Source organism: Crassostrea angulata, chromosome 4, assembly GCF_025612915.1.
Source record: "Crassostrea angulata isolate pt1a10 chromosome 4, ASM2561291v2, whole genome shotgun sequence".
Classification (NCBI taxonomy): Eukaryota; Metazoa; Mollusca; class Bivalvia; order Ostreida; family Ostreidae; genus Magallana; species Magallana angulata.
In genome coordinates, this window is record NC_069114.1 from 37,306,559 (window position 1) to 37,378,647 (window position 72,089).

The 72,089-nt window shown below is 33.0% G+C and overlaps 5 protein-coding genes across 6 annotated transcripts; 4 read left to right on the top strand and 1 right to left on the bottom strand.

Moving 5' to 3' along the window:
• The first annotated feature begins 4,409 nt into the window (after positions 1-4,409).
• LOC128181341 (aquaporin-like) lies at positions 4,410-7,810 on the top strand. The gene is made up of 3 exons (XM_052849707.1): positions 4,410-5,111; positions 6,186-6,266; positions 6,401-7,810. The coding sequence occupies exons 1-3, from the start codon at positions 4,518-4,520 to the stop codon at positions 6,581-6,583; spliced, it is 858 nt and encodes a 285-aa protein (XP_052705667.1). The 5' UTR covers positions 4,410-4,517; the 3' UTR covers positions 6,584-7,810.
• A 655-nt stretch (positions 7,811-8,465) lies between these two features.
• LOC128182609 (aquaporin-like) lies at positions 8,466-13,940 on the top strand. Of its 2 annotated transcripts, none has more exons than XM_052851333.1 (4): positions 8,466-8,692; positions 8,924-9,971; positions 12,683-12,763; positions 13,214-13,940. In XM_052851333.1, exons 2-4 carry the CDS (start codon positions 9,378-9,380, stop codon positions 13,403-13,405), a joined length of 867 nt encoding a protein of 288 aa, XP_052707293.1. In that variant the 5' UTR covers positions 8,466-8,692; positions 8,924-9,377; the 3' UTR covers positions 13,406-13,940. The 2 variants fall into 2 exon arrangements, with proteins under 2 accessions (XP_052707293.1, XP_052707294.1); XM_052851334.1 differs by having other exon boundaries at positions 8,466-8,663.
• Positions 13,941-17,490: 3,550 nt separating this feature from the next.
• Positions 17,491-18,801, top strand: LOC128181572 (putative uncharacterized protein DDB_G0271606). Its single transcript, XM_052850027.1, has 2 exons — positions 17,491-17,532; positions 17,654-18,801. The coding sequence occupies exons 1-2, from the start codon at positions 17,491-17,493 to the stop codon at positions 18,545-18,547; spliced, it is 936 nt and encodes a 311-aa protein (XP_052705987.1). The 3' UTR covers positions 18,548-18,801.
• Positions 18,802-22,791: 3,990 nt separating this feature from the next.
• LOC128181800 (uncharacterized) lies at positions 22,792-25,032 on the top strand. The gene has a single exon (XM_052850334.1). The coding sequence runs from the start codon at positions 22,792-22,794 to the stop codon at positions 24,763-24,765; it is 1,974 nt and encodes a 657-aa protein (XP_052706294.1). The 3' UTR covers positions 24,766-25,032.
• Positions 25,033-36,283: 11,251 nt separating this feature from the next.
• Positions 36,284-51,244, bottom strand: LOC128182360 (potassium channel subfamily K member 9-like). The gene is made up of 2 exons (XM_052850960.1): positions 50,211-51,244; positions 36,284-39,373 (listed from the first exon to the last, which is right to left on the bottom strand). Exons 1-2 carry the CDS (start codon positions 50,752-50,754, stop codon positions 38,109-38,111), a joined length of 1,809 nt encoding a protein of 602 aa, XP_052706920.1. The 5' UTR covers positions 50,755-51,244; the 3' UTR covers positions 36,284-38,108.
• Positions 51,245-72,089: the final 20,845 nt, after the last annotated feature.

Below are 72,089 nucleotides of genomic sequence, written 5' to 3' on the forward strand. Positions count from 1 at the left end.
TTGTTTGAACAAAATTTTGATACTGTAATTACGAAAAAATCGGACCAAGCAGCTTTAAATCAATTTTATTCCAGACCGGTATTTTTTTTAAGCATGGCGTAATCTCACGGTTTGGTGATGTAATGAGATGAAAAATGCAGATATATGTTAATAAATCAGCATGCTCATTGATTGATAGCATTAATTAAACAAATTTTTGGAATTTTGCGCAGAAACCCGTCGAAACATATCTGTATATATTGTATTTTGGTGAAACTGCATTGCTACATATAGTTCATAAATATTTTGTTTCTCTCTATGTAGGATTTCTAGCAAAGCTGATAAAGTAAGGTGTCTTTTGGAATTGTTACATCTGTTACCATGGTTACATTTACTTCATTTAATACCATTTCGCCGTTTAACGCAGATCAATTGATCGGCGCATTTCGTCGTACGCCGATATGGGACAAATGAAGTCCGCCCCGTTTAATTTGTTCCCCAAAACATGAAATTTGTTACCACAAATTGGGTGAAAATATGTTATAACCGAGTTTAAAAAACCGAAATTACGAATTAAAACTTTGAAATAACAAAGTCAAGAATTCGTTATTTCAAATTTAATTTGTTATAACGAATTCAAGAATTCGTTATTTCAAGTTTAATTTGTTAAAACAGATTTTGAAATTTGAAATAACGAATTCAGTGAATTTGTTATAACAGATTAAATTCGTTATCATGAATTCCTAAAATTTGTTATAACAAATCAAATTCGTTATCACGGATTCAACAATTCGTTATAACGATTTAAATTCGTTTTAACAAATTCAAGAATTCGTTATATCAAATTCAAAATTATTTTTTGATAGGTCCTAAATGGGCTTCCGTATGACCTCACTAGGCTTTCGTAAGGATACTCTTGATTGGCGATTAAAAAAAAAATTAAAGAGCTGAAAAATCATTTTTTATGAAATATGAAGGAATTAAGAAGCAAATCTCGGAGTTGAGTTAATATTTTATTAATTATGAAATATATTTTGTATCTAGAATGCCTTCAGTCTCTCAAATAAAGACATTAAATCAGCTCTTGACTCCTCTTTAAAATGAGGTCAAATTGATACCCTGGAATCATTTACTTTATTAGATCTTGACCTTAAGGTCAATTTAATGAAAGTTGCCTACAAGATTATAAAACTTCAAATTCTAAATTCTTTCAATGATGCTTAATTATAACAATAACCGCAAAGTTTATATTATGTAGTGTATCAGGGCTAAAATTCTTGGTAAACACAATGAAACATTATGTTTAATTAGACTGTCATTTTCTATGAAATATGAAGGAAATACATGTGGATTATAAATCTCAGAGTTTTGATAAATTTTGACGAATGAAATGTAGAATGCCTACAGTCTCTCCAAAAACAACATTAAACAAGCTTTTGACCCCCTCATTAAAATGATGTTATATTAAATTAGGTTTACCTTTCCCATGATCTAATATAAAATATCAAGAAAGTGTTTCATTTTTTACATACTTCCTTTATAGACGTAGAAAACGGGAAAAAGATTCATCAAATCCGTTTTGACGTCCTAATGGTTCCAGCGCCAAAAAGGAACTCTTAAATCATTTACTTGATCTTGACCTTAACATGCTTAAAAGGCAGCGAAGCCCCAACCTTACACTACGGTACGTATGGCTTTTAGACAAGATAATAAAACTTCATCTACAGGATTCAGAAAGTGCCGGGCGACTGGAAATGTTCTGAGTCTTGCCTCAGCCCTTGTTGGTTTTATATGAAGTGATGATAGATCTAATGGTGGAGAAAAACATGTCGGAATGAAATCATCGGCATTATCAAATAGATATTTTATACATATAAAAAAAAATGAGTATACTTGCATCATTTTTTTTTCATTCATGTACATAGATGCCGTATGGTATCAAATTAACAAAACTCATATAATAGAGATTAATGATGTAGACAATGCATCCAAAATACGTTATTTGAGGGCGTGATACTAAAATGAAATAGAAATGTGGACTTTAAAACCAATCTTTTTCTCAAGTGCACGGTTTACTAAAATATAAATGCCTATTTTGCAGGTCTGGCAAGCAAATTGATTTGTTTGTACAAAAACAACTGAAATCTTTTGAAGAAAAAGGACAAGCAAAGCAAACGGACCTAACGTCTACACTGCACGTCCTTGCAAAACCAATCATAGTGCAAAGTTCTAATCTATTCTGTTGAAGTGTTATAGATTGTACTAAAGAAGAAAGATTGAAGAATGCAGAGCAACCGATAAGGTTACAAGGCTAGGTCACACCCTAACCTTAGGTAACATATTAAATTGAGACGCGATAAGAATCCAACATTTTGACTTTCCATGTAGTAAACACGATAGTACTGCTTACGCAAGCATTTAAAGGGGAGTGTAACGAACAAAGTGACCTACAAAAATTTAAACTCAGACTTTGAATGGTCCCCCTAATATGGCATGCAAACAACAAGTTTTAGAAGTAACAACATGTTGTACATCGAGATGTACTCTTTGGCATCTTACTTTATGATTATCAAATTGTGAAAGAATAGGGTTTCTCCTGAAAATGACGCGCTGGACAAACTGTGTGACATGGGGGTTCATAAGAATGAACTTTTTGGAAATTCGCTCTAATGAAAAACCTTGGAAATATCAGGCATAATCTGATATTACCAAAAAAAAAAGCAACCTGAGAAATACAATATGGAAGTCTTTAAAAAAGGCTAAATAAATTAATAGCAAATGGTATTATAACATTTTTAATGAATGTGCAGTTTATTGCAAATGTAGTTATTGCATTGTCTTTACAATGTAAATATTGTGACTAAAAATCGTTTCTTATTTCAAAGCGAATGTCATCTTCGCTAGCAAAGGGTTTTCGGTCCACTTTGCTCCCCATAAACAAACAAGGGTTTATGGGGAGCAAAGTGGACCGAAAACCCTTGGCCAGCGAAGATGAGCGAATGTACAATAATGCGCAATTACGTGACACAGTTTCTTCTTTTCGTTGACAAAAAAACTACAGGTAGGGGAATGACCTACAAACTAATAAACGGATGTAACATAACGAAGGCTCCTCGTTAAAATAGATTACACTTAATACCCAGTAGTAGGTCCTTAATCCTACTCGGAAGAAAGGCGGAGATGGTACCCAAGGGCTGAAAAATTTAGATTTATTTTATAATGAAAGCATCGTTTACATATATATGAAATTATGGCATATCTATTTACACCCGATTGTGTACTTAATTTACAATTCGCATTTTGAGAAAGTCGTGTTGATTTATCTGAAACAGTTAGACCCGTCCACTCCAGGTACCAAGAATCTAGCTCTTATTTAATACTTTTGTGCTCTCACATGGAAACAAAACTCTTCCGCAGAATTAAAACATTTGCCAACATGTCAGAAATGATAACTAATAAGAGAGCACTGTAGAAAAAAGGAATTAAAGCATCGAAAAAAAAATCTGCATATTAAGATAGGTGATTAAAAGCGCTGCTTATTTTAAATGTTAATAAATTCATTTCAAAATATTTAAATTCTAGCCTTATAGTCGTATAAATTATTTTATGTCAAATATAAATAAAGTATAAATATCGTTAAGGTTGATATTTTGCATTTTAATGAACACCTCATCAAAATATAAAATTTTAAAACTTACATTGATATAAATTAAAACTGTAAAGATATATATGTATGAGAGACAATCTAAATAGAATGCATGATGATTTGGCGGTATCCATTCCATCAGAATGATGAGACTTGTATAATGGACCTCCATTGCTTTCATTTCGAAAAAAGGAAAAGACTTGGGGAAAAGATACGTAAAATATGCAATCTAAACTATTATGAAAATAAACGTTTAAACATTCAGCAATTTTGCGATAGTTTTCTTTAGCCTGTGTGACGCATATCGATGTCGAATTGTCGTTAACGATTCGCAAAGGAAATGAACTCAAAGTTTAATCCCCAAAAAACTTTCTCTCTATAAATAAAATATACAATGTTACTACAGCACTGTTCCGTTATATGGTCAAAGCCGAACAGAAATAAACTCCGTCTTAACCAATGCGACATGGACACATGAATAAAGTGTGGTAAAAACCACTTTGAACGCAATGGTTATCATTTCTAGACACATAATGACATGTCTCGTCACATATTGCATTTGTTCTGTCACTTGGCCAATGATTTAATGTCATTTGTATAGTAACAGTCAAGAACGGGACAGATACTCACCTCACATCAAGGGATGTTAATGGACCGTTTGTCAATTCTAGACATGTCCACGTACGACAGCCCTAAGCTCGGTTTTTCTTTGGCAGTCTCTTAGCCGTCTGATTTACTTAATATTAGTTTCTAGCCCTTCCTTATGTTGGTACGTTGGCGGTGTATATATATTTTGGTGGTAGAAAGTTGAATGGAAATACAAGACTTTTGCATTTTGCTTTATATATAACTTACCGTAATAGAGAAGGATTTTACTATTCAGAAAAATACAATGTCTAAAGAAAAGACGGAAGCGATTCTACAGGAAAATAAAAGTTTCTTACAAAGAGAACTGGACGATTTGAGGTCATTAGATCTTTTGCGAGCATCGCTTGCGGAGTTTCTCGGAGTCATGTTTCTTGTTATGTATGGAGTAGGCGCAGGGTTGTATCATGAAACTCTTGGAACGAAACCTAGCAGCGCACATATTGCCATAGAAACAGGATTCTTTATAGCCGTCATAATAACAACACTGAGTACCGTGAGTGGAGGTCACGTGAATCCCGCCATTAGCATCGGTTTCCTAGTAACAGGGGCCATAACCTTTTCCAGATTTTTGTTCTACTCGTGTTTTCAAGTCCTTGGTGCTATTGCTGGTATGGCTTTCATAAGCATGGTTTCACCTGTTGAAATGCAGCATGGAAGTTTTGGCGTGATTTCGCCCGGACCAAACGTCACTGACGTCCAAGCGTTCGCTTGTGAGGCCTACATCACGTTTTTACTTGACTTTGCCACTTTCTCCTTCCTTGATCACGGGAGATCGGATATGGCTGGTTCCGTTCCGTTTATCATCGGAATTCTGGTTGTTGCCAATGTGTTCTCAACAGTAAGTGATTTCAAATATATATAATAGTACTCAGCTCTTTATTTTCCGAGACGTATATCCACGTTACAACACCCCCCCCCCCCCCCCCCAAGGTAAAAGTACAAAACCCTGAAAATAAAAACAAATAAAATACAAATTTATACAAAACACGAGAAACAAATCAATATAGACTAAAAAGGCCAAAACCATCCATTCCCCTTAAAGTAAATAGAATTTTACATGTATGCAGTCGTGTATATAGTTGGGACAACATGGAGTGTGGTGTTTATTATCTATTAATACTTTAATATTCATTAACCGTGACTAGAATTGAGCGACAACATTAAGCTTTTCTGGCAATTTCAATACTTATAAAAAGTACATATGCATATCATCACTTGCACTGCAAAATTCTTCAATTATTAAACAAATGTATGGCCTGTTTTCAAGTACCATCATTTACACAGGTGAAGATTTTTGTTAAATGTCTATGTATGAGAGAGAGAGAGAGAGAGAGAGAGAGAGAGAGAGAGAGAGAGAGAGAGAGAGAGAGAGAGATGTGACTTTTGGGGTAATAACATGTGATTTGACATATTCCACAATAAACATAAAGAATTAAGGTTTAATTAAGAATTAATGAGTTGTTAAGGCAATAAAGTTAAAAGGTAATTTTGTGCTCTGATATAACTTTGCTTAGAGTCATAATTAGTATTCTGATAAAACTTTCCTTGTATACAGCACATTTTTTAACCAAGGGCCATATAAATTTAACATTAACTTTATCCAGTTTTTATAACAGGGCAAAACACATATTTCGAAAGAGTATACTATATACACACAAAATTCTTAATTTTGCAATCACGATAGTACATTGTTTAGCATATTCATTTAACCCGATGAAGTTTTGCGTAGACATTGTTACCTTTTTCAAATAGTTAATTGATATCCAATTAAGTACAAAGCACAACTTTACAAAAATGGTTTATTGTACCACTTTTTAGAAATGATCCATGGTTGTTGTAAATCACCTATATCTTTTTACTTTCTTTTTAAGTATGACCAAATTTTGAATATCAGTCTTTATTTCATTTCCAGTGGAATTTATCGGGTGGTTGTATGAATCCTGCTAGAAATTTCGGTCCCATGGTCATTAACGGCACTTATGACAAGGTTTGGGTAAGTTAACCGTTTCATATTTATATATAGTGAAAAAAGATTTCAATCTTCGAATGAATGATTAAATTCGTTTGAGTGCTGTAGAGGCATGCAGTTAAAAGTGTTTATAGTTCCCGTTCTGTTTCTGATTTTAGGTTTACTGGGCTGGGCCAATGATAGGTGGAGCCCTGGGGGCTCTCATATATGACCGCGTGTTTTCAACTCGAGCATGTAGAAATACACTGTATGGCTGTAAAAGCAAAGACCCACAAAAGACGGAAATGACCAAAGAAGTGTACGTTAACGAAACGTTTACGGTTGATCACTCAAACTTATGACCTGAACAATCTAACCTTTTTTAGGTGAAGTATATATGTAGATGCAAGTTGCATTAAGTCCCTACAAAATTGTTGATATCGGTTTTCGAAATCCAAAAAGAGCTGGATGAAAGTTAATAAAAGTAGTTAATATGAATATGAAATAACTAAATATCTCTAAAGTATGTTGCAGAAAATTTGAAATTGTGGCATATTGCATTGAGGAATTCAATAGCGAATTCAACGGTATGAAAATAGTTTGAACAGACAATGTACAATACGATTTTCCTGTGATGACATGTAATAACTCTGCTGGAATATCAACGAATGATCGATGGATAAATGCATTACAGCAACCAACTGCAGATCAACTGAAGATCTTCAAAACCAAAAGTGATCATGTTTGTACATCATCTTTAATACAATATGAATAATATTATTAAGAACAATGACAGACGAATGACCTTACAAATGCAACCGAATGCACGATACACAAGGGTAGTATGATGGTTCAATAAATGTTCATGTACATGTATGCTGAACGAGCAATTTGTTCGATCAGAATATGAAAGAGATTTCTCAATCACAATGTTTTCGTATTGAAATTTTATAAATATTCAGTAATTTGCTTCTACGATAAAACAATAGAATGAAAAATATGTAAATAGCAACAAAACATGGCTTTTAACTCTTTTTAACATAGTTACTAGCATTTACAATCAACTGCAATTTATGTTATCAAAATTTCAAATAAAAATCTGTAATGAAAAACACGAAATGAACAAAAAGCATACAAAACAACATGACAACAATCAAAGCATCACAAGTCTGTATAAATTTAAAAAATGTTACAGTTGGAATTGATATGTATACATGTCAAACGTACATGTATAGTTTATTGAATTTGTTGTTATACATGTAGGGAGAGGGCAAATTAAGTTTTTATAACTTGTGCCCAATCCATTTGTACCAATTTATTACAATAAAATATGTTCAAATAAAGTATGCGTGACACCTTCATGACAGGTGACTGGTCAGTATCCGGATATGTAAGAAATCCATCAGACACCGCCAGATTGACCTCTCCTAAATCAGCCATGGTCAGAAAATATACGATCAGAATGCTCCCTTAAATAGATACGATAATCATTCTACAACATTTATTCTACATATTGAATGACCAGCAGTTCACGTTTTTATCGAAAATTTTTAAATATCAATGCTTTGATTCTTGTCCATTTTTGAAGGTTACAATTTCTTGAAATCATTGAATTTTTTTGGTTTTTTTTTTCATTTTGTCAAATTTGAAAGTTATGGCTAAAAAATAAAATTGATCGCTGATTTGCAACCAATAGTAAAAAAATAAGAGGTTTATGAATGAAAGTGTTCCGAGAAGTCGTATATCCTCATAGTTGTTAAATTTTTCTTTTATAATCTCAAAAAATTCATGTCAATGTTCACTGGTTACATGTATTCCCTGGCGTTTTTTAAGAAGAAAAACATATCTGACGCTGGCATTTTAGATCACATAGGATGCCAAAACTTACTTAAAAGTATCTACAAAGTGGTCTCGAAAAGCAAACAGAAATTTTTATAGATAATAAGAAAAAAACCCACACGCAAACAAACAAACGAATCCCAAAATGTACTAATGAAAAGTAGGTATTAACTTTAATTTGGACATATGTCATATACTAGTACATTGTAGTAAATTTATGTTTTATGATATGATAAATTAATGATCCATTATGATTTTTCCTTGGGGTCTTAACTATTGCATTGGCAGCGCCTTTTAAATCCAAGTTATACTGGAAGGAAGAAACGAACAATAGCCTGGCCTAGGTAATTTAAACTCTTGACATAAATGGGTCGTTTCGTAAACATCCAAATAGCGTCTTGTTTTGTTTTGCTTTTTAAAATTGTTGTGAATAAAAAGGAATTTATTCGAAAAACGAAACTTGACGAATTAATCTGGGGGTGAAGAATGAACTTCCAGGCAAGAATTAGTCCGCTGGGAAAACATCCATGCCATTAATTGGAACCAAAAGACATTCAACCGACTAGACTGTCGATGATCGTATGGATCAAGTTCAAAACAACAGTATGAACACGTCTTTTAAAATTTCCAGAGTAGGAACATTTTCTTGCAATAGAGAATAATACTTTATTAATTTGATTTCAATTAGTATGATTTTGATTGTAAATTTTGTTTAATTCAATATTGCATGTTTGTTGAAGATGGGACGTTATTTAATCGTTTTTTACTTCTTTGCGTTCTCAGTCTCGTTCAAAGTGAATGATCATGCATTTAAATGTAATGTTAATACTTTTCTTCATGAACTATTTTTTATTTTTTATCAGGAGGCCAGAAAAACGGCAAGGCATATGACCGATAAAACTGATAAACGAATGTAATATAAAGAAGGGTCCTCTTGAAAAGAGCTTAAACTAAATACCCAGTAGTAGGTCCTTGATCCTACTCGGAAGAAAGGTAGATATGTAAGATGAGATGTGGATACATTTTCTAATGACAGAATCTTCTATATACTAATGTAATTACTTGGGATATACATATACACCTGTCTGTGTACTTGACATAATTTACATTCTGCCGCCGTCAAGCAGTGTTATCCGATAAAGGACCTATCATTCTTGGGTAAGATGTGGAGACTTCGTTTTATATGAAACAGTTCCCGAGTGTTTGTTAGCTACCTTAGGTCTGAGGGTATAAGGTTGCAAGAAAGTGGGACTCATTGGTATTTTAAGTTTCTAAAACCATACCTTAACAGATAACTTATCAGTGCTTGGAGAGACGATGGCTGACGATAAAAAGGAAGCTATTTTAAAGGAAAATAAAAGTTTCTTACAAAGGGAACTGGACGACCTGAGGTCATTAGATCTTTTGCGGGCATCTCTTGCGGAGTTTCTTGGAGTCATGTTTCTTGTTATGTACGGAGTAGGAGCCGGACTGTATCATGAATCTCTTGGAACGAAACCTAGCAGCGCACATATTGCCATAGAAACAGGATTCTTTATAGCCGTCATAATAACAACACTGAGTACCGTGAGTGGAGGTCACGTGAATCCCGCCATTAGCATCGGTTTCCTAGTAACAGGGGGCATAACCTGCTCCAGATTTTTGTTCTATGTGTGTTTTCAAGTGCTTGGTGCCATTGCTGGCATGGCTATTATAAGCGTTGTGTCCCCTGTTGAAATGCAGCATGGGAGTTTTGGCGTGATTTTGCCCGGACCAAACGTCACTGACGTCCAAGCGTTCGCTTGTGAGGTTTACATCACGTTTTTACTGGACTTTGCCACTTTTTCGTTCCTTGATTCGGGGAGATCAGACATGGCTGGCTCTGTCCCGTTTATCATCGGAATTCTGGTTGTTATTAATGTGTTCTCAACAGTAAGTTCAGCAAAGATAAACAGCTTTTATCTTTTCATTAAGATTTTTGTAAAAATTCCCTACGTACACTAGAACAGCCAGCACTGGCCTTACACAACTACATTCTAACTTCATTCAAAATGTTTAACCAAGAGTTTTAGGATGTTTTAAAAGATTTAAAGGGGTGTTGAAGACAATTAAATAAGTGATTTAATTTTTAATGATATTGGTATACAGATAAATATGCATTTCGTGATTTACTTTTAAAACTTAAAGTTAATACAAAAAATCCAAGAAAAACATACTTTAAGTTTTGCGGAAACATGATCGGTTCTATTTTAACGCGACAAAGGAAAAAAATATTAGCATTTCTAATAGAATAGAATTAAAGAAGAATTTAACCATGGTACTTGAAATAAGGAGGGCAAAAGACATTAAGTTATCTATAGTCAGTCCGAGGTTACTGCTTCTTTCACCTTTTGACGATTTTTAACGAAAATACACAAATACCTGCCACACAAGTACACTTGAAATCGATAAAAGGAGAGATATCCTATATAGCTAAATTTCTTATTGACACTTCATCTCTTTTTGCCTGGAGAAATTAACATGAACGAAAAAAAAATTCTTCCGGAGATTTTTAATGGAAAATGTTAACATTTTTTTTTCCATTTGGAATTACTCGGAACACCTCGAACAATTTTTCAACTTTATCATCCGTATGTTTTCATGTCTGCTGCAATGCAAAATCCCCGTATACTTCTATTTTTGGTTGTGTATTGAAACCTCAAGCGGTAGAACAGGCTTTTTAAAAAAACATATAACCTTTTTTTATTCAAATGATATAACATATATATTTTCCCCATTTGTATCATGCTTGCAAGATAATATATCTCAAACTGAAGAAAGTTTTTTCCTATACAACAGATCTGAAATTTCTTCACTTATGACTCCATTTTGTGATCTAAAGTCACCGGTTAAAAATAATATCAGCATCTAGAATATATGCATATAAAGAATTTAAAAAATATGATAACCATGCAGTGATGGTAAATGGAAAGGGTTTTTATCATGGAAAGAGTTCGAAATAATATTATCAGAGAGTATTTTGAAAAATTTTCCTACAAGAAGGTGTGGTTCTTTATTTAACAAACCCTATTTACCCAAAGAATGATATGAGTCAAGTTTGATCAAAGCCTGTCCAGTCTGATGAGGAAAGAAAATGAAATTAAACTATTTAAGACACCAACGACAGATTTAGGTTCAGGTAACGTTAAAAGGATGAACTTAAATAGTGCATCAATCAAAAGCTGAAATCAGACAAAAGGATTTTCAGACGCAATGAATACAGAGAGTATCATCTAAGCAGTCAAATTTTTATTTTCTTTGTAATTGATATGTTTTGAAACATAAACCTTACATATTTAAAGAGCCCCTTATTTATTGTAATAGTATCTTTATATTTCAAGACTGACATTGATACAAAATGACATCACATTTCCAAACGAAATACTTAAAGTGTACTATCGAATCGGACAGGTTATATTTCAAGTGATATAAACCTGTTCTGTAACAAGGCACACATGTAGTCTGTATTTTGAAAAGGACTTGGACACGATTTTAGATTGAAATTTTCTTTTTCTTTTTTATATATAAAATGGTTTATTTGCTCATTTTGAATGATTGACCAAAATTTGAATGTTAAAAGTCAAGTCATAAGAGAGATACAGAGGAAAGAAATCATTGTTATGTTAACAAAGCTCGAGTCTTATATTTGTTTACAAATAATGTAAAGTATGGAATTGCCATTTTTTAGCAAATGACTTGTGGCAAACAAGGTAAACTGATTCAATGTGTTCAAAGATAATATGATAAACAGAAAAAAAGCAACATTTGATTGAGACATACAAATAAAACACATATGTAAACCATAACAAAGCTCGGACTTTGTTTACAAAACGAAGATTTTCAAGCTCTGTATCTTGCTTATAACTCAATGTTTGACTTTCAAATTTTTACATAACATTAAAAGTACCCATATTAACCATTCTAAACATAAAATTGGGAAAATTAAATTAAATTTTGAGCTCAAATCGTGTCCAACCCACCAAAAATCGTTTGTAATGTGTGTGTGTGTGTGTGTGTGTGTGAGAGAGAGAGAGAGAGAGAGAGAGAGAGAGAGAGAGAGAGAAAGAGAGAGATTGATTTTGGTTGCCCGTTGATAATCCTGAGGTCAGTGTTTTGACAAGTATAAGCTCCGCATTATGGAATATAGGGTCTGTAGGATTTAAACAGTGTACCTTATTATAGCAATAGAAACACGAACTACATGTATATTCCCTGCTTTTCCCTTAATAGTTGAATTCCAAAGCATATATTATTATCTATATTACAAATTTCCATGGGTCGTATTAACTTGATAATCATACTTGGTACTAATATATCTTTTTTTCAAATAAGGGATGCATATTTTATGATAATATTACGGTTAACATGATTATCTGTTATAACAATTTTTTCCATTTTTATATTGGCTGTACTCTATGTTATTATACGCGGAATAATATTTAAAAAAATAAAAAAAAATAAAAAATATAAAAACTTTTAATTTAAAAAATCTACAAATGCTATTTTAAGTAGATAAATCTCCATCGATATTCTAGAATTGTAATCAAGTGGTAACCACATTCATGACTGTTATTCAACATAAAAATGATCTTTTTTTATCTCAGTGGAATCTATCTGGTGGTTGTATGAATCCTGCCCGAAATTTTGGTCCCATGATCATTAACGCCGCCTACGACAAAGTTTGGGCAAGTTCCTTTACACATCTTTTAATATATATATATATATATATATATATATATATATATATATATATATATATATATATATATATATATATATATATATATATATATATATATATATATTATAATATAATTATTTTGAGACAAATTATAGTGGATTGTCATCTTTTCAATATTTTGTTTGGTGTAGTTCCATGGATTCGCTGGTGAATATAATAACTATTGAAAATAGAAACTTGTTTATAATTTGTGTACATGTTCATATGTGGTTGAGGTATAAACACAAAATGCACAAAAATTGAGTAACCATGAATTATTATGATTCTCGTGAAATTTCTCCTCGGTGGAGGTTTTTATATAACCTTGTGGTTTTAACGTTTCTTCATGTGTTGAAGATATTTATCGGGTTTTACGATCAAAAGGTCAGGTTCTATTTTTCGATTTTGTTTGCAGGTTTACTGGGCTGGGCCAATGATAGGCGGAGCACTGGGGGCCTTTATCTATGACCGGGTGTTTTCAACCCGAGTTTGTAGAAATATACTGCATGGCTGTAATAGCAAGGAAAGTAAGGACTCCATAAATGCCAAAATGCCAAAAGAAATTTATGTTAACGAAGCGTTTACTGTGGAGAATTCAAAGCTATAAAAAAGCTATACAATTTTATTAGCTTCCACGCACCATAATGTCAGTATTTAGTATTAAAGTGGACTAGCAGGTCATGTTGTTTAACATTTATCAAGTATCTATTTAAATAACAGCACCACTGAAAAGGAAACATAATTTCATAAATTTTTTAATTATTATTTATCTTAAAAAATAAAACTGAGTAATAATTAAAAGAATAAATGCTGAGATGCAAAGATACAAGAATAAAAACACAACAACGTGTGTTCATTCATACAATGTATCAAACTGGTTATTTTTTACTTATTAAACACTTACATGTAAAGACATCATAATCAACATGATGCTAGCAAATACATTACATTATAACCTACTTGTATGTAACGAAGTATACAGCATTGATTAACATAACATAACAATTGATTATAAGTATTCTAGCAATTTGTTCTAATATCTACCTCTTATCCGGTAAGTCCGAGTTCTATGTTTGCTTTTAACCTGTACATATCTATTGATACCTCATTTTGTATTCATGAATAAAATAATTGAGCATATGTGTCATGTACTTTTTAGTTATAAAGTATTAAGATTTATTGGTGGGAATAAAAATTAATCTGAAGCTTTAGTATTGCGACATTTGATAACGTTTTTTGACAAAGTTTCAAAAATAGCATACATTTAATAGTTTGATCATTTTTTAATTTGCCATTTTAAAGAAAAAAAAAATCTCAGTACAACAGATTCGAACATGTTTAATCTAAACAAACTAAAGAGAATTTCGTGCACTAGTAGTGAGTGAAACATTTGAAGAATTGTTTTAAAGTCTAGAAATTCAAAATCTCATATTAACATATACATCCTGTTTTTAACAAAAGAAAATGAAATGAATCTTGTAAAACTGAGAACCGTTGACGAAGATCACTTACTTTTGAGACTTTTCAAATTCTACCATTTGTGACTGGTAATATTATCTTTCGACGTTATATTACATGCCGTCATATTGCATGCCATGAAAACGTGTAGTGACGCCGAAAATGATACCTTGTCCAACTAAATCTGGCAAAGATAAGGAGCAAACAAACCCTCTAATGCTATTACAGATGGATGTAATCAACCACTTATTTTGTGATGTACTTGTATGAACTCCTCCAACTCTATTCTATTTGTACAGAATAACTGAGACGAAGAGTGATAAAAATTGTATCAATGACAATACTATACAAATATTGACTGGGGTTGAGGGCAACATTGATTATATTAGCCCCCGAGGGACGAAATATTGCCCGACGCGAAGCGGAGGGCAATATTTTTGTCCCAAGGGGGCTAATGTAATCAATGTTGCCCGAAAACACAGTCAACATTTCTTTTGTTATATGAAGAAACAAACCAAAATTTAAGAAAGTAATTGAAAACAGATCGCCGTTATTTTCTCAGCTTAACAAAGAATTCACGAATTCAATTTTTTGTAAAGTTCATTACCAAATTATCCTCAGCATCAAACGGTCACTGGTGATACATGTATTCCGCCGACCGTAAGAATTAACATACAGATGTTCTACCTGATTTTACTTCACAGTAATTCGCATATCCTTACATCCGTTATGATAGCAAACCGTCGCATTGCGCGTCCGTTGTTTACTTGCCTTGACTGGCTGTCTATTATGACGTCACCTTGTTTTGGAGTCGCGAAGAATTATATACGTCATCGTTAACGAATCAACAAATCAAAGGCGATTATTTGAAATAGAGGGAATGTTCACTAGATATTATTCCTAGCCGGTCAATATCAAAAAAATATTGACCGGTCAATATTTTTCGGACGAGCTAATATTACAAATATTGACTATTCGTCTAAATAGAGATATATAGTGAGAATATACTACTGAATATAACAAACTTAAATATACGAACAATTGAAACGATATTCTTAAATTACATGATAACCACAGCAATCAACACGTTTAAAATCTTTGAAATGTAATTATATTTATCAAAAGTGTCTTTCTCTTATTTTCCTCACTCTTTCTCTGCTTCAACAAATCATGTTATATGTGATATATCAATTAACTAATGAGCTTAAACGTTTATCTTAATTGAGTTTTGGTAGCAAAACAAAGGTTATCGCTCTTTTGTCAATTTTCATTAAATCAAAATACAATAAAAGAAACATCAACAAAAAGTTGATTTAGATAAGTATAAGACATAGACACGTATCTAATAGAACGATCTTTTACATCACATTACCATAAGCAACCTATATATATAGAGAGAGAGAGAGAGAGAGAGAGAGAGAGAGAGAGAGAGAGAGAGAGGTTGCTTATGGTAGTGTGATATAAAAGAGTTTTCCTAATAATTTTCCTAATAGTTGATAGAATATAATCCCTGTTTAATTCTCACAAAAATAACACTTAAACAACTATCAAAATCTGTTTCAAAAGAACATTAAAATTCTAAATAAAAAACCAAAAACAAAACTTTTAAAGATATCTTTTATATCACTTTTTCTATTAAAGCCAGTCAAATTGTATCAAATGTTATGATATGTTTTACCATCTTTTACAGCCAGTCTGGTGAAATCTGCCATTGCCTTAGTGCCACAGATTTCAAGGCAAAGAGAGTTGTTAAGATGAATCACATTTATAATGTTTCTCCCTTTAACTTCTATATGAAAATAATAAAAATTTATTATAAATCTGTTTTGCTGACAAAGATAGATATTCATAGATCATAAACTATGCGTAACTTTAATCTAAATACTACATATTCATAGTATTCCAAGAATAAGGATTGTCGATAAGTATATCAATTCAAAGATTCAAAAATAGGCGCACAGAATTGTATAATGACGCTTAAAGGTTCATTTGTCTGTCTATATTAAGAAACACGTGATACTAATGTACTTGCTACGTATATTTTACACCTGAAGGACAGGTGACGGGCCGGGAGGTGAAAGGGGATCCATCAAACGCCGCTCAATCGATCCAAACCTGAATCAAGCGTTGTCAGAAAATATCCAATAGCTCCTAAAATAAATATTATAATCAAACTCTCTAAAATTTATGTTACATGTACATACAGATAGAAATTAATTGTTCATTTTTTATCTTTCATTTCAGCACATATATCGTTGAACTTTCGACACACTATGTAGGATTTCTTAAACCTCTAATTCCTAAAACGCACAACTTATCAAAGATATAAATTAATATGTTCAATTAAGTCAAACAAAGCTTCATTATGATGAAGCATTTTGTGAAGAAAGTTTGCATCATTTATTTATTTTTTATCTCAGCAGAAACTTTTAAAAAGAAAATTAGGGTGCAAAAGTGCAGCTTTGGTGTTGTATGTAATGTGTTCTTACATATAAATGTTCTGCAAAGACAATAAGGTGTTGTCTAAAAAACATTATAACAATCAAATACACCTTAGGCTTAAGCTGAAATAACAATTGCATTTTTTTCCTGTTTAAATTCTTAATGTCATCGATACTCTTTTTGGCTAGAATGTTACATTTTTATATTGTTGATTAAAAGTGGATTCAATTGAGTCTTACATGTAAAGACATGTCTTAATAGAGGTATAGTGAGACAAAACATGCACTGCAGTTAATTAGACTGATCTATAGTTTAGTGCAAAAATGTGACTCCCAATTAGGATTGTTGCCACATCTTTATAGTGTATTTTATCATAAATATTACCATAAAGTTACACAATATATACTAGTAAATGAATACTCGAATAACGACGTACCCCTACAATCCCTTCTCATGGAAGTTTATTCATTTTGATCTTAATAAAATTTTAATTGTTATACATGTAATACAAAACGATTTTCAAATGAAATTTGAATCAAACAAATCGATCCATTATTCTCATTGCTTAAAAAATTAAGCACGAAGCTATCAATCATGTCTTCAGTTGTTCAAAAGAAAATCTCACACACCCTTTACGTATTTTGTTACAAAACCACTGTATCCCTAATTTAAATAGCTTTTAATATAAATGAACAATGAATACAAAAAGACAATAAAGGTTACTGTTATATGCAAATTAGTCAATCTAATGAACCGGTGACACTAGTTGGTCATTCCCTATAAAAGACATCGATGCATTCTACAATTCACATTAACAGGAAAATCGAACGAACAGTAAGTATTAAAGATTTATTTATAGTCAACAAAATGATTCAACAGCATTTCGATTTTAAACTATTTTCATCTTTTTCCTACTTGACATTTTCTTTGATTCTAGAAGAAAATTTCTTTTCAGATGCCACGTCTAGGAGTTTTCGTAGTTCTGATAGTGTGCGCCTTAGCATGCGCTGTAGACTCCAGACGGCTGATGGTGCAGAGAGGATATTATGATGAGCCATTATTTAGGGCCTCATATCGAGAACCATCTGTCTATTTAAGAAGGTCTACTTTTGGATTGGGCAGATCATCCAACTCTTTAAGGCCACGGAGAATTCAATCAGGAAGGATCTTAGATTTGGGATTTCCTGAAACACGTCAGAGAAATTCACTTTCTTCTCTTTTCAATAACCGTAATGGTCAACTCGCCAGGACGAGCAGCAGAGAAGTGTTGGGAAATTCTCCAAGAACATCCCAACACCACCAGAGTGCTCGACTCCTGCAAGGTTTGCGTCGGGTTCAAGAACCAAGACGAAATATGGCCTCCGTTTTGGACACACTAAGACAACGTCAGGCAATACCATCAAGCAGAGAAGTTCTTGGGAGTTCTGTTTTTGGACATTCTCAAAGGGCACTTCAACCGAATCACAGAGAAAGACAATTGACACGAATGATTCAAGTACAGGAACCAAGGAAAGTCATTGCTAAGGTATCGATATCGAGAAAAGCTGCAAGCGGCAAAAGTAGTAAGGAAGTAATTGGACAAGCGGTACCCGTATTTGCAGAACAACCAGCTCAGTCTGCTGATATGGGAAAAATTATTGACATTATCCAAGAGCAACGAAAACAGCAAAATAAATTACTTGAACAAAAGCAAAAGCAACTTCAAAAACAACAAGAGCTTGTACACAAAAGTCTACAAAAGCAACAAGAAGAACTCCAAAAAATGCTTCAAAAAAATTTAGAACAGCGACAAAAACAACAGCAACAACAGGTGAAATTGACCAGTAAGGAAGTTATGGGACTTTGGTAACAAACAATCTGGAGTTTATAACCTACGGCCAGAAAGTAAAAAGTCCTGTTGCAATGACGTTTCAAAACGTATCAATAAAATGCCCTCTATTGTGTATGGCAATTGTTATTGAGAACAAGTTGAAAGAAGCGAAATGAACGACATATTGCCACGATATCTGATGGTTTTTCACCACAGTTGGGTTTGTTTTGTTATTGAATTCTTCCTTGTTAATGTCTTAAATAAATCTTGATTATCAAGTTTTAAAACCTAAATATGTTTTTCTGTGTCAAATTGTGTCGTGAACAATGGAAAAGAGATAAGTGGAATTGGTTAAAAAAAACAAAATCAGGAAACTGTTTAAGATTAGCAGTTCTAATTCCTCTTTTAAGATACAATAGTTGTATTTCAAGAAAAAAGGCTGCAATTCGTGTCTACGAAAAACTAGAAATAACAAAGGTAGCACAGAATGATATTTCAGATATTAAAATGATTTCATATTTTTGAATTGTTACTTGTGTTACAAGTATTGATAGATTTATTTTTTTGAAATTCAGTTTTTGTACAGTGCCATCAGGGGACAAAAAGGAAAAATTAAACATGAACATCGTCGCATTTTCATAATTAATTTGGATTGTTTCATAAACAAAGCAAGTACGGCTGCGTGGAAGACCAAATGAAAAGAGAAATTAATCTTAATTGTTCAGACGACTTAGATATTTCAATGGACGAATAAGTTGTTGTTAGGACGAATAAGCTATTTGTTTGGACGACCTAGGATTTATTCGGACGAAATAGCTATTTGTTTGGACGAATGCCTTTTGCTTATAAAAACAGTATTTTTTTAGAGTAATTTGGACATAATCTGATCTTGCAGTGATGTAGATGAAGAGGATTGGGAGGTTTGTGATCCACACACCCATTTCCTGGAATGATGTTTTTCCTTTAAATGATACATTGCTTGAGAGTTACACACATAATTTCCGAAAACGTTCATGGGGACCAATATTATTGGCTTTCGTGGGCAACCCTTTCCCACGAATTTACATCGCCACGAACGTGTATATAAGCATTTGTTTAATATTTATTTACAAAATGGAACTTGCTAGCTAAGAAATAACGTCCCAACGATCCAGAAAAAATTAGGGAACCATGAACATTGACGATTAAAAATGATTCTGTAGTAATTGAAGTACACACTTAAATTTATACAATAAAACATTACAATTACTAAACTTTGACCCGTGCGTGCACGAGTTGACATTGCATATGATATCGGACATTTACGAAATAGATATATCGACATACCGTATATTTTTGTCATTTATATAACCAAGCTTTAAGCCTACAATAATGATATTAATTCACTACACTCTGCTTAGACCTAGACAGGCCTTCACCTGTGCCTCCCATATACCCGTTATGTTGCAAAAGTTGCAGAATCGCTCCGAAACGATCTTGGAGGAAATTAATAAAGCTGCATTGAAAATAACAGTCAAATTATTCATAACAAAGCATTTTGAAGCTGTAAATACCTTTCATCCAAAAATTTAATTCATATTTATTAAGAATTGAATACTTTTTCACCAACGTTAAACTTTTATTTACACATTATGTTTGACGTTTGGAACTCTCGGAACTCACTGGGTTAGAGTTATCTCCCGTATTTTCTTTGATGAACAGAATATATAGCAGATTTTCAATGAAAATTTACACGTATTTCTATTATCATTTCTGAGTTTATCCATGCAAATGTGATATTGTGGAAACATAAACTAAAAAGCCTCCCATGATTTAGTGTGAATGTAATGCGCATGCGCACGATTGTAAAATCCAAAAAATCCAGATGATATCTGGATTTTTTAAAGGAATTTTTGTTGATTATTAATTAATGATGCTTGATTGAGAAAAAATAAAAACAAATTGGTAATCTTCGAGTACCAATGATGTTTAAAATATATAAAACAAAAGACATTACTCTTCTGATTTCTCAGTATTAAAGCCCAAAAATTCGAGTCTATAATTTAATATAGTAGTATAGATATAGCAATAAAATAGAGAGATAATCTTACACAAAACCATTTTATAGAGAAATGTACATTCCCCAACACCACAAATTAAATAGAATTTCGGATAGACGAATACATCAATAATGACATATATGACCATATATTGTTTCTCTCTCCTTTGGTTGCTTTAATGAAAATCGCTGTAATTTGTCAAAGACCATCATCGGCTTATTCGATGATCGATTGGTTGCAATGATCTGAATTGCAAATTTAAATGTTTGCTGATTGTGGTTACAAAAAGAAATCTTAAAGGCTTCTTTCTTAGGCTTGTCACAATAACAATCTTGTACAAACGATTATAAATAGCACATGGTTTTCTTCATATTTAAGATATAATCGACATTTGATTGCGTGTTTAACAAAAGAAATTTATATTTGTTCTTTATAATTACGTTGCATATTCTTTTAATCTGTATGAAATACAGGGCCATGGTTTCAATTTTTGTCATATTTTATTTATCTATTTTTATTTTTAACAATTTTTTATTTATGCATTTCTAATGATCATCCGAGTCTTGAGTGTCAGTCGTATAATCTAAAGCTGCATAACTAATAGTTCTTTGACATGTTAACGTGGTACGAGGCATGTTTTTGGTTACACTGGTTCTATAAACTGGGTTAAGTAACTTTTCAAGCTGATTTTTCTACCAATTCGTTTTTTAAACATAATGATTATAAAAGAGTTTTTAGCGTTTATTACATCCATTTTAGCCATTGGCTTGGAATTTTCTCTTCAACATTTGAAATGTAAACAAAAACGACATGAGCTTTATTAACACAAGGAAAAATGTGAGCTCTAAATGTGACTTAAAAGTCGACAACTTATACCCAACTTTTGGTTGACTATAAGAAATGCCTTACTGAATCATTGTCAACATTAGAAACGGAAAAATATATTTTGATCAAAATCGTGACCATGCCCCTTCAATGTTGGCGTCAATGTTTAGAAACTTTGTGTGAAAAATATAAACTTCAATAAAAATATCTTGAAATAAACTTCGAATTGAATGAAAAAAACCCTTGGACGGATTGTTTATTGTATAGAAATATATTATGATTTACGTTAGTTTATGTGCATTGCTATTTCTGTTTCCTGCAAAATAAAATAAAAACTAAATTACTCAAACATGTAATTTAACAGGGTAGTTTCACATTTCTATGATTTTAGGTTTTTAAAAGCATCAAACAAAATTTAGTGCTTTTCATTTGAAGGAGACGAAACAACGTATAACCAAAACTAACTCAAACTTTTTGTACTTTTGCAGTGTAAATCTTTTTTTGCAGTAAGCGATCGCGAATTACATTATTATCCACATTGCTTTAGCAAAGAACATCTTAGAAACCTCTTGACGGATACATCACGTTTATTGTTATTTTTTATTTATAATATTTTCTACTCAACAAGTGTCTCTTGTAATAGTGGGAGGTTCGTTTGGGAATTTAAAACAGGTAAATTGATTTACACCAACAGCTTCTTCTCTGCCTTTTTCTCTTTTAGTAATGAACTTTTCTTATAACATGACAGTTTTTTTTTCAGATGGGATCTTGAACTAACCTAATTTAACCGAGTTCGTAATTTTCTTACTTTGTCGTTGTTCAACATCAAAGGAAAACAAAACTTCATAACAAAAGATTTATTTATAATGATAATAATAATACGAATGGAGTTAGAAACTGTTAGGCTTATTCGTTGATGAAAATAGAATTTAAGAGTGAGCTGGTTCAAGAAGTTAGTTGTTGCTAGAAAACATAAGTATATGCTGCAATTCTTCCCCTTGGTTCCTTATATCGGTTTAAATTGTTCTTCACCCCCCCCCCAAAGAATGACGCAATATAGTTTTTACTGATGATGTAATTGTTGAATAACAAATTTAACTCCACACAATTCCTCATCAATCACATACAATGATATTTTACATTGACGTGAAGTGAAAAATCTAGGTATCCCTATCTTTGTGAAAAAAAAATGAATGATTAGCTTTAATGAGACAATGGTGTTACCGTTATATGCAAATGCATATCAACACAGTCATTGATCCATTTCGTTTTCGTCAAGTCATATAAAAAGGAAAAAAGAAAAGAACAAATTTTGCAGAAAGAGGACAGTAACGGTTAAAAATGGTACGTTTTGTTCTTATTTATTCTCTTGACATTGCTAAATATTTATAAACATCTAATAAAAAGTTATTTTTTCAGATGCTTAATTTCGGCAGTTTTGCCTTCCTTCTATTTTGCGTGTTTGAGAATTTGTTTGTAAATGGTATCGAGTTTGCTCGCCCCAGGAGAATTGTTGATTCCCCTTTCACGCGGCAATTTCAAGGGGCCTTAAGAGCATCTCCCTTGAGAATGCATTTCGGAACCGGAGGATCATCTGTAGATTCTTCGTTCACGCCACGATTTCAAGAGGTCTTAGGGACTTCTTCTTGGAGGGGATCCAATTTTGGTTCAGGTGGATCATCTACTGGTTCCTCTTTCATGCCACGATTTCAAGTCTCAAGGCCTTCATCTTCGAGGAGATCCCTTTTAGGACCAGGCGGATCATCTTCAGAGTTATCGATGCCGTCATTACTGTCTTTTAGGAGAAGAAATGACGGATTTCGTCCAGAAGTATCTAGCAGGACGAGTAACTTTTCGCCTATGCATTTCAACAGAAGGCAATCAACAGTTTTCAATAATGCCGATAGAGCATCAATTCTCGAAAGACTTCGACGTTATCAAAGAGGAAAATCCAGTAGAGAAGTGTTCGACCAGTCAATTCAATCAACACAACCGGACAACAGCGTAAGGCATGCATCGATCATGATCAAAGAAAATAGACCAAGCTCAAATATTGCTTCTATTCTTCAAAGACTTCGAAGTAGAACTAGTGTTAAATCTAGTAAGGAAGTCAATAAGAGCCCAAATCGACAAAGGAATCAACTAGCAAGACATCAGACGGTATCCTTTCTGGAAAATAGACCTCCTAAACAAATTGTCGTTTTAACTTCAGCAAAGACAGCGAAAAATAGTAAAGAGGTAAAAGACAGTTCATTACAATCTGTTAACCAGGAGAGTTTAAAACATCCGATAGTTTCTTTTTTGGATAAAAGGCGTCCTCCGTCTCAGGTTAATTTTGTTTCTGTTAAAACAGAGTTAAAGGAACAAAAAGTTCGAAAAACTAGCAAAGAAATTAAAGATCAGAACAGCAATGACAGGAAGAAATCTGTTAACCTAGAGAGGACTTTAAAGCATCCAAATGTTTCTTTTTTGGATAAAAGGCGTCCTCCGTCTCAGGTTAATTTTGTTTCTTTCGAAACGGAGTTAAAGGAACAAAAAGTTCGAAAAACTAGCAAAGAAATCAAACCACAGAACAATAAAAACAGGGAAATTAAAATGAAAAAAGTCAGACAGTTGTTGCAGTTAATGCCGGAAAATCAGAGATACAAATTCCTAATGAGTTTAAAATCTGCTGGTGGAATGAAGACCTCAGCCAAAAAGAATACAAAACTAGAATACCCTGAAGATCCGATTCAGACTAAACTCTCACCTAACCCCAACGTATTCAAAAAATCTACAGCAATTGAAATAACTAGACCCAAAAAGAACAAGAAAAAGACGTCAGCAGAGAAAAAACTTGCATCCAAACACAATATGCAAGAAAACACCGATGAAAGTCTTCAAAGAATTCTGCTGCTCAAAAAATTAAATAACTTTTTACGACAGCAGCTGAATCATGATTCGCAAAAGCAAAAATCAGAGCAAACTATGGATTCCTCAAAGAGAAATATTAAAACAAGCAAAGAAGTTACACGTAAATCCAATCAAAATCGAAGGACACATCATATACACCGCATTCACAACATCCAGCAACCTCAAAGTAATACTGTTCAAACACAAAACAAAATGCCACAGATATCGTTGGAGTCAACACGTTTAGCTCCTCACCGTCGTCGAGTAGAGCTACTGGCCAGACTTAATTCCCGTGGACTTAGTACCTCTTCGAAGTTTGAAAACTTACTGACAAATGCCCTAAACAGTAATGTGAATCATGCTAACACGGCAAAACAATCAAAGCTTTCGAATATCAACCCATTTTCAAGCGATTCTTTAAAATTATTAGATCAAAATGACGTTTTAGATACAAGCAAAGAAAAGAAGAGTGAAGAAAAATTCACCTGGGAGAATCCTTAGATTTAAGAACTTTTGTCTAATAATAATGTGTTTATTGCAATGATAATTTTTTAATGTGTTGAATGAATGCTGAATGAAATAACTCTCATAAAATAAAAATTGTATGGATATCGTTAGGAACTTAAGTTATCTTTCTCAGCATCCTGATGTCATTTCTTAACATATGCAAGTATTAAACACCTTTATAACCAACAGGATTATTTTATATATATACAAATAAAAAATAAGTTAAAATCAATCCATCTTTATATTATATGATATTATGTACAAAATATATAGATGTTGCATGATAAGCTTAATCGAAATAAAAATTTTGAGATGTTGAACCGAAATCAAAACAAACCTAGTATTGAATTATATTAAGTTCATTTTTAGCCGGGCTCTGCTGAAAGCAGAGTCCTGGCTATAGGCAGGCAAATCGCCAATGTTACTATAAATAGCACAAATAAACAAAAAACCAAACAGCGTCAAGGTAAAGCTTCCGCTATACCAAATAGTTACACTAAGAGCCACGTTTTGTCAATAGTGTTGGCAGTTTGTTTCTTTTTTTGATTTCTAATGAATTGTCTATCTTTTTTAGTTTTCTTATTAATAATGTGTTTTTAAAACATAACTATGCATTTTGGACACATACAATGCGCATGAATTTCCATGAACTACTTTGCTGCGCAATGAAGAAACGGGAATTGAATATATAATGCTTGTTGCAAAATTTAAGGCAGCAACTGTTGAACTTTTTTGCTTCTACTAGACAGACATATTTTTTGTTTATAGCCGTTTACAAAATTTGGTCGCTCTCTGATGCTTTGCCGACATTAAAAGCATGAGAGAGAGATAGAGAGAGAGAGAGAGAGAGAGAGATTTTCAGTCTTTACTACACAATATGCATAAAGACACACCAAAAGAGCCCGGCTTTCAGTACTTCAGTACTTTGATTGTGTCTAGCTGTCTTGTACTATCACTCCTTATATGAATATAATGTAATTGTGAGATACAAGGGCCTATGAATATACTGATTATGCGTATCATGAAATTTGAATGCAAAAATTGAATTCATCGAATTTTTAAAAAGCGTCTTCTTTTATGATAATCCTAGTAAAACGTGACGTATTTTTTATCAAACAATGATAAATTTTCTGCGCAACAATTAGATCTACCACTCCCACTTATCCCAAAACTCGGTACAATCTGTAAAAGAAAAGAGAAAATTGTTCTCATATAGTTATAGATCTTTAATCGGTTTAATCAATCACTGAAAAACAATAACGTTGATTTTACCAAATTTTGATGATTGTACAAAGAACTTCCTAATCTTGCTTTATGATTGATATTGATTAATAATAATGTAAAAGAATTAAGTATTCTTTCTATTTGATATAAATGTTTGATGATGTATAATAGGTTGATAAAGCGTAATTATAGGGCACAACAAGGCTCGATATATCTTTGTCTGCATAATTAGGTTCAAATGAGGTTTTTTTAACTTCCATGTTAACAGGTTTGTCTCTAGAATTATATACAGACGCCTCAATAATTACATGATCAGTGTTATGCATGCTGTATTTCGCAGTGCGATGATTACGCCAAAGTCTGATTGTCTCACTCGTCCCTTTCTCTTGTCTTTTTATGGTTGTCGGCATTGGACTTTTGTGCAGACCATTGGACTTAAGATTTTATTTAAAATCATTTAGCTTTGAAAATGCCGTTTGTTGATTTTAAACCAAAGCGGATGTTTGAAGTTTTTATTGCTATTAATGTAATCTTGACATTTATGTCATAATTTTGTTTATATAGCTTATATATGGAATTATTTAAAAAATTCTATAATTATTTTATAATTTTGGTTTTAATAAAGCGAATTACCCCCTTTACCCCCCCCCCCCCCACACACACACACTAAAATAAAACACGATACAAGCATTGAAAAAGAGATTTTTAAGACTTAAATATACATGTTACTTAAAAGAAAAGACATAAGTGAAAGTTAAAAAGATTAAAATATTAGAATTATAAACTTAAATAGGAAAAAATGTTTAAAGTAAACTTATTTTTATCATTTGCATGATGATAATTAGTTTTGTTGAACTTTCAAAATTGTTTTGTCCAAATTTCAAATCGATCGGTTACAAATAATTTGAAACCAAAGTGATTATTTTATGTAGTCGTGTTACTTTTACACTGATACTGAATGATAATAATTAATTATGTTAGATATTGCAAATACAACAGAAGGTAAATCGTGGTAACGGACACGGCTAAAACACTATTAACCAAATGTTTATAAGGTAAATATGGGTTGGCTTCAAATAGCAAGCCCGACAAAGTATCAACAAGATATCAACAACAATAATGTTCAATATCATACCAGACTTTGACCTGCGCGAACACGGGTTGCATTGCATATGATATCGGACGTTTACAAAACAGATACATCGACACATCAAATTGTTGACATTTATATAACCAAGCTTTAAGCCTACAATAATGCTATTAATTTCACTACACTCTGCTTAGTTAGAAGAATCTAACTGTGTCTCGTGACAGGCCTTCACGACAGTTAAAATGCATCCCATATACCCGGAATGTTGCAAAAAAATTGCAGAACTCCGAAACGATTTTGGAGAAAATTAATGCAGCTGCATTGAAAATACCAGTCAAATTATTCATAACAAACCATTTTAAAGCTGTCATCTAAAAACCTCTCATCTAAAAATTTATTTCATATTAATGAAGAATTCAACACTTTTTCACCAACGTTTTTACTCGCTTCGAATTTACACACCATCTTGACATTCGGAACTCTCGGGATTTTTCATATCAAATGCACAGAGTTAGAGTTCTCTCCCGTATTTCCTTTGATGAACAGAATATGACAAATTTTCAATGAAAATTTACACGTATTTGTAATATCGTTTCTGAGTTGCAAATGCAAATGTGATATTGTTGAAACATTAACTAAAGGGCCTTCAATGTAATGCGCATGCGCAAGGTCGTAAAACAAAAAAATCCGGATGATTTTCGGATTTTTGAAAAGAAATTTTCGTTGATTATTAATTAGCGAAGCTTGATTAAGAAAAAATAAAAACAAATTGATAATCTTCAAATACCAATGATGTTTAAAATATATAAACCAAAAGACAGCACTCTTCCGATTTTCGGCAAAGCCCAAAAATTTGAGTTTATTATTTTAATTTTCAAATGTAAGCTTGGCAAGGTATAATGAATATCAGACTCAACATCATGAATGTGGGATACCTTTAAACAGCACATCTGAAAAATATCAACAACATCAGTATTCAATATCATAAATGTCAATGTGGGATACCTTCAAATAGCAATGCTTAGTTGACATATGTTCCGGGATAAAAAATTGACGACCACGACGAAATTTATCATTACTAGTATTATTACAGCACAATAAATTAATTTACTATAAAACAGAAAGAGGCTTCTAGGTCGGGAATGTGGATTAACATTATATAATGATGCAGTGTGTTTTGGGTCCTGGTTATAAAGATCTGTGAAATTGTTCTGACCTGTGCAAAATTTGTATTGTGGGTAGGGATCTCTACATAGTTGATTTTCTAAAGAATGCCAAAACGGGAACCCCTCTCAAATGAACTGAAGACGCTATGATGACACAAGAAACAAAGATCTAGATTTAGGGCAGTTTTTATTATGTTTGACGATTTCTGATGGTGATGTCTTGTCTTTTGCCTCGTCGATTCTCTCATAAAACTCATCATCTTATATTGACACAGGATACACGAAATAAATGGTTACGGTATTTACTCGAGACAATATTCTGAGTTTGAGACTGAATGCACAAAGTGATTTTTCTTGAATGACTATATCTAAACACAAAGGACATTTATTTTAAATGCATGAAAAAAAATAGTACTGGATATTCTCAGAAAATTTTGAATGGGTAGATTATGACGTTTTACTTTTTTGAAGTTTGGGAAAAGTCCTCCATAGAATGATAAAAAAAAGAAATTATTTAATGGCCAGAATACAAGCATTATGAATGACTAGATAAACTCTTTGGAATATCATAGCTGGTTCATACTTTAAACCATTCTATATAAATAATTGTATCTGTGTACACTGCTATCAGAAACCATTACAGTAACTTCAGTACAAAAACGTGTTGGTATTGCAAAGCGTGTTCGTAATTTATTTGTCGTCATTATTAGCTGTCAGATCTCTTTTAAAGTACATGATGAATTTAACCACAAATTGTCAAATGTGTCCATAAAATCACTAGCATTCTCGTTTGGTTGCTAATTTATTACCCACACAGCTGTCATTGACACTACAGAAAAATGTCTTGATTTTCAATAATTACTTGACAAATGGGCCAAATGCAAAGAGTTTAAAATAGAAATAATCAGTATTAATTGATGACGAGACTCATAAAAATAATAATGGAATTTATTTTTTTTCAGTTAGCAATGCAGAGCAGTTCTATGTATGGGACTAACAATCTTCAAGGTAAATATTCAGTTTTGTTTTCCTTTCCTAGAGTGTAGTTTTCTTTTGAAGACTAAATTTTGAAAATGTGTCATTATGAAACATTTTGTACTTTCATTGATGCCAAAAACCAAATTACTTTTAAAAACATGATCATGGGCAACCAAATGAAAATGAAGTCAACAAATTAACATTATGCAATACTTTGCAATATGCAATACTTTTGTTAATTTCATTTTCAGATGAATTTGGTAAATACCTTCATCATTGTGGTATGTTGCCTTTATTTGAAATTGTCAGCATCAATGTTGCTTCCACTTTTGCCTCCGGAAGTATCAAATGTTAGAACTGATATGACAACGGCAAGTCCATTTAATGATTCCAAGACAACTGAATGGTCTCAACTAGATGCATCAAAAGTAAATAAAAATACTATTGATCAAAGACTGAATTTTTATAGAAGTGCACAAAGCGTTACAGAAATAACAAATTACAATGACAACAGACATAAAATGCAAAGTGCTGCCAAGCATGGACAGTTTGGGGTGCACCAAAACATAGGATTTGACAAAATAAGGTGGAATAGTAATTACGGTGATCTACAACCCGCAGTAGTCAGACCTAATGGTGGTACTGACATGCAAAACGTACATCCTATGGATTCAACAACAAACGATAAAAATGAAGGGTTGATAAACGAAAATTACAGTAAAGGAAGTGATGAAAGTCAAAACACAACAGAAACGCTCCTGGAATCTTTATTCAAAACAATGTTGCGTAGCAACAGAAAAAGTGAAATCAGGAAAGTGGTAAATAATTTCATTCAAAAATTGCAGGTAATTGTAGATTCGGATTCCATATTAACGAATTCATCACACAACACTTTACCGTCTGACAGTTCGCACAAAATAGAACGTTCGAAGAATCAAAGAACTGCTTTTGAGAAAAATGATTCCATTCTTAACCGGAAAGGTGATATCCAAGAAACATCCAACCATTTCATTAAAGGCACCAGTCGGAAGAATGGATTTCAGAAAGTATTAAAACCTACCTCTAATCATCTTTCAAGCTTAAACAATCATGAGTTTTCTTCCTCTCCAACCCTAATGATAGAACAACCATTCCAGGCCCAAACTAAGGAGGATAAACAAAAAGAGAATAATCGTGAATTTAGAAGGGATCGGAGAAGAAACCCAACTTCTTATAAAACAAGTCATACTCCAATACTGAATAAACATTCAGACAATTCACAGAACCAAAATCTTGAGAAGCATGGCTTAAAATTTGGTTTAACCAAAAACTTTGAGAAGTTATACAATAAGTTTTTTCCGGATAAGTCTGCAAAGGAAAACAACCCTACTTATACCAAACCTGACACTAATAAACATGCAAAAATGTTTGACAATAACAACAAATCTGGACATACTCACAGGAAAAAAACAAGTGATGGACAAAAAACTAGAAAAATGTTACGCGACCTTGCAGAATATACGTATAATTGGAATAGACAGTCCTCTCAAGAGTCATATGATCAGTACATAAATGTAGAAGTTATTAATCTTCCCCTAAACCATCTGTATGATTAACACTGATCATATTGTACATGTATAATCCTTATTTTACGCGACTATTTAATAGAAATAAATGAGATTTCAAAATAGGCGAGGTGTGTGTCTCGTGAAATTTCGCGAAAATTAATAATTATTTCCTCGTGTTTAACTGCTAGTAGTAATTTATGGTAAGCCATCAGTATAATGTATTATACATTTGTAATACATGTATTTGTTATAATTCCTTAACACTAGTTACCTCATAGAGAAAAAAAGTTTTTAAGATCTTACGGTTCAAATTGATGTAGACGTGTACATGCAGCTTCGCGGAAAGTTCGGGTTGATTGGCTGAATACCTACTTGTACAAGTCTTTAGATATAAAAAACATATATAACATCGCATGAATTAAGAGATATCAAAGGTGTAAGTGTAAATTATAATTCCGTAGTTAAATATCAAATACATTTTTTGGCATCAAATATTATGATTGTATGTTTTTTTTTTTATTATTCTTACATGGTAATTTCAACCAATAGAGATTTACAAAGCTTGTAGACCCAGATTTAACCACAGAGACACAAATCTGCAGCCATTAACACAAAATTAACATAAACAAAAGGTTTATATCAAGGAAAATTTTTATTTTTATTCATTTTCCTAAATATTGATGCTTAACGATTAAGTTTTATTTTTAAATTATCCAATCAAAATTGCTCTATGCTTTGCGTTAGACATTTTGATATCATATTTCGTTCGCATAAAAATATGGTATATTCTACATAAAAAATTACAGTATTACTCCTTGTTCGATAAGATTTATCGACGACTACGCTTTTGACGTCATATCAACATTTGCAGTGGTAAACCTTTTAATAGACGTTAATGTAGATACAGTGTATTATTTTACGTGTACAGTTAATATGGCATTGTTCAAATGTTCATGTAATATGTTTCCAGTAACTACTATATTATGGCAATAGTTATTTTTAGAATATCAAACACTGCTGTCAAATTAAAATGATAAAATATTCATGTTGTTGCTTTTTTGATTTATCAGAATACCTGATTCAGTCAGTCATAACTATGAATATACCCGGAAATTTACTAGTAAAGCGGGGGGATATCTCCATATCTGATACCTTTAAAGCTATTTGCATTACAAACTTAAGTACTAGTATCTTATTTACTTTAAAATACTCATATTTTGTTTTGTTTGCACAACTGTCACGCTGTTAAAAGAAGACGATGTTGATGTTTTGAAACATTTGTTGAGAATAATTCCTTGTATCAAACTCAGTATTATATAGGAATAATATCAAATCCAATAAAGCCCGAAGGGCTTTATGATAGATTTGATCACGCCCCGGCCGAAATTATCACCTCATAATATTCAAAGAATGAATCCTTATTATTTATATTTATATAATTTTAGGCAATCGTACGATTAAATTTTTAAATATAAATAAGCAAACCCCGCCGGCGCCTCAATTTGGCGTCATTTGTATTATGGTTTTTATAGTACAAAATCGATACGTAGTGTTATCACAGACAAAGACACTGGATAATGTAAATATAAATGTTTATGGTGCATTACAAAAACACTTTGCAACAGTTATTATACTTGAAATAACTGGGTTTTTTTAATTCTACCCATATGCTCTAACAGCAGGTTTATAGATGAATATGACTTAGCAAGAAAAATGTTCTCTTTCATAGTGTCATATTATTGTAATTATTAAAACGAATTATGTGCTTAAAAGATACAATTCGAGTGCAATATGTTATTCTGTAATTAGCTTTGAATATTATCTGAATTATTGAAGATGAATATAATAACTTTTATTTACAGTCGAAAATACTACAAGACACTACAAGACATCGTTTTAAGTCACAGTCTCTAATTACATTAACTCTGATGGTATTGTATTCAGTTAAATGCTTTTATAATAAATACAGGGACACAGCAGAGAAATTGATATGCAAATAAAGTGAAAATAAAAACAGTATTGGAGAAAAAACATTCAAATCAGACTTTTTGCATTCACAATTCAATTCGGTTTTGGTTTAAATTGAATCATCACTATGAGGTAAAACAAAATGCTATATTCTATTATTTCATGCATGTAAGTTAAATTTATAAATAACTTGATTGAGGAGTTATTGATTTATCTTCCATTGTGACAAACTATTTTGAAATACACTTTATTAGAGAAAAGTTTTGAATGACAAATTAGATTATATATCATTTCCACTGACTTTAATTTTTCATTATTTTGCTAATGAACCTGCACCAATATCTTTTTCGATCTGTTGTATCGTAAATCAAGGAGACAAAACCAATCAAAATCGTGATAAGCTTGATTTTAGTTCTGAAACAGATAAAGATGTATTGAAAAGTTGCATTGTCATTTACATCTTTAAGCATAATATGCATAATGTAAAGCGGAAACATTAAGGTAACACCTCTAAATAATGCACATATATTTTAAAGAAAATATCACCTAATATCATTTTTTTAGTCTACGCTGTTTAGATATAGCATCAGTTGTTTTCTTTTAATTGTAATGAATGCATTACAACTATTTCGTCTACCGTTGCTTTTGTTATTACTGTTCGGAAAAGTTCAATCAAATAGAGACAGCACTTTAAATATGTTTTCGAAATTTCGTCCTTTGGATGTTTTGCTGGATTCCAGCTCTGAGAGAGTTTTGAACGGAACAGAAAAGGATGATGATTACGTGGAGTTAGGTGTCATCAGTCTTCAAAACTTGAATCATATCTTGAAAAACGTGAAACAAATTCAGACATTCCTTAATCTTCTCCTCAGAGTTCAAAAGGCATCAAAAAAGTCTGAGAGGATCCGAAAGCAGCCTTTACTTGCAAAAAGACTGTACAGGTACATACACGTCTACACCGTGAAGCAGTATATATATCTTAATCGTATTATTAGTGTTCTTCCTCGTTTGAAATTGGCAACTTCCAAAAAGATACCATTCCATCCGGTACTTGTGTATCCGAAGGCAGAAACAAACGATAAACAATCAAATACCACTAAAACCGACAAAATTAAGGTCAGAAACTTCAAAGAAAGACAAGAGAAAGGGACACTAGAAAATCAACCGGAACGCACAACGGAAGCTACAGAAACCAAAGAATCGAAAAATGTTGATATTGAAAACGTTAAAACGAGTACTGATTCGAACCAGGACGTTGCGATACCGAAGATTATCCCCATTCCTGCATTATATGAAACAAGTAAGAATGCAACACCTGCAATCAAACACACTCCAAAAAGGAATATGTCTTATTTACCAACAAATGAACACAATACTGAAGAGTTATTATCTAAAAACATGGATAAATTCTTGGATTTAGAAACCAACAATGGAGATGAAGAATTTATGAACGACTTTATTGCCGATTTAGATAGAACAGAATTGGCCGAAGCATTTCAGAAGCTTGTGAATTCCAGGTCCCGGACAATGTAGACTGCATCAAGTGACCAACTATTATTTTCTTATTCGTCTTTTGCTCCCTCTATTTGAAACTTTACAACTTAATAAAAATCATAACATCATCGACAAGTTGTATGATTGTATTTTATAAATAAATCTATGGAAAGTTTAGTTAGTAGGAATTCATTATCCAGTACTATAATGGATCTTTGTTCAGGAAATTCCAGCAAACACATGTTTATCAAATGAGTAGATTGGTTTTGATAGCTCCAAGGCTTCGATTGTTTTGTATTGCTCCAAGGACAATGCTGTAAGGTGTCTTGCTGTTTTATATTCTTCTTAGCCAAGTGCTTGGAGCTTTCCCTCTTGATTTTCCAAAGCAATTTTCTGAAGCTTTCACACCCACCATTTTAGAATATAGTAAGTGATTCTAACTGAAAAAGATGCAAACAAGAAAAGCGAAAAACTACATTTTTTGCTCGGTTGTAAATCTGCAAAATATGCTCTCATATGTCTTTGTTTTATCTTAGATTATACTGACCGAATAGGTTTTTATTCATAAAAGTCTGTTGAACATGTACGTTTGGCGCTGCATCCAACGTTTTACTGTTTTGTAATGCAGAGGTAACTTTGATTTATCGGTTTAATAGTAAATAGATCTAAACAGCCAAACCATGTCATGTTGACGGGCGTGATCATGCACATCAATCGAGACAAAAAGCAGGTCAACTCGAGGTCAGAACTTGTCGAATCACTATGCAAGTTACTATACAATGGCTATTGTAGCAATAACTTTTTTATCTTTCATAGACAGCCCTTATTTGCTAAATGGAAATAGGCTTGACAAAAAGTAGGAGGACAATTCAACAACTTTTAATCAAATTTTTTTCTAAAAATTGGAAGCACATTTGACAAGTTGTCTGCGCAAGAAACATAGACGTCATTGTCTGAAAAAAAGGAGATGATTAGGGATGTCAGACAAAACACACTGTTCCAAAGGATACACCGAATTACATAATATAAAAAAAACGAATATTGGTTAATAAGTAATATCCCTTCCCCCTTCTTGATTCAGCGGGCGGAAATTACCTGGTTTAAGTCAGGCCCAACTTTATTTTCGGAAAACTTACTCTGAGTGCAGAAGAAATGTACGTATGTCAGTGTTTCCTTCCTTGTATGCCATGATATAACTTCAATGCAATAACAAGATGATATTAGATTAAAAGAGGTGGACCTAAACCTTAGGTCCACACCTATTTGTTAAAAGATTTTTATCCAGCTTGTCATAAGATGCAACTGTGCTAGCTTATTACTCTTTTTAACAATTTCAAATAATGTTCATCGTAGAAGACAACATATATCTATCAGTTTAGACAGAAGTACGGTGTTTGGATTTGTGATTTTACAAATCTCGAAAAGAACTCTTTTAATGATCACAACCTGTACTAGCCGTCGAATCTCTCTATCTCTCTATCAATCGGTCTATCTACCTATCAGTTTGTTTTGTGGTTGTTAACAAACTGCTGCGAAGTACGTGTATGCAATGAGTTCCACTGTGGTTTTGGCTAATTCTAGCTCTCTTACAAAGCATACACCCTGTTTCTTGAGTGCGGAAAAACTATTCAAACTGCTCTAGTCACTAGAACTCGCGCCATCAGAGACCTGCTAAAACAAACACTGACGTACACCTCTGTATTTGAAAAGCAACTGTACACACAAGCTCCGATTTTCATTTGTATTTCTATTGAAATATTATATATCTATTGTACAGCATTACATAATCCATTATATATTTATACTTCACAATCACTAGCATGGGTTTTTGGCATTTCAGGTTCTAATAATATAATATTGATTTGGATCACTGCTTCATAAAAGAATGATGTTGGGCATTGTTGCCAATACAGAGGTTTCTTTGGTTATGTAATCAAATTTGAAAAGATCAAATTCGAAACTAATCATTCTCCTCAAATCTTCAGTTGCATACATATTCTGATTTTGATAAAAAAGAAAATGAAAGAGCACAACTCAAATTGTATTTGTAAAATTAGAAAAAATTTATTAACTGGAATGGTGGAGATGAAAAACAGATAACATCAGTCATACATGAACATAACAATGGTAATCTAAAAATCCCCACATATCTCGATGCAAAAGGCGGGATAATACGGCTGCCAATGCAAAGAAATCGGTCACCAAAACAACCATATAGCAATTTCGAAGGTGATCGTCCTTTGTAATGGCAAGGGTTTCGTTTTTACATGAATTAACAGTCAACTACCATGCACATATTTCCAAACGAACATATTTTCTTCTATATTTAACAAGATACAGTTGTGAGTTCAATTATATAACTCGTGTAAAATACATATTTGATTTTTGAGAGGTACTTATATATAGTGAACAAATAGAGGACAACATTGATTGTTTCGTTGATTTGTTTTGTTTGTTAAAAGAATAAAGAAAAGTTTATCAGTTGCAGTCGATATTAAACTTTTTCCAATGTGCTACTGGTTAATCGTGTAAGATTCAATGCAAACGTATTTTGTATTTGATTTAAACAATGTACATCCAACGTTTTATTATTCTTTTACAGGGAAATCTACATTAAAAACAGCAAGGCTGTTGTATTGCAAAGGAAAGAGAGACAAATCGACCGCAGACTCAACACCATTATATTTCCTTGCTTTTCCTGAGTGATACAATAATATTTCTTTCTTTGCCGCTAGATGTTTATACCAATCAAGTTTCAAACATCGCAGGTTATAGATCGCCTTAATCCGTGGCACTGACAACATTCCTGGGAATTCTGTAAACACTTACATGTGTTCTAGTTTTGAAGCAGAAGGTAGAATATGATCTAATTGACCCGTCAGTCAAGGAGCTATCAAGACGTTTAAAAACTCCAAAACGCTTCTCCGTTTTATGAATCCCCATTACTGCAATGATACTCTAAATTTAACTGGAGAACCAAAATAACACATCTTAATTAGCGAAACGAAATATGAGTCATAAAGTTTTCTGGGTGGGTATTGTGGTAATTGCTTCCAGAGAATGAAAGTTATGAAGCGTTCTTGCTGTTATGTGATGGTGAATATCGATGTATATGCATGTATAAACAATGGTGGTATTATTCATTTTCATTTGCACATTGGAACTCTAGCAAGTGGTTTCTGGTAAACATAAAGTACATAAATAAGATCTCTCTCTCTCTCTCTCTCTCTCTCTCTCTCTCTCTCTCTCTCTCTCTTCAAGTGGTGTGGAAGGGTAATGGGGTCATTTACACAGTCATGTTAAAGATGTACACAAAATTTGCATTGTCAGTTTCTGGGGTAAATGAATAAACAAATGGAAATGTTTGTAAAGTAGGAAGTGATGCTATCGTCCCTTTTATCTTTACCTCTACACACAGAAACATAAAGTGAACTTGCAATGTACCCTGATGCACCCATGTTTCATGTATGTTTCAGGAAGTATAGATGATAAAGGTTTATAAATACATGTCTGATATGGCTATTTCTGATAGTTCGTTTTATTTCTGAACGATCATTTGTTGCTTTTTATCTGGTTGTTTCACAACCTTGGAGTCTGTAGACGTTTTTCACACGACAATGCCTCACGACGGTATAGTTGAACAACTGTTGAAAGACATCGCCGTTTTCTCCTGGAATCATGTCCTTTTGGTTCACTCTAACTTGCATAAGATGTATTAAAAACTCTTCTTTTATTTTTACATCCCACACAACTTCTGTTGTCGTTATTTGAGCGTTTTTATGTAACATTTCGGCAGTTCTGTTAGTAGGTAATCTTGTTTCCCCGACGGAAATTGAATTTGTTTTTAAACTCACAAATAGAACTCGGATCTCACAGTTCTGTAACAGGGCCGCTAGGATTGAAATGCTTTGGAGATCCGTTTATAACATTTTTGTCCCTGTCGTTTTTATGAGTCACCCTTCTCAGGGATAAGTGTTTTTCCACTGACCTTTCTCGTTCACCACTTTCTTCAGATGGCGGCTTTCCATTTGAGTCCAAAGAATTTTTCTTCCTTGTCGATTTCATTCTTGAAAGTTCATTCTGTACATTTAATACTATATCTTTTCTCACTTCCTTCGCTTTGTCTCTAGCGATATTTTGTACTTCCGTTGCTTTTTCTCGAGCTCTAGACTTTACTTCGGACACTTTCGTCTTTGCTCTAACTTTTGCTTTGCCCCAGTGTTCTCCTGCAATTTTCATATGCTTTTTACCGACAACAGTCATTCTGTCTCTAGCTTTATCCATCTGAATTTTTGCTTTGTCGATTGTCACATTGAGGTAGTCCACACCAACGTTAATACACATAGAAACCAGGGCCAGTCCTAAGAATAGGTAGATTGACGACACCAAAAAATATTCTGGCTGGCCTGGCACAATGTCACCAAATCCAATCGTGCTGATTGAAATAAATACATAATAAAATGAATCAATGAAATTCCATCCCTCTAAAATCATGTAAAAGAAAGTTCCTAGGAAGATGTATATCAACATGATAACGGAAGCTATCGGAAGTGGAAGGTTGAAATTTTCATCGATTTCAAAATCATTCATTTCATGGGAATCTTTTGACGTCACAGAGTCGCCGCATGCGCTCTCGGTCTCCTCCGTCTCCGGAACCATCAGTGTTATTTGCTGGACGACATTTTCTTGCAGTGTAACCTGTTCAAGTGCGATCGCCTCTGCCATGTACTGGGCGGTGTCTTCCATGACGGCTATAGGAAGTGTCATTGTGTTCGGGTTGTTGGACCCGGACTCTATATCGCCGTCTCTGTTGGTTGACTCGCTATGCTCGCCGTCCTCGGCAGGTGCTTGTCGGCGACCTCTAAGTCGGCGAACAGATTTCACGGACGCTTTCCTTAAAGCCGTTTTCCCTCGTTGAAATCCACTTTTCATATATGTTGATCCTGTTTGTCGCGCTTTTATGCAGTAACCAGTGTAGTAATACCGCCGGACAAATTTCCAGAGGAACTTTAATCCAACTGTTAGCTTTTTGCCGACTTCTGCTAGCACCATTAAAGCCAAAGGTATTCCGATGGTGGCATAAAATATCGTCATGACTTTTCCAAAGTCTGTGTTTGGTGTAATATGCCCATAACCTGAAAAAAATATTTTCGAAGGAATGAAATTATCCTGAATGCAAACGTTAAATTGCTATTGTCTCATAAATCTTAAAGTCAGTAATAGCCAATGTCTTAATCATTATTAAGAAATTTAAGGTTTGGGAAATCCATTTTCAAAAGAATGACAATATCAATCAAAATATTACACTTGATGTCCACATATACTTAAAAAATAAACTTTTTTCCGAATCAGGAACATTCTATGTGTTACATATCTTTAGTCAATTTAAGATTTAGATTGTGTGTTGTAAACAAAAGATAAAATTTTGTTCGCCATGAGGACCAATTGAAAAAAGTCACTTGATAAGAGACCATCGAAAATTATTAACTTGCCACTTGGCAGCCCTTTATAACGCAGCATCAGACATAGTATAATATACGGACAGCAAAATATCAATATAATGTCCGGATAAAGGCGGTTGATTTTGGCACAAGTAGTATGCATAACTTGATATGAATGCATGTATCTTATTTACATACAATTATCGCAAACGATATTCATATTATGATACGGTAATGGGTATGTAAATAATTGTAGGTTAATGATGAGGTACACCCTTTTGCGATGCATTGTTTAAAGAATCAGATAAGCACCCAAACAATCGAAGCATCCTTACTGGTTGCTGATTTATCTTATATAATGAATGTATTTATATGTTTGTCAGTTCTGATGGTTTGATAATCAATAAAGCAGTGAATTAAAATTATACTTATTATAATGTTAATTATCATTTTCTGAAAAAAAATACAGTGTCTACTTAATCTGGTTTTTGTGTGTGTGTCATTTACAAATAAATATTATTATAATTTCCATAACTTCTGTCTTAAGGTAGTGTTGACCACGAACGATTAAGTTTTATCAATACAAATTTACAAGATACTTTTCTCTGATTTCTAGGTGCCTTCTGTCCTAAAACATAGATGTTTTACATCCCTCTCCTGCCTTTCCGTCTTGTAAAGCTGATTACAAAAATGGGCTTCATTTTCTTTGAAAAACTTGCAATCTTTTCAGCAAACAGATATCTCCTGGCTTTCAAAGTTGTGTTTTCCTTAGAGATTAGTTTCAAACGATCGTCTGACGTATTTCTTTTATTGAAACACTCGAGTCTGTAGAGTTATCATTTTTTGAAACAATTTCTGTCCTGTTTATTCACTCCATAACAAACTGGCCCTGTCAGAATTCAAATTAAAACCTGACATAAAACCATGATGCAACGATTAGTAAGAATTCAGTATAAATATATCAATTATAAACTAAATTTAGTTTACAGCAATGGAAGACAAAGCAATGTTTATTGCTTAATAAACAATGTTTATGCCGAAGAGGAATGTGGTGGCAAATGCAGTTAGGAACATTATATTGCAAAACCCGTATAACAAAAGCGAACGAAATTACAGTCGTTGCACATATTTAAGCTATTGCCATTAACATGGAAATGACGTCACATTGAGGTGCCTAGCCGTTTGGTTCTACATTGTGAGCTCCACCGCGTCTACTAATGTAACCCAAAGGACGTACAAAGGTCAGTTAATGCCACGGAGTGGTAATGCTATCGGAATAACGAAGCGGTAACGATGATTTCTCGTTCACAGACGCAACCTCCCCGGTGCCACTGAGGAAATAATGGGGATCCACAAATCGGAGCCAGTACTTCTTAATGTGCGTCATTATGCTGTCAATAATTTTGTACTACTGAAAACTGACTGAGTAGCCCTAGATATATTTCAATATTGATTTATCGTTATATCCACTTATAATGCATTTATCTGATATCATATATAACCATTGTCAAAATATCTTATGATTTAAGTATGTCATCTTTGGCTTATCTCTTTCATGTGTTGGTCTCATAATCTGTTTAAACGTAGATTCACTCCGTGATTACGGATCATTAATAATACATCCACATCTACGTGCAAACTTAAAATATTATGAATCTTTAACAATAGTTATTTTTGCCATATGTCTACAGCAACAAGCGACCAAAGTTTTATACATCAGCCTCAATTCTTTAGAATGAATTTCAACGATAACTTTTTCATATAGCTATAGTGTGTCAATCATTTCAAAGAAAATATCGTAGTTACACTATTTAAAAAGGCACATAATTTAGTTTTGTCATAGCTATGGAATGTATCAAATTAAAATTATTTTATACTACTTTTCAACTTCCATAAATTTGATAATATAATTATATCACATAATTTGTTATCACAAGAAGTGAAATGAATGAAATCTGTCAAATATGAGTAAGCATTAATGTATTTATATGTACATGTACTTATCTGATAACATTAATCGGTATCTACCCCTCGGACAAAAAAGTCATAGGGGATATAGGTCTTCCGACTGGGACCTCGTTTCCGGTTCCTTTTCCTACATTTAGCCACAGATGCATGATCTAGGATAAAATTGAGTCGTATTTTCTACGTAATTAGGGTTTTATGACATTTGTGTGTTTTATTTTTCTTTGATCTGTTTGGAGAAACATTTCACCCGAATTCTGGGTTGATTGAATTTTTTTTTATTGTTTCTCAGGGGAATTTTACACACACAAATATCGGCATGGATTGTCGGATTTTGAAACCAAAAAAATCTTGCATACTGACATGTCTACACATTGTAAAAGAAAAGTCTATTATTTCATTTTGGAGAAACAGGGAGCATTAAAAAATAAACAACTTCGCTTTGAAAGTGTCATGCACGTGCAATTTGTTTATTTGACTGTTTGTTACGTTTTATTGACAGATAACTTAATCCTTCTCCGGATTTATAAATAGAGTTTATGTCTTCCTATGCCATTTTGAAATTATCTTCGTTTGTGGGGAGAGAGAGAGAGAGAGAGAGAGAGAGAGAGAGAGAGAGAGAGAGAGAGAGAGAGAGAGAGAGAGAGAGAGAGAGAGAGAGAGAGAGAGAGAGAGAGAGAGAGAGAGAGAGAGAGAGAGAGAGAGAGAGAGAGAGGAGAGAGAGAGGAGAGAGAGAGAGAGAGAGAGAGAGAGAGAGAGAGAGAGAGAGAGCATTACAATTTCAGCATTGCTGCATTAAACTGGAATTGTGTTTTTATTATTAATATCTATTTATGATAGTCTTGTCCATCGATATGCAGTATTCACTTGACGAATCGGTGCTTTTGGTCTATTCCCTTGAATGCGGGGGAGAATATGCGGGGGAGAATATGCATAAGAAATAAATAAGCCAAAATGATTCCATCAAATTTTCCCATTTAGTGATGATGAACAAACGATATAGTTTAATTGCAGCCATCTCCGAAATTTAAAATCGTTACTTGTTCCACAGTTAATGATATGATATGTTAGGCATCGAAATTTTATTTGATTTTGCACTTTGGTGCTATTGATTTCAATCAGAGAGAAAATCAGATTGCATTTATGCGAGTTTTCCTCGATTCATGGAAATGAAATATATAAAGCTATCAAAATTCTTCTAACGCGGAAATTTTGAGGAAATTGAAAGCGGTGTTTAATCTTGCCATTTTGTGAATGAAGAGTTTAGATAACGACAGGGCCATTAGTGTATTGAAAATGTCAATAAGGATAAGAGGAATGCTTTGTTAAAGACGAGATACAAAACATGTTTTATATTGCCCAAACATAAGTATAGATCTGACCAGCAGTGTCCGCCCATATAGAAATGTCAAGTTTTCTGATTGCTTTTGCTCTCTTGTAATTATTTATCAAGCACAGAGAAAGAGGGTCTGCAACACGGAAACCCCAAAAGTCAAGGGTTTGTCTGATGATGACAAAAACATACGAGCCAAAGGGCGCATTGGTGATAAGGAATCAAAGAATAAGCACTCGTGGGGAAGATTGTACTGCTAAATATATATAATCAGCGAAAATTCAAACATCAGCTGGTCCGATTTGATCATAATGAAATAAATAAGATCAAGTAAGATACCATAACTAAAGCTTACTTTCTACCCAACTTTATGACGAAACCTATTGATAGCATTATCATCTCGACTGGGAAGATATTTTAATACAATGGAACACCACGGACTATAAAATTTCAAAATAATATCGAGTCTCAAAGTTCAACAAAAAAATGCAGAGAGAGAGAGAGAGAGAGAGAGAGAGAGAGAGAGAGAGAGAGAGAGAGAGAATCTCAGCATAAGCAACGCTGCTTTTTGTTTGCCTTGTTATCTTCGAATTATATCTATAAAGTATATTGCCAATGAACTTTGAGCCACTGACGTCAAACAGATATTGCAGGTTGCAGAGGCAGTTTAACAGATAGTCTAATTCCTAAACACCATTTGTATATTCTATACAGATTTCCACTTTATAATGCGCAACCAGGTAAACACAGGTATTTAATATTGCTCATTCACGATCAATTTATGTCGATATTTAACAATCATGAAGCAACGAATTATATACAGATCTCAAAGATGCCAGCATTACGCGGAAAACAGTGAGAGGAATCTATAAATCTGTTTGATTTTCATTTAATAATAATCTAGCTGCCTTTGATGAGGGGTAACATCCCCCAATATCAAACAGTACGCGATGGATGCGATCCAACTTTCCCCTGTAAGACGCCAATCGGAGTCCCTCGGGATAATCTCATCAGGGCCGCTTAATTACCGTATCACCGGGATTAATATGTTTCACACTTTCTTGCGTAATGATCTCGCTCGATGCTTAGCACTGATCAGCATTAATAGATTAACGTTTGTCCAATGCAAAAATGGTTTACCACAATAGTAACCAGAAACGGTGGTTTTGCGGCGAAACAATGTTGATACATCACAAACCACCGTTGGCGTATCAGGTGCAGTGCATGATATTATCAGTTAGAGACCTCGTACCAACACCAACACAGACTGTCTTTTGTTCTAAACCTGGTAAACGGTTTACCCAAAACGACCCACTTGACATTTTTCAGCTCCAATTCTCTTTGGAATGCTTTGCTTATCAACGGTAAAATTAGGATAAAATTTCAACCTTAATTTCTTTTTAAAATCTATGAGATAGACTCAATGTCGTAGTCATGAAATGATTTCAGGGTCATTACCTTGCTATATGGTTCATTACAAACATTTTTGAAAGAAATACCGGTGTTGTATAGCAGTTTTTCCCCCATAGTAGCTTTTCTCCCCGGAAAACCTACTATATAGTAGCCTTTCCCCCCGGGGGGAAAAGCTACTATATAGTAGCTTTTCCGCCATAGTAGGGTTTCTCCCTCACTTTTTTGGTTCAGATTTTATAAAAAATATTTATGGAAATCCAGTAAGGATTAAAATCAATGTTTCTACACTCCCAGGTTGCATACATGTATACCTGCATTCATCTGTACAGGTTAAGTTTCGTGTTGCCGATTTATTATTTTTATAGACAATGGTGAAAGTTGAACATGTGTGTAATGAAATTACACATACAACTTAATTTAGGTAATTTAATGAAATTTTTTTTACAAGTTATACACTTATATGCATAATTCTGTGTTCTGAAATTGTATTAAACGAGAATGTTTTAAGAATTTCTTGATAAATTTATCGGACTGTTTGTCTGTTTGTGAAAATTTCATCCAGGCTAAACCTCTGTGTTAGAGAAATTTTATTTCCGATGTTCCAGAGCCCGATTCTTTATATGCATATTCTTTAGGGTCCAATGTCTCATAAACTAGCGATGACTATATCACCATATTTTTATAGTGGCAGTGGTTTACCACTTGAAGATGACTCTGAAAATTTCAGCTCTAAGGGTAGGTAGGGCCCTTGATGTTTCAGGTCCCGATGATTAAAACCCCATTATAATGATTGAATAGTGTTCTATAAGTGGGGACCCGAATCTCAAATTCTAGAGATGACCAATTAACCATATTGTCACAGTGATAGTGGTATACCACTAGTAGATGACACCGAAAATTTAAGCCCCCATGCAGGGTAGGAGCATTTGTTGTTTTCGAGCCCGATGTTTGAAATCCAATTACATGTATAAAGAATATGTATTTTTTAGGGCCCCATATCTCAAAAACTATAGATGACCACATGAACCTATTACTACAGTCATTTAAAAGTAAAAATATCATTTAAAAATACACAATCACTCATATATTTCTTTATCAAAATCTTATTTTTTTAATTTACGAACAATTTTTTTTAAAAAGGTACGCGGGTAAAATTCATTATTCTTCAAAACATTTAATCAATTCATAAGATGACTAATGATATAATAAATAATTAGATAAATAAATCAATGAACTTTTATTCATAAAAGGAGAAACCGAAAATCAAAAATAAATAACCAACCTAAGCGCATATTCGACTTTTTTACTTGTTAGTTGATTAGAAGAACAAGCTTATATTTAAAAAAGTCAACTCATCACAATATATGTGTTGGTTGTTTTTTGTTTTGTTTTTTTAATTACCCTTGTTTAATTGTTCGAAGAAATAATATGGTACACAAGTAAATCTTTATTGCAAAAATATGAAACAAATAGTATAATTGTTTTTTAGGTAATTGAATCGTATATCTTGATTTATATAGCATCGTTTTCAAAATTGTATATATTTATAAATCACGTTGCAAACTTAAAAGTGAAAAAAATTAGCAAATAGTGAGTGACAATATAAACATAAAGTTAGTTCATGCTCCATTTCACATTTTCCAAAGTAACCAGCAAAGATACCGACATTGTTCTGGTTGTGAAGACATTTCATTGTTTTTTGAAATGTTTACATCATAATATCTCGTGTTTCGTAGAAATGTGCTTAAAAATATGAATATGCGTAACTTTAAAACGAAATGGAAAACATTAACATTAACATTAACATGCTTTTAATACATAATTAAAATACCCCTTAACCATGATTTAGAACCCCATCAATCAAAGTAAAACTAAAACATTTCAGTTTCTCATCATATCATATCATTACATCCTGTCTCCCGTTTGATATTTAGAAGAAGAAATATACAATTGTTTTAAGAGCGTCAATTCTAACGGTATTAATTTAAAATTGATGGCCTTTTGGACGAAGGGAGTAATGCATTTCCACTTTTTATTCCATTCCTCTACAAAATTAAGTTAAGATTGGTCAGTTAGTTCCCTGGGAGAAGCTTATACATTGATGGTAATACATTGGAAAATTAAAATTTCCAAATCGGCGTATTTTCACTCAAATGTGTTCTCACGTGTTCAGAACGCCGAAGTCAAAACTGTAGATAAGCATCAATTAGATGAAAAAAGATTCGAGGTATTATGAAATCCGTGTAAAAGGTGTTCCAAAAAGGGGTGAGAACATGTAAAATAAACGATGATGACACATGCATGTTATGAAGGCGCATGCCTTAGTTCATATTTGGGGTTGAAAAACTATTCTATGTATTAATAAATGCCACAATTTTCCTTTTTTATGAGAAATTAATATCATATCAATTATTGCAAATTATTGCCACGAATGATCCGCCATATACATGGCCGGAATGTAAAAAAAGGGGAAAATCCACTATATAGTAGGTTTTCCGTGGGGGTAATCTGGCTATAAAAAGGGGGAAAGCCCACTATATAGTCAGCTTTCCCTGGGGGAAAAACTGCTATATAGCCATTTTTCCGGGAGGAAGAACTGCTATATAGCCATTTTTCCGGGGGGAAAGATGGCTAGGGGGAAAAGGCACTATATAACACCGGTACAATTCTTAGCTCTAATTCATTTGTATTAATTAAAGAAATTGGAATAGAAGTTTTCTTAAAAGATATTTTAGAAAGTGCATATTTTCCCGTGGAAGCAGAAATTTGCAATTTACGATTTCTTCTTTTTAGCAATGATTTTTGACAAAGACATTAAAAGATTAAATGTTGTACTTTTCTTGCTTCAATACCACACTTCCCATTACCTCGATAGTTCACGAGTTAATGCTTTTTGACGAAGCATATTATACTGGCTTAGATAACTTATCTAACCTTGCTCTATAATCAAAATTGAAAGAGTGCAAAGAGGGCACCATTCCAGTCCCGACAAGCGGGATTATATTATATGAAAACAATCAATTTACATATCGTATCACTATTTTTTCCAAAAAAAAAAATTCACAAATAAACCATTTCTAATTATTTTTCATTTAAAGTCAGAGCCACCTTGCAAAGACCATTAGACAAACTAAAACTCTTAATGTAAGTTCTGTTTGATTTAAAATTTCAACAACACTTTGAAAGGGTAGCCTCGAAATTAGATAAAATGTGAAAATATTTTGAAAACTCTATCTGCTCTAGTGTTAGAGTTGATGATATGAACCAAGCATATGCGTGAGGTATTATTTGTTTGTAAAGCTATGATTAATAGTTTGGTAAGATGAGTAAACTTTTTTGCGTAAAATCCTCTTAGAGAGAAAATACAAACATCTCTCATCTTTTTAAGTGATCACAATCCCCTTATCAGCGCTAGGAACCTTCACGCCTTATTGACATTTATCAGTTAGGCTGATCCAAGCCTTCTAAAGATTTACTCATTCTTAATTGTCTGTCGTCATGTTTTTTAAAAATATTTAGATCTGAATCTAAAAAAAAAAAAAGAAAAGAAAAGAAAACAGGTGTATTGAGGATCACGAACTACGTGGTTTTTTTTTTTAAATTATGACTAATTTTGCAAAAATCGTTTTAATAATTTGATGTAAAAATAATCTATAAATTTAAAAAACCTATAATTGAAAGCGTTTAATTTTTCAGAAATGAAACAGCTTTACTTAGAAGCCGAACAAAAGCTTTTAGGGCGGGGTGGTAAAGAATTAGAACCACATAGAAACATTCTACAAGAAACGCATTCTAATGAATGCAAGATATGGGTTAATTAGTTACACCTTCTAAATCATGTTCTCAAAAATATCCCTGTAAAAACAATCAGCATTTTATTTTAAAAATTTTCCCTGCAATGATAGAATGAGCCAAAGCAGAATGAAACCAGGCACATTGTAGGAAGGTGTTCCAATAAATCCACTAACTAGGTTAATCAGATCCCTTTTTTGTACTCAGTATTTTTTTTTTGGAGTCAGCAATATATACGAGCTGATATGCAGTCTCCTACTTTAATGAAGAAATTACACTTTCGAATGACTAAAATAACTTTTGAACGAAAAATGTGTGTAATTGGTCTGAATGAGAAGGTGCTGGGATTAAATAGGCGACTGGCCCACTTTCTTAGACGCCGTCCTAGTTTTTGTACAGTAAATCACGCCTGATAAGTGATACATTTGTCATTTTCTAAATTAAGATGCATGACTAAAATTTAATGTTGAAAATGATCTAAAAAAAAAAACCCAACTCCCACATATAATAGATAGGCGAGTTTCTCATTCTTAAGAAATTCCCAAGAGGTGAAAAAATAAAGTTTTGAGACAAATGGTATTTTCAACAGACACTACTAGCAAGATTTTAAAGTTTAAAAGTGAAATTTGAAATATTCTTGTATATGTGGAGTTCATAATAGTATAACCATTCGGCTTCATGGCCTGATCTAATTAGAGCAAGAGTTAGGACGCAACAGTTTGGCATTGTATGTCTGCAAGATTAGTTCAATGAGAACATATAAGAACGCATTGAGAAGACGTGCTGAGTTCATGATAAGTATTTCCAAAGAGTGCTTCTAATTTGTCTGCAATTTCAAAATACAGCATGATCCTAAAAGTGCTCTGAATGAAAACGAGGCAAGTGAAAGTTGCAGAGCCCTGAACCTTTTATGTTGGATTTTTGTTAACACTGTTATATTAATAATGTCTGATTCTTCTTTTGCAATAAGTGCAAATCATAAACAATTTCTAGTTATCGTTTCGTCTGCTTTTCATCGGGAATACATGCGAATGTTTGGAAAACTCGATGGCAGGTACAAAAAATACGAGTAGCTACTATGCAAAAAGATGCGGAACATGTCTTAGCGCCTGTTGCTTCATGTTATTTTATGGGAGGTTTTTATTCTCGGAGTAAGAGTAAGCTCTAGTAGTCAGTTCTAGTAAGATGGTTGATGAAAGGTGAATAGGGTCGAAGTTCTCCCCCACAATTACACTGAAAGTCCTCTTGACGCTTAACCACATGAGATTCTCAAGGAATGCCAAACATGCGTCTCTGCGAAATTGATAGTGACATATGAATGTCTCGGGAAATGACAATAATAGCGACATGTGCAGTTGGATGCTTTTGCAGAAAACCATGCGATGCAAAAGCAGTTTTTATCTGACCTATCGGCTTATTGCGTAAATACATTTCAATGTCGTTAAAAAAAGAAAATACATTACGTTAAATAACATGTTACACAGAATAAATTGCATGGCGTGCGCTTAGCTTTGATTTGAAACATAAGCTGTCTTGATATTGGAAAAAAAAAAGCAGATTGTTCATATAAGAAGGGCTGCCCCTAAGATTGATAAAACACGTACAATTGCACATATTGTAAGAACCGGGAACTATTATAAGTGCTGTAATTGCTACTTTGTTCTGCGTTTAGAGTAAACCATCAACACATTGGTCATTCTGATGATACGGATATTAAAGTCCTGTGTCGCAATAGGCACTTGTTATAAAATTATGCTTGACATATAACTAATGTCATAGTTTGACGGCGGAAATTAACAATGAAAAATAATTCAATGCTTAACTGGTTTTGAATTATATAATATATTATTGTAATTTTGATGAATAAAAAATATTGCTGATTTTGTGACTATTTACAATTTGAACAGTTGTTGGCTTTTCATATTTTTTTTCTCTCTCTCGGAAGACAAATTTCAAAATCACTTATTTTCATAATTTGCAATATTAGGAAGTACATATAATATACATCATATATCGCGGGTAGCTTACCTATTGTGGTATAAATCGTAGCGCAGAAGAAGAGAGATCCCCACATATTCCACAATGGTTTTTGTGTGGTATCGTGGGGCGAGGACCTGATCATTTCTTCGTAATCTTCCAATATTTTTCGGGACTGTTCAATCCACTCTGTTTCATTCAAGTTTTTACTATTTAATTTAAACAGTTCTTTTCCGGTCTTTTCCCGGAAGTTCACCACTTTGGCTCTCTGGTCCAATTCTTCTTCATACTCGATCCAATGAAACATAATCATCCCAATGATAGAATAAAGCACTAGAAGGATAGACAGTCCCAATAGAGATTTGGAGACTGCATACATTTTCTTGAAGAAGTCCTTGATTTTGTTAATGAAGGTGTCCAATTTGGTCTCTGGTTCCATGACCTCGTTTTCGGTCGCCTTCGCTTCATCTTCGGGTAAACTTTCATCCGTCTCAGAAGACATTTTGCGGTTATCCTCCGTCCCAAGATCCAGTGGCACTCCACTAATCCTCACCTCTGGAACCACCAACAGGCAACCACCTTGATTCCAGACCATGCATGCGCCTAGACAGTTTTTCTACTATTATCGGAACGGAACTTTCGTTTTTATCTCGCTAATCCAGACTGCTGGTGACTTGCTATGTTCGCTCTCTGACTCTCTCTATTTTTATACCGTTCTGTGCAAGTGCTCCCTATCACCGATTCTCTCTGTTCCGTCAATGGAAGACAGGTTCCTCAATGGTTACGATAAATTTCAGTAAAAAAATAGAAGTACTCGAGAGAGACAATACAATGTTTCAAATTCAGTGAAGAGTCGATAAAAGTCAGCTTTCTGTTACAAGCGTAGGGTCACGAGCGTGGCTGCAACTTTTCCCTCTGCAAACTAAATATTAGAAACATATGTTGTTGTATAGCGCTCAAATCTTGGCGTTCTGTCATTGGAGGTTGCGAGAATATATATACTCGTTAATGCGATGCCGTCATAATTGTACGGAATAGTCCGAACTTTTATTGTTGTATTACTAATATCTACTCACAAGACACTTCCCCTTTCCTAGATATTTTTTTCAAACGGTGAAGAAAAAAATGATTACGCATTTACAAACTCGACAATGCAATGACCATGTTCTGAAGCTCGAGGCATGTCAGTATTTTACAACATGAGTTTGTAATGATGACCACATGTGGATAGCTATGACGGATTGAACTAGGGTAATGGCTTTGTCCACATTTACCGTCGGGGGTAGCGAAAATAGGAATCAATCTTTTTTTTAACCGTCCCGTCGTTAACCAAATTTTCAGGGGGCAGTAAGTCAACACATGTGCTTCTCCCTCTATTTTGATAACGCAGTATAGTTCTTGTTGTTTGTACACTGTCTGTAAATAACAATTCAGTTATTATATGAACTTGTGATAATACAATTTTACGGAAAAGGAAACATCGTCTTTATGCTTAGATATGGCCCAACCAAGATTTAATTATATTAATTGGGAAAATTATGGCTGAAAATATAAACTTTTCTAAAATTACTATAAATATGGACGCAGAACGCGAATGTGATATGAACATGTATGCACTGCGCAAAAAGCGTAATTTAAACTAAATTTATGTGATGTGTGATTTGATAAGATTATGATTAGATTTTGGGGGGGGGGGGGGGGGGCATGAATTTTTTTAACACAAAAATGTCTTTTTTTTATGTAGTGAAGACACGGGAATGTTTTACACTCGGTCGTTAAGTGAAAAAAAAAATTCTTATCGAACTATAGCTTTGCTGGGACATCTTGTGATCAAGTAATCCAAGAATTTCAGAATGAAAATGCAGTAACCAATCAACATCGATTGTAAGATGCTGTAACACACACGGTCTGTAATGCTAGGGACACGGTTCATTACCGCTTTCATGCTAAAGAGAGAATCATTAGTGCACAACGTATCACTTACACGTGTGAAAAAGCTTATTCTAGTTGCATTATATTGTGTACAGACAATTTTCACTAATTAGACGGATGATCATAAGAGTATATCTTCTGATTCCATAACGCACTCTGTGGCTTCTGGTAGTTCGGGAACATCGGACGCCGTTTAGCAATTGCTTGCATTTACTATAATACCTCTAATGTTGCTGCTTTGCACTTGGGTGCTGGTGTAAAAAGTTTGAAAAGATTTCATTGGTTCTTTAAATTACCTGTCAAAATTTGTAAATATCAAGTCTTTGTACTTTCAAAGTACATGTACATGAAAACACGTAGCGTAATTGAAACTTTTTCCCACAAGCAAAATTAAAGTGAATAAATATTCAGACTAGTATATTAAGCTTGTACATCCAAAATTAAAGTTATAGTTTAAGCAAAGACATATAATGTTGTTATTGTTTCTGGTTCTGGTTAATGTAAATAGATTTTTATTTTTATTATGATTGTAGCAGTGTTACTATCCCTTTCTGTAAAAACACAATATTCGGTCTTATTTTACCTTAGCAGTTAAATGTTTGAACTTAAAACATTCTCAACGCTTGCAATTGAGTAACTTAATATTGTCAATAAAAAGGATTTTCTAATCAAATTAAGCGGTTTAACAACCTGTATATCCAAGAGAAGTGACGCATTTAAAAAGCTTGTTCTCTGAAAAATTAGATTATCTCTCAAAGATTAACTTATCAAAATAATTGTATCGTAACCTCTAATGATGAGCGTTGAAAGATTCATCCTTGGCTCTTGCTAATTTAAAGATTCCGTATATCAACGTGTGAAGAGATAAGACCGAATCTTAACTAGAAAACCAGACTAATTCAGTTTCACATAAAAACACAGTAATAGCCTAATCTCTCAAAGGAATATCGTTTTGCAAAGCGGTTATTGCTCATCGCCTTTTTTTCCGGTACTTAGCACCTTGCAATTTCCGTTTTGTCCAGCGATACCTTCATTCAGCCGCTGGTACAATTACCTTGATAAAGAAAAGTAGAAATTATTGGTTGCCTGCCTATCTTTTAAAAATAACACATGAGTATCTCCAATAGATAGCCACTTGTGGATTCACAGGAATCTGTTGCTGGAAGTGCCAAAATTGTTTTGAAATTCCCGCTCGTTTCTTTTCTCTATTTCATACCGTGCATTTTGTTTGATGGAGAGAGATATTAGCTTAAGTAAATTAAAACCTGCTTTTGTGGTTAAAATATAAGAATATTGGGTCCAGATTTGTGTATTCAGTTCAGAAGTGCAAGGAATCACATTCCAACGCCTTCTCCTTACGCCTTCATTTAAAGCATTCGGGAAAATCTGATAAACTTCCAGTTGTATTTATTTCAAGAAAATCATTGAAGAACAGGTGCTCATTTATTGAAAATAAAACTCAATAGCGATGCATATATTTTCATGTTTCACTCTTCTTAACACTTGCAATGCTATGATCAAATCTTATTCGGTTGAATACTATTTGCAGATAAGAATATTGTTAACGATGTTTGGAAATAAATCATAATTCTTAACAGGTTGCAGTGAATAAGTACGATATGTTCTATTTGATTAGCTGAGCGGCTTTTCATCTTTCGATAGATAAGATTCCGAGCAATTTTGCTCTCAAAAATGTTTAATGTTTTATTTTGAGTTTTGCAAATAACGTAACTTTATACAATTCATCATCATTCATAATATTGCCGCCAGTATATCCCTGTGTATCAAACATTAATATTTTTGTTGATGTTTTTATTTATATTTTTCATATCTCATAATCTTGCAAAAGCACTGGCGAGAAAAGACAGGATTTGGTGAAATTACAGTTAATTATTTTTTTCCCAACGTACATAAATACAGCTATAAAAAGAGATTTCAGAAAAATTCAAAGATATCGCTTTATGCCATTCAGAAGAAAATTTCGGTTTTGCTTAGCATGCATGGCCACAGTGGATCGGTATCGCAATTTTATTCCGCCTTGATACGACTGTGTGCAGCAAGATGGTACATCCTTTTTTCTAGACAGCTAGAAGTGCGTTAGGAAGTAGTAAATCTCCAATCAGATACCTTGTTTTGCCTTTAAAAAAACAAGGGTTGATGACTTCTAAAAAATTATATAAAATGTTTCACATGTAAAATTCGTTCAAGCAAAGCAAACGGAACCCCAAAAAAGACGGATTGATTTCTGTCAGGGCTAGCGGTAGGCGACATGCAGAGAAAAATGCTCTGGTAGCTTATCTGTTGTGCAAAATCTTCATCTGATTTGCATGAAATCCTTTGTTTAAGTGCATTTGAACTCTATATCAAATTCGGCTAAGCCATAATATTGTTTTATATGTTTCACTTTAATCTGTACATCAAAATGAATGAAACAATGTTATTGCCCCTGTGTTTTATCCTCCTCATCTTTATAAACCATATTTACTTGTACACTCTTAAGTTGGTTTTCAATATAATTGCACGAACTATTTTTAAGAAAATATTATTTTGAATTTGTTCATTTTTTGCAACTTTTTAAAGACCGAATGTCCAACAGATATACCTTGAGAATATATTGGGCATAAACTATCATCATGTGATAAAAAATCTTGACATCATAGCATTAATATTTGAATATTTTTCTCTCCTCTTTTTAAGATCTATTTGAGATTAATATACTAGTTTCAAAAATAGCTACGACCATCCAGCTGTTTTAATTCTTGAGCCCCTCCCCTCCCCCTCCTCCCCACCCCCCAGTGGTCTTTTTATTTTGATTGTCTAAATTAAATTGTGTTTACATGTCACTAAGTCAGTTGTGTGTTAGGATAACGATAGAGTAACTCACGAGAATAACTCAGATGGAAGTATTGTTACTTAAGGGTATAGGATGGACATAGATGATATAAATTGTTAGTGTGGGCAGACCTACGTGTGGAATAAGAACCAGAATGGAGAAGGTAAAAATAAACTTGTAAGTAGTGAAAACATTTGACTCATATATATGATGCAATTATCACGTTTAGTTTTATATAATATGATCGGTTCACAGTGCGTTGGTCATTTTTTAACTTTAGTTTCAGAGCATGTGTCTACGATGGCCCGATCATAAATATAACTTGTTTGAAATGTCACATGTTCCATTAGATCAATTTTAAAATAAAGATTTCTGAATTAATAATTAGAAAAAATTAAAAAAAAAACGCAGTTGATTTATGCGTTGTTTTGACACCGTCATTAGACAATTATCTTTGTTATCCAAGCATCGAAGAAGCCTGCAATAAATAAAAAAAACATTCACAGGTCATAAACATAAGTGTTATAAAATCAACATGAATAGTTGTAAACTTCTGCATTTATGGTCAGTGGTAAGTGAAGGGTTCTATATATTGTGCCAGTGCCTAATGTAACACGATTTTGGTTTTAGTATGCCTTTAATGAAAGACTCGCAACTTAGGCGTTTGGAGAAGAACAAAGTTAAGGTGTTCAAATTCAGTGATGTGCAACACATAATATAAGTGCGTGTCTTATTTGTTTATTTTTAAACAAGGGTTGTCCGATCCAAGATATGTGTCTGATGCATGATGCGTTGAGACATCTTGTTTCTTTTCCCTACATCATATCCTAAATACAACTTGACCCTTGCAGGTCATGACCTGCAATTAGGTTTGCTTTGCGAAGAGCAGCCAATACCAATACAAATAACTTTTATATTAATACAGTGAGCAAAAATACCGAATATGACAGAATGATCATGATATTGGTGTCAAGTTTTGACCTCATTGTCTCGGTCCAGACGTCACCTGCCAGACATTTAGCTCACAAAAGTACAAGAACATGCTAGACTAGAGACCTAAACAAAAACACAGCAGTGAACAGTTCTCCATAGTTACGGAATCAGTATGTTTAATAGCTTTTTAAAAATACGGTGCATATATGTTTTACCCTTGGATAATAGATATACGGTGCATATACATGTATATAGTCACACATGATAGCTGCTGTAATGATAAAAGAACTCAAAAACACCTCACAAAAATACACCTCTAATTCCCATTTGTAATTATAATCCCCGCCACTAGAATTGAGGTACAACAGTAATTGCTGCTAATTGAACAATATTTTTCATTTATATGTCAGTGATGTACGCGAAATAATAAAACAATCTTTGCCTAATTCGTAATGTAAGAAATAAATAGGAGTCAAGAGTTGTATATATCCGAACAAGAGACAATGCTGTCTTGTACAGTAGGTCACAAATTTTAACTCCGCAGAAAATACTGACAACCAATTCATCAGCTGAGACAAATTGACGTACCTTTTAGGAACGCTAATTGTGTCCTTTTCTTCTATAAATATAGAAAATTAAATGATATATCAACGGCTGATTAATGTGACTAGTCAATGCTATGCTTTGATGGAGAGAGCAGGCACTTAGGGAAACTACATTTAACCACTCCAAGTTAAAGATTCATCAATAATATAAAGACAGACAATATTAGCCACCCGTTTTTCTCTTGGTAAGGACTTCAAAATACTAATGCTTTTGTTGACAGAATAGATCCAAAACAACCAAAGAAAACAGAGTAATGGAAGGTTTGAAGTGGTTGCAATTTATACCAAGTTCAGCTCATATGTCAAAAATATGTTTAGAAAACTTATTTAAATCACAGAATTAGTCTGTAACATACTGTTTTCCATTATTCATACTTGATTTATTTTGTTTATTGTATTTGGGCTATTGTTCACCGCATCTCTTAAAAAGAGAATCATTTTCAGAACTATGAATTGAGAACTCGGAGATAAATAAATATCTGGTTTGCTTGGTTTGCTTAATGTATTCGTATTGTTTAAAGACTTTTAAATAATCTCATTGGTCTTTTCACAACTTTCTTAGCTACTGGATATGTTACTGAATGACACTTGCTGGCCAAACCCAAGAAAAACCAACGTATAGTGAAATTTAGTTGGTGTTTACATCACAGCGAGTATATTTTATATCATAATATTATCAAATTTTATAAAGCAATAAATTCACAAATTATTTTCTGAAATATTGAATAGTGTAAATGTTTAAAAAATTCTTCACATTTCAATTCACTCTTAAAACTACGATTACTGCATGGGAATGGATCTAGAACCAGTTTCCTTTTCTTAAAAAATGATATCTATCTATCCATCAATAAGATAACATTGAACATAACTTTTAAATTCCCATTGAGTTCCTATTTTCGCAAGTTTTTGTTGTATATACACCTGTTGTACATACTGGTTAAAAGCACCATAATTGCGTTTCCCGGTTCAAATTTACAGAGGGTCTATGTAAGTCTAATTGTTGCCTGCTAGAGGCAGAGAGTACTACAGCTTATCATCACACACCTGTCAAAACCGTCCATATTCTTACATTTTTGTAGGAGTTATGACCTATTTAAACTGCCATTTGGCCTTTAATATAGGTTACTCGAACAATTCACTCCATGAACAACCATCCAATATGTCTGCTATTTTCCTCATAAACCATAATAATGATTTTTTCAAGAGATGATCTATTCTGTAGATTCTTGTTTGGAAAACTGGCGTATAACTTGAGGGATGTTGGTAGGAACTCCAAGAAAGGTTGAAGAGTCACTGCAAACGATACATCAGATCTAGAAAAACGTGAAAAATAAAAATGAAATATGCCTTGATGAAGCAAACGAGAATTACAACTGTAGTAAAACATATCGATCATTACTCCAGTGGTTCAGTCTGGTGGTGAATTTTTGCTGATAAAAATACATGTGTACCAGCATAACAAAGTGGGTTTATTTATGGGGGTTCCTCTCTAAAGTATACATACTTATTACAGAATGGTTCTAGACTGTATAATTATTATTGTTTTGTGGATTTTTTCTTCTGATTGTCACTCTATATATCAAGTTCTAGCTCATAAATAACTTTGAACGAGTCTTTAAGTTGGTAGTTCACAGATAGTCCTAATTAAGAAACATCACTGCTCTTCCTATAAGGTGTACCATACGGTATGAGAATTACCCGTAAAACAGGTCTCTCAAACCATATTTTATAGTAGCCTAGCATTTTTTTTTATCAAAATTGTGTAGTTTTATTTGGTTGTAAAAAGATTTGTAAACAATTTTAGCAAGCCAAAGATGGTTTGTCAAATGAATTTTTCTGAAAAATCATCGTGGTCACTGTTTTGGTAAAAATTATTTTCCGATTATATTGTTTACATTGCTTCAGTAAGCATTTCTAATAGTCAACCGAGATTTGAGTGTCTTTCGTTGGATTATTTATTAAAGCGAGTTACAGAGCTTACAATTCTTTGCTATGTAAACAAAGCTTTTGTTTTCATTCTGAATTTTGACGTTAAAATTCCAGTTTTAGACCTAAAATGAATAGGTTAAACTTTCGGAACTGTTTATTTATGCTCAAAATGAGTAAGAAGATATATAAAACAGCTTAAATAAGATTTTTTATTGGTATATTGAACCTATGTAAACAAAAAGAGGGCACGAGCCTTGTTTACATAACAAAGAATTGTGAGCCCTGTATCTTGCCTAAAACTATACGAATGACTCTCAAAATCCATTTGATCATTAGAAATGCATTCCTAAAACATCGTAAATAATGAAAACAGAGAAATATAATGACCAAATATCGTGAGCATGCCCTTTAGGCATTGGGTGCGTTTGTAAATGTTTTAAGGGTATTCTTATATTATAGCTTAATCACTGCAGACCGTACTTCAAAAATATTGAAGCCTGGTGTTGCCACGACGAGTTTTAACGATTCCACAAAATGCTTGAGCGGCCGTATATGATGATAGTGATCCCCTAATTTGTAAGCCTATGCATAGATAAAATAAAAAAATTTAAACAAAAATAATATCTTGACCAAAATAGTGTTATTTTCTTTTTACTCAGCCATCTTCTTTGCTCTTGGTGCTGTTGTACCCTAGCATTGCCTCATGTTATATTTTCATAAACCTATTATTATTAGTTTTTTTATATGATCCAAAATACATAGAAATCGTTTGTAAGATTTATATTTATATGTCAAAATTTAGTTTCTTCATTTTTACATTGGTATATCTCGCAACATTCCTTGAATATGTTGTAATTTTTATGTCCGTTTTTTATCTTTAAATCTTTTTTGACATTATGCATTAGATATGACTCATATCTTTTTTTTTAATAAAAAAAAGTTGTTAAAGCTCTTTGATATCAGAGAAGTTGTATATCAATTAATGGCTTATATATAGTTTTAAATATCCTTTGTTATTATAAAGACAATATATGGAGAGTAAATAGCCTTTCTTTTCCTATTATAGACTGTAAACTAATAAAACACGTCTTGGGAATATAATATAAAGTTGTGCACCAGTAGGGGCTGTAATACTAATTGCAATTATGCCGAATTGCCATGTAGAGATCTATCCTCTAAAGATTATTAAACTAGTGATAAGACACTGCCATAAATAGGAATAGCATTTAAATTTCATTATATCTTATTTCCTATTAATTTGTAAGAAGATGATAGGTTAACAGCAGTCACGTGGAGACAACCTTAATACATAATGGAAGAAACACTTATTAAGGTAGATCCAGTGTTTTAGAAATCTGAGTCAAACCAAACTTTTTTATAATTTAAACAGTTAAAACAACTTGAACTTATAAACTTACTACATAAACCAAAACACTTATACCTTTTCACGTTTGTTTTCCTATAGTGAGCTACAGCTCACAAGGTCCAAACATTCAAAAGCCAAATTTTAACACATTGACGCAGGATCTCATAATTTAATAATTTATGCACCAAAACACGTTATCTAGGTTATAATTTAAGAAAATCATATGATTGCCGTTAAATGAAAGAGTCTTACTGATCTGATACAGAAAAGATACAAAAGATATTACATTTATCCTTCACACGACATTTGCTTTGGTTTATCTAAATTGACCAGCTAGTTTTTGTTTCAACAGTCTCTTGAACATGTACATGTATACCCCTATATTGATTGGCTAGTTTACAAGCCATAAACCAATGCACACCTCACATATACTTGGTGCATAATCCTCTGCATTGTATTACATGATGTACTGTGGAATAATTTTTGTTCGTGGAGGTCAATGTTCGTGGGTAGTCAAAATTTGCTTGGTTCGTGGGGACGGAATTTCGTTGGTAGTATAATCAGGATAATTTCATACTGGGCAAAATTGTTCACCGGGCCAGAAAATAAAATTGTTCATATACTTTACAAATATTTATTGATACAATGTAATATTGACATTTCTAAGAACCCATTGATTGATTGTATACATTCTATTTTTGATAAGTGTGGTTTTTCAAATATTTGGAATGAACAATAATTGTAAATGTTAATTGGATTACAAATTCTGTCAAGCAAAGGCTTAAAGACCAGTTTGTGCAGAAATGGTCGGCTGAGATTGCAAATTCTTCAAAAGGTCATATATATAAAACTTTCAAATTCACTTTTGGATATGAAAAATATTTGAGTATTCTACCATCAAAACTTCGAAAAATACTTGTTAAATTTCGAACGTCGAATCACCGACTTCCTGTAGAAACTGGTAGATGGTTAGGCATTCCTCTAAATGAGAGATGTTGCACATTATGTAATAACAATCAAATAGCTGATGAAATGCACTTTATATTAGAATGTAATGCTCTTTCATGTATTAGACAAAAATACTTGGAACCTAGATTTTGTGAAAGACCAAACACTAATTATTGTCTACTTTAAAACTTAAAAAACTATAAAAAAAACTGTTTATTTATAAATGAAATTTCCGAATCAGTCTGTCCTCCTTGAACATTCGTACTTTTTTGTAGGGTGGGGGGCTAAACTTATCAAAAATCTTGACAAGCAAAAAAAAAAAAAGGTCTTTGGTTTATGGTTATGTATAACTTTGCTTTAAAAAGCCCCCCCCCCCCCCCCCCCCCCTTCGGTTCGGACGCCTTTGTCAAATTGTGAAAGAACATCATTTTTCTGCACATGTAGGAACTCAAGGACAAAAAGCCTTGAGTATCAAGACACTTTCGTGAAGCAAGAATGTGCAGCTAATGGTCCTTACTCAGCCATTAACTGTGAGTGAAGGACGATATGATATACAATGCATTTATATATGCGAGTAGATAGGAGAGTGTGTTGTAACTACCAATTAATTACGTCATTACAATAATGAGAGATAATTAGCTATTGATAAAGGGTCAGGGGTATGACCCAAATATACTGAATACCTTCCACGTCGTTATACACGTATATTCATATTCTGTGAAGATCTTACGTTAAAGTTGTATTTCTCAATGTGTCGACCACTTCAGATCCACTTCCAATTTAGTTTTATTCACAGTTTCATATTCCAATGAATTACGCATGTAGATGTCCGAAACAAAAAGTTGAATGGAGTTCATTTATCTATTAAAACTATATATTAAAAAAACACCGCACATTTAGATTATATTTTAAATTTCAAATTTTAAACTTACATTAAAGCAAAAACATGCACGATATCGCCAATGACCTTGTGTACACACGATGCTGTATTTAACCAAAGGTTCAAGGTCGGTGCCATCGTTTGTAATAACGGATGACTGGGTGATTTTTCTTTGTATCATTTGCTTATGGAACCCCAAGTGTCGTAAATGAGGACGTTCACTTCCGGACGGGGACAGACGGCTCAGAATTCACCCACACTGTAGACAACCTTCTTGTGTACTACACGTTGCATATGAGCAAGTATTCCACTAATGAGTAGGCATTTCTGGACGTTTCTATGTGTTTGTTTACAGTAGAGAGCGTTTTCTATTTAAATGTAGCAACAAAAAATAGCATGTAAATATGACTGGTTCGTAGGTGCTTTTTTTCTTGATGGTGACGTCAAGATGTGACGTTATGAAAAAAACCTGAAATAAAAAGATCATGATGTTGCTTATTACACTGTATGAACTATAGCTCAACATTAAAATTTTATCTTAGAAATGAAAGATTATGTTTTATGGTTATACCTTGTAGTTATGATCCTTAAAAATGGATAAATTTTGAAAAAGAATTGCAACATATGTGACGATACCTGAATTTTTCGCTCATAACTGCAAATGTTAAGCCTTTTACGCATCTAGCTATGTCAAATAGTTTTGTTTTTTATTGTTTTCTTTCTCATGTGTTTTATATTACCACCAATGTTTTGCTCCTGCCAGTGGATTTAGGTTGATGAGTCTTGAACAAGGGCTGGACCTTCCCAGGATGCACTTCAACAAATGGCGATGAGAGATTCGCCACTGTAACTGTCGGAATCGAGCAAAAGAATACAAATCACGACGAAGCACTCAACAATGAACCCAAACTTATACAAGAACAGAAACTTATTGACCGATTTTACAGTAATTGTACAGACAATTAAAACTAGCCATTAAAGAAACTCAGACGTTTCACTTAAGACAGGTAGATCATACTCCGTTTTTTTTTTGTCCTTTGTTTATTTTTGTTTGTTTTGATTGATTTTTAAACATTTTAAAAATTTGAAGTATTTTATGCAATCTATAAAAAAAATTAACAACTGTGTTTTATCAGAGACTCCGTATATCCATTGATAATTCGACATTGTTAAAAAATAAAAAAAAAATAACAAATGTCAATGATAATTTTCACATGCATTTTTTTCTTGTAAATTTCAAAGATATAAAAAGAATTTTACCCATAGAATTTCTAAACAAATACAAAATATTGAAATACAAACCGAAACCTTTAAGACAGGCAGTCTGATACAAAGTGTACATTTTCATACTAGCTTCTTGTTCATTTGCCATTTCTGATGTGTATACTGATAAATATCCAAGCATTGCTCGTTACGACTTTCATTAAAGAACTTAATATTCTTTTTATAGCAAAACACGTGCTCAATTAAAATTAAAAAGGGACAAACAAATCGAAAAGGATCATAATAAATATATAATTTATGCATTGATGTAACCATAACAACCGTATCCATTTTGTTAATAAAAGTAAAAATGTAAATTTTTCTAAAGTCAGCACCTTAATAGGCAAAATGTGTTTTTGCAACTTTAGACACCTATCGGTTGATACTGTAAAATGTGTGTTTTCGCACAGTTACGATTGTAAGATTTCGCGTCGTTCTATATTCGCGCTAACTTTGTTGTTGTTAAAGAGACTCAACTTGCGGTTTTGACGCGAAAATAAGCGGGAGAATATTTCCATCTATATAAAAGTAGAATGCTATTAAGTTACTGATTTCAGCTTATGTCAACTGGAATAGCGGATCATCCACAAACTACTTCAAAGAAGTTGATATGAGTCATGGTTGGTTTTCTTTTTGTGCCACTTGTCTTGATAATGTCAATTAAAATCAAACCTTTACCATGAAAAAAAAATCATAGGACAAACGAATAAAACTAACAGATAAATTAGAAAAGTAAAGACATTGCCAACAAGACATGTGAGATAAACCTGCCTTCAACATGCTAGACTGATATAAAATCACTGGAAAGCGGTTAACAAGCTTGTTGTCAAGTTTCAGTATTTTTTGTTTTGTCATCAGATATATCGTTCCATTGTCCAACTCTATAGATCAAAACTCAGTTCGTGTTTCCTTCAATAATAAACGTAACACATGGTTCAAAATGTGAAATTTTATCATTTTTTTTAAATGTGACATACGCATATTACTCTCAATGCTTTGGTTTGCCATTATATTTAGGTAGCGTTTTGACTAAGCATCCGGTTTCACAGTAGTTTTGTTAACAAGACATATTTTTAGCGTTTAGCTTATACGCTAACATCATAAAAAACTATTACCCAGCATCACTCTAAATTTGAAAGATAATTCTTTTAGTAGTGTGAGTATTGAAGGAATGCAGTGTCGCTGTCATTATAGAATGACAGAAAAATGGATACTAATTTTGGAATCTTGTGCTGAGTGCGAAAAAAAGACGGAAAAGTGGCGCTCACCTGGCTAGGGGACAGACTTGAAGGAATTCTACCTACAGGGAAGACGCATCACTCGGGGTTGGTGCCTGGGTAATGACTGGTCTTGTTACCGTGTATGCAGTCACGGCCATGGTGACGTGCAACAGTTGGTAACCTGCAGTGTAAAGATCTAATCCTGGAAACAAATAAAAAACCAAATGTTTATATGTTTAGAGAGAGAGAGAGAGAGAGAGAGAGAGAGAGAGAGAGAGAGAGAGAGCCACGGGTTTTGTGTCGATTTTACTTCCACTAACGGCTGAAGCTTGCAACGATGATTGGGAGGGGGGGTTATAAGTTTCTTTCTTTCTACAACTGAAACTGGATAAAATATGTGCTATGTTTGATTAAATTTAGATATTCCTGAATATTTTCTACAACCTTCTTTTGTGTCTGATGGGCTTGATGATTTTTAACTCGGACACAACATACTTTAGAATTCTATGTTACCCCGTAGTACAGTAGCGATAGGGATAAGGTATATGTACCATAAGCAATAGTTACGAAAAAGGTTAACATCATGACATGTGTTTGTACTAGTATTACGCAACATGCGAATCTTAGTAGATTTTGGCATGGTTTTTATTTATGTCGTCTCTCATATTTAATATTTAAAATCCATTATTAATACTTATTTATAAAGGAAACCGAACAACAGATACATGTTCATTTACATTCTGTACCGCGACCGTTATTTTCTTGTCGACTTTCTGGAAAAAAGAGTTGCAAGTGATCGCAAGGTTATATTATCTATGTAAACACGGCTAGACGAACCTATCTTTGCTTTCCATTGGTTTGTCAATGCTTGGATATTCACTACCAACAACAGTGTCTGTAAGAAAACTAATATTTACCTCGCATGCCTGACTGTTTTTATACAACATGTCTGCAACTGTTTCTTCAACGAATTGCCAATATCTATCATATATATATAATCGCACCTGGACCAAGTTTAAATTGACTAGAGATTTCGTTTACCCTTGAGTCAAGTGACGGCATTGTATTTAGCCACACTCTGAAAGGAACAAAAGCCTGCTATCTTAATTATTTTTCTTTGTGGAAGACATAAGTAAAACATCAACACACCAGTGTTAAAAGACAATTAGTGTTTTGTTCGGTTCCTTTCTTTTGAGAGGAGAATATTATGTATCCTTAGGGTTGTTTTATATTTTCCAGATTTCATAATCGGTTAATCCACAAAAAAATTAGATTACATAATTGTATGATGGCCTCAAGGTTTAGCAAAACAAAACAAAAAATAACCCAGTGTATGTTTTATGCTCAACCTCAGCTATCCAAAGAGGAATGTTAATAAATTGACTGTGTGTGAAGTCGGAGTCTGTGGTTTGAAGACCATAATTATCCCTGTGTCTAAAATATTCGGGTTTCATTAAAAATCTTTGCATGAAAGTAGTAGAACAGACGTTGTGGTCGATAAAAAGCAATAAACACACAAAACAAAGTGATTCCAAACATGGTATTCAAACGGCAGTCGGTTTGTGGGACGCAGTTTGCAATTCCCAATGCAAAAGTGAATTGAATTTTATACATTCCAGTTCACATTTTCCGGAGTTTAGAATTACAAATTGCGTTCCAAAAATGGAAAGCCCATTCGAGCGCCTTCTGTATTGATGTATGTATTAGGGAGTCGACGTCGTCGTGAACTCAATACACTTGTCTGTACTAAATATAGGTAATGTAGGACTAGTATCATGAAGAAGTTTGAGTTACTAGATTGGAGACCAAAAAATAGAAAATAATATCTCTCGTTATCACGTATAAAAACAAAAGCAAAAGACATACTAATTCTTACAAGAATAGAGCTATGTAAATTTCTTCAAAATATCATTAAAAATTTATTTCTTTTACGGGGCTGAAGTTGTTCAATGAGAAAAGGAATAGATTATGATAAAGCAAAACATTTGATCGTTGTTGTTTTTGTTTGTTGTTTAAAGGATAGAGTATAATCAACGCAAAAAAAAAATGATCGTTGTTGGTTTTTGTTTTTGGTATGTTTGTCTTTGTTTTTTAATTATTTTCTATTTTCGTATTTATGTCAGTAAATTTATAATTTTCTTTTGATCAACCGGATAAAAAAATTTAAATTGCATAAGGGACAATTGTCAAAGGCATATCAACAGAATCTAATTTAGATATATGTTATGAAAGTCTAGAAAAAATTAGTCTGCGATTTTAAAGCTTAGAGTTCGTATTGCAAACAAATCTTTCGCTTTGTCCAAAAATTTTACAAAAAAAACCCAACAAAGCAATATAATTGATTTTTTATGATCAGATCCTAGAAAATAAGAAATGTGTGGTATCGATTGTCGGGCTTTATTTTACGATTCTTAGTGATAAAACGGAACAGAAATAGGGATTAGCACAGATGGAAGTTAGTAAGACGTTATGTAAACAATACGGAGATATATTTGCCAAAAAAAAAAATGATCAAATGAATAGAAATAGAAGCCTTTGCTCCAGATGTCTTTCAATAAAAATAAAAGCAGGTGTACTTTTTGGTAGAAATTCAATACTTAAGGATTTATAAAAAAGATGCGACAAATTTTGATGACGCGATGGGTCATTAACCGATTTAGAAGAAGAAAATTTTTTTGGGATCGCAGTGAACCAAGATATGTGTTAATTCGTAGAACAAAACATCACCAAGATGCTTGGAATTTTTGCATTATGCAATAAAAATGAAGAATCGCTGGATTTATTGCACAAGAAAAGACGAGAACATCAACAACTATAAAACGATTGAGATAAATTTGTCAATTAGATAGTTTGAGTAATGCGCAAAATCGCGAATAAACAAAGAGAGATTCAGTACAGTTCCTGAACTGCTCTGAATTCAAATAACAGACGTCAACAACTATCAGTCTTGTTCAGATTAGACAAACTCTCTATTTTCTCAAACCATGCCTTATATATATACAGTGTCCCAAAATATCTTTTACCATTTAAAATACATGTATATCTGAATAAGATAATGATTGGCCAAAACTCGTAAATTGGAACTCAAATAAAAAGTAAATAAATAGTTAATTTTTCCCCAACAAATTGTATAGGAGAAAAACATGTCTTTTATTAAATTATGAAGTCACAAAATTGCAACATATATATAATGCGCAGTACAGTTAAGGCGGTCAATAAAAATATCGGCAAATTTTTGTGATGAAAACACGTATACTTTAGTTAAACTGGCATGCCATTTTTAAAATCAATAACAGTCACTCAAATGCAATATATTTCTAAAATATATATATTACAGTACAATATTTTATGTTCATAGTGGTCACGTGATATGGCAGTCGCATGGTACAAGCAAATGTATTTGTGGTTTTGAGGTCATTTAAAAAATTCAATATTGCAAGGGCATAATCATGTCAAAATTCACAACTGAATTATGAAATAACTTGATGTTATATCGTAGATTTTGAAAAACGGTGCGAACTTTTTAGGATAAGAATATTTGTTAGTAGAAACCGTAATTTATAATGCATATGTTGAATAATGTTGAAGGTCACAGGGTTAATTTCATTAAAAAATAATTAATTTGTAAGATTTTACAAGGATCGTAGAAGTTTTTAAGTTACATAGCATATTTCAAATTCACATGTAAAAGTTTGTCGGGATCAGGTAAGTGTATGCCCTTGCAATTAAGTGATTTATTTAGGTACTCATATTTTAGATATACGATATTTTATACAAAACCGAGGTGGCTTCTTTATACGATGCATACTTTTAACAAAATGAAAATAAGACTATATAGGTAGCATTCTACTAATAATAATTTTAAACAAAATATTCATTTATACTTTTCCGTTAATGTATGACATTTATTTTTCTTCGCTATAAAACTGCACGATAGCCTTCAATGATTTAACTTAATGCGTCATTTTGAAGCATATGACGTCATATTTTGTAGTACAGCGAGAACGACATCTCGCTTATTTTTCAGTGTGTACGATATAACGGACATCAAAATTGTAAGTAATAGCATTTGTTGTTTTTAATTTAAAGATTAGTATAAGTTAATTTTACTATAAAAATAGATTAATAAGTACTTTCGAGGTTTGTAATATACTGTGATGTCATAATGCACATTTCCCGTACTTTTTGTCTGAACGGAGTTTATTGACAGCCTTAACTGTGCTGCGTGAATGTATAATGAAGGGATATTGAACAATTTCGAATCATTTTAAACTAGTTAAATATGTATTGCTAGATAACAACGAAAGTGAAATGAACCAAATTCACATGACTGACAACATATATACAGTAAAAAGCCGGTCATTTTGCACCTTAATTTTTTATAGAGTTAACTCCCCTTGATAAAAAAAGAAAATTTAAAGTTTGTCAAAATATTTGCGGTAAATGATGTATTTTATTTCATATTTTAAGAAAGAGAAAGTTTATGCATGTATTAACCAAGGGAGTTTTACGAAATTTAAGTTACTTTTTATAATATCTGAATAAATCATACGTTACTCATAGCCTTCAATGCAAAATTTAAGGTGTAATTAGTTGGACCATATTCAAAATTTTGAAAATTCCTTTGGTGAGGTATTTTATTTGATAACAACTTCAAAATAATATCATGATTAAGAATATCGGACTATTCATTTATTAGGTACAAAATATGGTCGTTATACTTCGAATACCTTAAAATGAATCGGACAAGAGATTCCATATATAGTTGTGCGAATTATGAAATAAGAAGACCATTGGGAAAAACAACTCAACAAGAAAAAATTCTTTAAGTTGTGAAAAGATTTTAGAAACTTCGATCCGTACAGAGGAATATTAATCAACATGTCGACGTTGTCATTGATAAACGTTGTTAAAATGGTTCTATAGTTAGCAACATGTTAAAAACAGAAAGGTATTGATGAATCAGAATTCATGGTACCATGATGCAAACTAATTAAAAGCAATTTTTAAGCAGTCTATATATACATCATTCACCTTTATTACATGCAAGTGTTGAATTAAACATTTCCCGAAGATGTTACAGGAATATTAGTTTCTATCTAACAAAATATAAGTAGTCGTAAAACAGTTTTCCTAAGTGTCTTTGACAATTGAGTGCTAAATACACAATGTACATGACTGTGCCATTTACTGGAAACGAGGAGCAAAATGTATTACAAACAATTTTGCAGTTACATACAGAATAGATATGCAGAGAAATACGTTATAATGCTGAGGCGTATTCTATCGTTCTTGTAGTTATGTATATCATAGCTATACACGTGTCGGTACATGTATAAGACACTAGATGTAGTAAGCCGGAAGCTAGAGTAAAATTCCTCCGATCAGAAAATGTAGTGCACCGGGTAACCCTATCTCTAGAGGTAGTAAACGTCTTTTATTATCCCCCCTTAGTCATCTGATCCCAGGAATGAGCAAGAGTACAGAGAGTTACTCAGAATACATCAAACGAACGTTCATGTTACAAAGATCTTTCCCCTGGCGTTTCGACCTGGAGAATAATTACTTTTCGTAAAGTTAAAACACTTCATTTCGACATAGATTACTTTTGCAATGATTTTCTAAATTTGTCTGTTTTATTCTTGAGTTTTTGTTATTTTTACAACAGACAGATGCATGCTAATTTTTTGAAGTTTTTTGTACGAGTTTTTCTTTTCAAGTAAACTCAGAATTAAAACAACCACGCTCATGCCACCTAATACCGCAATCAAATATGACGTTGTGGGGAGAATTATAATTTGTTTTAAAAAAGAAACAATCCGGAATATCATAGTAACCGTTGTTAGACTAAATGAGTAACTTCTTTTTAATAAAAATAAACAAAGTTTTCTGCGTGCGTGCTCTTATGTGTACCACAAGAATCTAACACAGCTGTTAAGGAGGAAAACCAAGAAACAAACCTTCAGATCTAGAGGGGGAAATCTTTTTTAAGATTGTGTCATAAAATTGCAATAATCGTTATGTTAATCCCAAAGTGAAAAATCCTATCGTACGAGAAAATCTCCACCGTAAGTGTTGACTCGACCGGCCAAACCCTTTTGAATGAGCATGAATAATACAACCTTTAAATTATAATTTCTTGCTTGATTCATAAAATTTTGCGCTGAACGACCATGTCCTTGTTTAGATAATTTGGTCGTATTGTACGAGTCATGGGACCTCCCTGCACGAGATTGCCTGACGGTGTTACACACGGGCAGACAAGGGTGGACTTGAGAACCCGACAGGGTTCGGTTACATCTCCATGGATGTGTCATTCATTGACTGCATATTGACAGGTGCGTGTGCGGTATACTATATTATAAGGTCATGAAGTTTTTCTAAATGGTAAATTATACAGCCATTTAAAAATTCCTCAAAATTCAACATACTATAAAATAATATTCAACAAAACACGAGTTTCAGAAATCGATAGTTTGTAATCGTTTAGATAAGTTCAATTTCGGTGCATACATGAGCGTATTATCAGACAAAAGTAGCAATATGGAAAATGTTTGCGGCGAAGAAAAAAAGTTGTTTGCAAAGCTCTATGTACTGACCCACATTTTTGTCAATGACATGTTTTTGTGGTTGTTTTGTTGTTGTTTTATTTGTTGTTTTTTTTTCTTGTTGTGGTTGTTACAATTAAGGTGTTATAGTATATACGTTTCTCAATGTTCTGGCAATACGACAATTTTAAAAACCATTCGAAAGTCAGTAAATTTTTAACAATCATGCACAAATAAAGAGATTTATTGTAACTAAAGCTCAGAGTTGTGAGAATTCTGCCAAATATTTGTCCTCATGCATACCAACAGTACTACCAGTGCGGGCATAACTCATCACCGAAAAACGCCGGGTTCGTTTATATCTATGCCGTGAAGTGACATTTCTTATTGCCACCGAGCACCAGTTGTCTCCCTTCATTACATCCGGGCATCTGCTGTAATGAAGTCCATCTTTTGCACCAAATGTCAGATGTCAGGGGAGATAAACACAAAAAGGTGACTAATACTGGTATCTAATCAAATTCTGCGGAACACCTCTCCTGATGCCGCGTAAACTTCGGTGCCAAAAAAAAAGGGGGCAACTGCTGCAAGTAACTAGTCACATCACGTACTCATGAAATTCACTTATCATCAAAATAATTTTTAGAGAAAAATAATGAAAACCGTTACCATTTCTCATTGATAATTTCTATTTCTTTTGAGTTTCCGTTTACACTACAGACCACATAAAAAAAAGCAGCACATTACCCATTCAAGTATCTGGGTGTTTCAGAAACTGGGGGTCTAAGCTATTGAACGCATTCCATTGTGTTGAATACAATCGTTATAAAAAGTGACAGTATCACTATTACACTCTCTTTGTCATACAATTAACCTTTTATCTGTGCCTATCTCCTGCAGTCTCAGACACATATCTATGACTGCTATTGAATCCAACGAATATCACTTGATCGGCTGTTACATTGCTTTAAATGGTTTGAAATGAAAGGATGATCGAATGTCTCTTGGGACAGAATATCAAGAACGCACTGACGTTTCCAGTTAAGGGTTGTGTACGCTAAAAGTTTAACAAGAAACTTGGGGTTTTTGGGTTGTTTCTTTTTAAATAAAAAGTACGAATCTTGTGGTGATGATATTGAGCACCAAATAAAACCGAACTGCACTGGCAATTTAAAATAATTAGAATTTTAAGGAATTTTATTTAAAAAGAATTTTAATTCAAAAGTATTCTAAAATTTTAGGCTTTTTTCAAGCATTGAATGATCAGCATTTTTAAAAACCATTTAATGATTTTTGAAATAGTCTCTAAAACTTCAAATTTATTTAAATTAAACTTTAATTAGTTATTTTTAAAAAACGATCGTCCGATATCTATTTCGCGTTCGCCACGGTCACGACCCAAGTAGTGAAATTAGAGAGCACATGTTTCTTTACCAAGTCCTTGGTATTAGAAATTAGAAAGTTTTGAAACCG

Excerpts from the sequence above, each read along its gene's own strand:
- LOC128181341 (XM_052849707.1), top strand. The coding sequence starts at position 4,518 with ATGTCTAAAGAAAAGACGGAAGCGATTCTACAGGAAAATAAAAGTTTC. Across the intron at positions 5,112-6,185 it reads TTGCCAATGTGTTCTCAACA|TGGAATTTATCGGGTGGTTG; the intron begins GTAAGTGATTTC and ends TTTCATTTCCAG. Across the intron at positions 6,267-6,400 it reads GCACTTATGACAAGGTTTGG|GTTTACTGGGCTGGGCCAAT; the intron begins GTAAGTTAACCG and ends TTCTGATTTTAG.
- LOC128182609 (XM_052851333.1), top strand. The coding sequence starts at position 9,378 with ATGGCTGACGATAAAAAGGAAGCTATTTTAAAGGAAAATAAAAGTTTC. Across the intron at positions 9,972-12,682 it reads TTATTAATGTGTTCTCAACA|TGGAATCTATCTGGTGGTTG; the intron begins GTAAGTTCAGCA and ends TTTTTATCTCAG. Across the intron at positions 12,764-13,213 it reads CCGCCTACGACAAAGTTTGG|GTTTACTGGGCTGGGCCAAT; the intron begins GCAAGTTCCTTT and ends TTTTGTTTGCAG.
- LOC128181572 (XM_052850027.1), top strand. The coding sequence starts at position 17,491 with ATGCATTCTACAATTCACATTAACAGGAAAATCGAACGAACA. Across the intron at positions 17,533-17,653 it reads ACAGGAAAATCGAACGAACA|ATGCCACGTCTAGGAGTTTT; the intron begins GTAAGTATTAAA and ends ATTTCTTTTCAG.
- LOC128181800 (XM_052850334.1), top strand. The coding sequence starts at position 22,792 with ATGCTTAATTTCGGCAGTTTTGCCTTCCTTCTATTTTGCGTGTTTGAG.
- LOC128182360 (XM_052850960.1), bottom strand. The coding sequence starts at position 50,754 with ATGGTCTGGAATCAAGGTGGTTGCCTGTTGGTGGTTCCAGAGGTGAGG. Across the intron at positions 39,374-50,210 it reads TACGATTTATACCACAATAG|GTTATGGGCATATTACACCA; the intron begins GTAAGCTACCCG and ends TATTTTTTTCAG.